We start from the raw sequence: 72,089 nt of genomic DNA on the forward strand, positions 1-72,089 counted from the left end.
TCTTGTAATATTCCATTGAAGTATAGATGCTAGGTTTCATAACTATATTAGTTTCTCAGCTCTGATGGAATATTCTGGAAGGAACTTACATATTGAGTGCTGTTATAGTTTAGATTTTGAACTTCCCCCGAAGGCCTGAGTGTTGAAGACTTTGTCCTCTGCCCATGGTGCCAGTGGGGAGGTGACAGGACTCTTAAGAGGTAGAGCCTTGTGGAAGGAAGCCATGTCATTTTTCACATGCTACTGAAGGGAAGCCTAGTCCCCATCGGTCTGTGACTAGTCTTCCTCCACCATGACATCCCATGATGCCACAGGAAAAAGATGAGAGATTTGAACAAAGGCACTGGCAGTGAAGGAGTGTCAGAGAGATGCAGATAGACAAGGGAAGGGGGACACGGAGTGACAGCCTCCTGTTCCTAGAAGATGTCACATGGAAAGATGGTTTAGATGTGGGGGCTGGTGTCTAGGCAGAACCAATCTGCAAACGGAGAGAACCATGTGCGCAGGCATAAGATGAAAAAAAAAAATTAAAAGGCTTTCACTGTGCCATTATTTTTACATCTTTCCATTGGATTTATTGCTATCATTAAATGTTTAACTTCGACACTGCCAAAATTGCCCCATTATACAAATTCTTATGGAACTTGTCACTTCTCCCAAGATGAGAAGTCTCTTTACTCTGAAACTGAGGTGGCCCCAGACACAGGGTTGAAAGCAGGATGTTGGCAGCATGACACTATATGGCATCTGAGCCTAGGTTGGAAAATGCCATACATTGTTTTCCAGGATCTCATAAGACAACAAGCTGTGGCGCTCTACGCTTCCAGGTAAGAAGTCTAAAACACAGCGCCATGGGGAAGCCCAAAGCAAGAAACACAAAATTACCTGCAAAGGCCCCAAGGCTCCAAAGAGAAAGAGCAAAAGTTTCTGGGGAGTCCTCAGCAGCATCAGCTCCCATTCAACAGCACTTACACAGGATGTGCCAAAGAACTTCCAAGGCAAGCTATTTGCAAGTTCTTGACACATAGAGACAAGAGAAGTGATAAATTGTTGCTGCTTTAAACCACTAAATGTTGTCTGGTGTAATATGTTACATAGTATTAGATATCAATCAAACTCCCGCTGCCTGTCTTAGGGAAGGGATTTATTCAAGAGGGATCATTCGGTAGATCTGTAGACTACTGCTGGAGTCTCCCTTTATCTACAAGGGACACAATTTCCCCAGGTAAGAGGAATGATGGGGGCTCACAGTCGTGTTCCTTTCCTATGAACCTTCAGCCAAAGTGAAGGCGAGTGTATCATGCCCCCTTGGCTGTGGAGAAACCATAGCTGACTGGGTGGTACAGCAGTCAAAACTCTGTCCTCTTTGTGATAGCCCTAGCCCGCCAGAGGAGCAGACCACTAGAATGTGTGACTTGCTTCAAAGAATGGCTCACGACCGATAGGAACTGAAAAGTACAACAGCTGTCTGCATGCTGAAGAAGCCAAGAACTGGGAGTCTCAATCCATGAAAATGGGTGCCTTAATAGACCTAATCTGATCCTGAAGTCACTGCTAATCTCAGTCCCCACTGGAATCCAAAGAAACTGGATTCTGACGTAAGCGAAGCAGCAGCAGCAATAGCAGCCCCAAAGATATCTGCATTCTCCAACAAGAAGTGAAGGCAGGCAAGCCATGCTGCTTTTCCCCAGACATCTTTGTATGTGGGTTGTACCTGAAGATGCCACCCACTCTGGTAGGGGAAGGTCTTCTCCCCCAGTGAACCCTTCCTGCAAATGAGAGGCCGGTCTTGTGGTATATCACAAAATGACTATGGAGATTATCTACTGCGTTGGCCAAGTTCAGATTGAGCAGAGGGGTCATTACAGACCTAGAGATCTTTGTGGGGCGAGTTGAAGGCTTGGATGCTTCACTCAGCTTCTTCCTTTACTCAGCCTACACCTTTTACCCCCTCAGATGTAACCCAGTGCACGTAAAACTCCATTCGATGGCTTTTTCTAGTAACCTTAGCTAAGCTACCATGAGTCAGACTCTAATTTCAGTGGAGAACATACTCAGCGTGACCTACCCAGGCTCTGAAACACTACCATCCCTGTTTTCACAGTAGACATAAATAGTAAAGAAACATTGATCCTTGCAATGACATGAACACAGTCTATGATCCATTGATTATCACCGATGGTCTGTAAGGCATTTTTTTTGCTTGTTCTGGAACCTGCTGGATATAATCTAATTTGTCCTGACCAAAGTATGTTTTGGTCTTAGGAGTTGGATGGGAGAACCTGATATTTCAGAAGACAATGCGTTGTTGTTTTGTTATTTGAAAGCCATTGTTTTGTGGATCAGCACCAGTAATCAAGCACTCGAAAGAAGAGCACACACCATCTTCAAATCTTGGTCCTCTTGACTATGCCGCATAATCTAAGCGACTATTTGCTGAAACTTCCTCAGGAAGATTTTTTTTTCCAGAAAAACTTAGGAGACTTGATGATGAGCTTGGTTCTGTTTTCCTGGAACTGAGAGATCCGTCTCTTATTTGATCTAGCAGTCTCCTTCCAGACGTGAGTCATGACTTCACGGAGGCTGTGGAAAGAAAGAGTTCAGAGGACGCAGCTGATGGCTGGAGGGAGGGGGACAGTTCAGTGATTTAAACCACAGGACATTTTCCGTTCTCAAGCCAGGTTCTATCTTCTACTTCAGGCATTTCATAATAAATTCATGAAGCTGTACTTCAAGAGTTTCCCCCACTTGTCTCTTCCGTGTTTGCAGCCTCTACTGAATCTTCACAGGGCCCATCTAGCAGCAGGAGATACAGATTTCTCCAAATGCCCTAAGTCTTTTGAGCCCAGTGTAGTAACACCACAGAAAATCAGCAGCAAATGAGAACACACACATGCGTATTAGCTGAACAAGGAAATTAGGAGCTGTTTTATATTACTTCACCAGCCTGGAAAACAAAGTAAAATACCATTATTTCTAAGATTAAGTTTCTTCAAGTTCATCTGTAGAAAAAAAAATAGTTTTCCCTTTCTGGGGTCTTCCATCCTAAGAGAAGCCCCCAAACTCAGAGGTATGTTCTGAGTTGAAGTGGTTCGGATTTGACGATCAAATCTTCCATTAGTGAGAATGAATGGAGCACCTTCCTTGGCCACCCCTCCTGGTTGGTATAGCCACAGGGACATGCCTACAAGGCCACAGCAGGTTTGCCAGTATTGACTCTACTCAAGAGAGAGCAGCACTGCCTCTTTCAGTTAAGTTTATTTTTTGTCATAAACGCATATGATTATCCTATATTATTAAAAAAAAGTTGAGAAGGAAGTGTTAACTACCCCCAATTTGATTAGCATACATTGTATAGCTGTGGCAAGTTATGGCACTGTATCTCACAACCTTGTACAACTGAAATAATTCATTTTAAAAATATACAAATACATTGATTATAAAAAAGATTACTCTTAGCCATACAACTCTCTTGAGACACGGAGTCATAGTGACACATACACACACATTCAGTCACCATCCCTACACCACTGATGATGCTGAGGAAGCCAAATAGTCAATATTCAACACATGTTCTACCTAGAATGGCAACCCCTTTCTACACTCCAGTTCCTACTTAGTCTGAATCAGTACACCCTCTCAGAAAACTGAACATGGAACACAGCACTCTAGGGGCGCATGGGTAGACAGGGTCCAGCAAACCAGCCCTGGGGCTGACAGTCCAGGTTCCTCTAAACCAATGGAAGAGCCTGAGCTTCACTAAGTCACTCACCATATAGCCCTAGGGTCCATGTCACATGATTCTTAGCAACCCAACATTCTCTTCCATATTCTTTCTCAATAATCAAAATATGATTCTGTTATCCTAACACACATTGGCTTTATTTCCCACCACACATCAGTTGCGTATAGCTCAAGTCTTAAAGTCAATACCCAGAATTTGTCTGATTTGGTCTGAATTGATCGGATTTGGTCTGTAGGGAGTCTTGTTCTTCTGTCATGTTAATACAGCATGATGATTCTGGAAGCTCTCCAAAGAGGTCCTTCACATCTGCAATACTTCCCTCTATATTCACAGTTACCACAGTTATTACAGACGTTGGGGGTACAGCTATCTCCTCTCATGGCCCCCTCCAAAACTTCCAACTATAATGCTATGTTGATGGTCATAGATGATGGCCACTAAAGATGTGATATGGTGAGCTCCTGCCTGGCCAGGACCTTACATATGACGAGGCTATTGGAGGGTCCCAGTGATGGCACTTCAAGCATTGCCCCACCAAGGGAGGCAGTTTTTCATCAGTACCATATCCAGAGCCTGAACTGATGGCATATCATCTCCAGGAACTAATACCTTTTTCCCATCTCTCTTCAGTCTTCTCTGGATGTAAACTAACACACCCAGGGACAGATGCACAGGCATACCTCTTTCCCAGAATTCACATCGTAAAATTTGTACACCGTGATTCATTCCAGCGTTAGGGCTTCTTCTTGCCTAGCGGGCATCCTGGTCATCCGTGGAATCTGAGCTATGACAGGCTCATATTGTCCTTTAGGCCTTCAAGTGCTTGCCAGAGAACAGCAATACTTTGTCTTCTGCTGCTGACCTTCTACACATCTACTATGTTCTCCTGCATGTGATTAGCATGTGACCTGGGAGCTGAAGCTTTTTGATCAAGACTGAAGTCATTCCCTGGAGTTTAATGTGATGAAATAGGAAGCCAGCAGAGTCTTTCCTAAGAAGAAGGAGAAAGGTTTAAAACATAGTGCAGTTATAAAATAGCTAATGCCATCCCGCATCCCCACAAAATAGCCCTGTACGTACTTCTGTACATTCCCCCCTGCAAGGTAAATGGGCTAAATGACACGCAGTCTGTGGGAAGAGACTCCTAGGAAACAAGCCATCTATTTAAAGATAGCCTCCTCCACGGGCCAAGAGATTTAGGGAACTGCGTGAGTCTAAAGGAAAAAACTTCCACTTTCTAAAATCCATGGACAAGAACCTGCCGGCTTTACTCCTAAGGACTCGATTAATTAAACTTAAGCCCCCACAAACACCTCCAAATGCCAGCTCCAAATTAAAGAGCATAAATGCTCGTTTCTGTTTGACCTCTTTTCACCCATTTTAGCACCTGGCAGATTTGTGGGAAGGAGCAGTGTGCTGATGGAAGAGAAACGGGTATTAACGAGCAGGCAGGGAGGATAGAGCGGTCAAGGACAATCTCAGGCTGATACAGTTTCTAACTTCTCTTTTCATCTTTGACCTCCCCTGAAGCTCCTCTTGCCATAAGTTCCTCTTTTACTTTCTCATCCTTTTTAAAGAAATCTCTTACTGTTTATCCTCACCTTGAACCGCTTCAACATCTTCTGCCGCAGGGGTGTGTTTGGGATAAGAAATTCCTTTGAAGTCCATCGAAGTTTCTCTGCTGAGGATACTTGCCCTTTGGAGAGACGTTACAACCATGCAGTGCAGTTCCATCTCAAAGCTCGCAGTTTAGAGCCAGGCACAGAGGGGGCACTGTGCTGGTTCGTCAGACACCCACACTGCAACTGCTCAGCATGGCCCTTCAGCCCTATGCTTTCCCGAGAGGCTATCCAGGTGGAAAGGTCAGAGTCTGAGATTTCTCCAGTTCCCATCTTCTAAACTCCTCATTAAAAGGTAATTCATAGTCTGTCATAGTCTACAAATTAATTTATTAAACCACCTTCTCAGGGAAGTGAAGGAAACAGCACAGAACAGAAAGGTTTTTCAATGCTACTTCTTGGGCAGAGGTTTAGAAATAAAATACTGTAGGTGACCTGGAAAGATGGAAGTACAAGAATTTCAATTATATTATAGTTATAATGTAGTTATAGTATAATATAATATGTTATAATTGTATTATAAGTGTTAATTAAAACACCACAATAGGTGTGCATTATTTAGGCTATTTTTTAACATGAAAAAAAAATTGGTAAACAATTTGTCTTACCACTTGGAGAGCCGAGAGTGAGAGCCAAGATGGTCAGGCCAGTAAATCTGGATGTCTTCAGGAGTCCAGTCCACACTCACATCCTGTTTTCCCAGGACCACCACAGCTGGGAGTGACCCTACTCCTGTAGGACAAAGGCCGGAGCTCACTTCCGGGTTTGAAAACCCACCAATCTCTGAGCTTGAAAACCCACCAATCTCTGGGTTTGTCCTAAGCTCAAGACTTGAAATCCCACCAATCCTTACTCTGGAAATCACCTTGAAAAACTCCTCATCCAAGAAACCCTATATAAGTCAGTCTCCTGCTTAGTTCCTGCTGCTTCTCACCCAAGCAGAGAGAGCCACCCTCTTGTGTCTTGTCTAATAAGTCTCTTCCGTGAAGTTTGTTGTACGGCGTTGTGAGGAGCCATTTCCCTCCTAAAAATCATTACAGGAACCATCACCTTGGGGAGTCTGCAGAGAACCCCATACCCATAATTATGTTAAGAATTGTTCTATTGACAAAACCTGCCCCACACCCAATTAGCTGTTATCTGTTAGCAGAACCCGCCTCACATTCCAGCTATCCAGGGAACTAGGTGTGGCAACTCGTGACTGCTTGGCCTACCTGACCTGACCGAACGTAACCTCCTGGCCTACGTGACCTGGACCACGTGACAAGAGTCCAGGCCCCTGTGCCCCCCCCCATTCCTTATCCTATATAAACTGTAACCCGTCCCTAATAAACGGAGGCTGTGACAAACTTAGCATGGCCTCCTCCTTGTTTCCTAGCCCATTTCTCTTCCAGATAGTGCCCCTCCGTGACCCTAGAATAACTGATTGTAGGGTGGGTTACAACCCCTAGATTGAGTGACCCACCCAAACGCAATCGACACGGCGTCACTTTGTGTTACCTCTTGGCTCCTGACTGACAGGATACCTTTCCCCTCAGGAGCGCAATGCTTCCACTGGGGAAACCTTTCCCCTCAGAGCTGTAGCACTTATAGCCAGCCTCCTTCTAGTTTCGGCAACAGGGGTGATTTCACAGCTCCATCTGTGAGGCTGGAACTGGACTGTTCCACACAGGACCCGGGCAAAATGGATGGGAGACAAGTCTCCACAGAGGCCATGGAACAACACGATCAGATGAGTTTGGAGATGCCGGATGTACGGAGATGTCAGGGAGGAGGCTACACTTAGAGGGCATGGAGGCTCTGGTTCCGCTGAGGCCACATCGCTCCCCTTGCTGCTTCTCCGTCAGTTGTCCCTCAGTTGTGTCCTTCATAACAAGCCGGTACACAGAAGGGTTCCCCTGAAGTCTGTGAATCCTTCCAGCTAGCTTCCAGCTGAGCGGGGCAGGGGAGAGACATGTGAACCCCTAGTTAAGAAACACCTGAGCCTCAGACTGATGAATGCCATTTGAAGAGAGGGCAGTCTTGGGTGGCTGGGTGCTTTACCTGTGGGACCAGTGCTGACTCCAGGTGGTGCCAGAGCTGACTAAATTATAGGATCTCCAGCTGGTGTCTGGAGAGCTGGAGAAGGGTTTGATGGGGAAAACAGCACACATCTGGCGTCAGGTGCGCCATGCGGCATGATCACCAGGTAGTTAGAGTCCTTTGATGTGCCCATGCTATTTTAAAAGAAAGCGAACAAATCTTCTTTCTAACTATGCCGTGGTTCAACAAAGGTCCCATGCAGTTTCTCGTGAAATCGATGTCTCTGGATGGTTAAACCAATGGTTGACATTGCTCCTTGGTAAGCCAGTCTTCTTTGGACCTAGAGTGCATTGTTTCTGTCTTTTCTTATTCTTGTTTTTTTTCATTGGTTTTTATGGTTGCTGTTTGAGATAAGTCCTCACTCTGTAGCCCAAGCTGGTCTAGCGCTCACCACATAGCCCACGATGGCTTTGAACTCACGACATCTTTTCTACCTGTTTCCCAAGTGCTGAGATTACAGGTGTGAGCACCCAAGCCTGGCTCTCTTCCTTATCCTTAAGAAAATGAAGTGTCCCAGCTTCCTACCTTCCAACCTGAGGTACTAGATAGATGCCACAAACTACACATATATTTTTGCAATATTCAGAAATCAACAATGTCTCCCTGTTATCAGTTGGATGGAAGCCACACGCTCAACAGTTTCCTTCTCTTTTTTTCCCCTAATTTTTAGTTTATGTTTTCATACAAAGTAATAGGTCTCCTGTGGCATGTTTTTACGCATACTTAGTTTAGGTTGAGCTCCTCCAGTTGTTCTCCCCCATCTCCCTGCTTGTCCCTGCATCCCTCTGTCCCTGCTTGTCCATTTCTACAGACGTGTTCCCCCTTTCCATTGCCCTCTTCAAACCCTTACTTAAATCCTCCTTTTTCCTTCTGACAATCCCCTTTCAGGTTTCCTGGACTGCACACACACAAACACACACACAAGTATCATACATACAAGGAAGATATACATAGGAGAGGAATATGCACACATTCTGAGTTATCTCACTGAAGATAATATTTTCCAGTTACATTCGTCTTCTAGCAAATGACATAATGTTTTCCTTATATAGTTTTATACCAGCTCTCTCCTTAGGATTCAGGCTAACACACCTTGACCCAGTCCACAGGCACACCCACAGGGATCTGAACTCAGGTTCTCATGCTCACACAGCAGGTGTCTTATCCACTCAGACAGCTCCCAACCTCCAAGACCTCAATGATAGACCCTAAAAGTGATAAAGGCGGGTTCACAGCATGCAGCGGAAGGGCAGGCGATTTCAGGGTCTCTGAGCATACAGCAGGAACACTTCACCTCTCTCACACACTCCATGTTCACAGCGTCTCTCTGATTTACTGATCCCTGCTGGAAAGTTGGATTAAAAAGTACCCCTAGCACTGCATATCAGTGCTGGCCAGAAGTCTTAACTTGGCCATTAGCAGTGGCGGTTGGTTTATGCTATGACTTAGTTTCCCGTTGCTGAAAATGTCATCACCTAACGTTGCGTAATTTCACATCTCACCATTCAGTAACAAATCTGACTCGGGCTTCACTGAACTAGTAGGCTCAAGGTCCAGCAGAGCTGTCATCTTCTGGGAGCACTGGAGAAGAATGCTGCACCTTTTCCGGCATTCGGAGGATGCTCAGCCTTTGGTCCACGGGTCCTTCTGTCTCATTGAGTGTTTAAGTCACCTGGCCAACTCTGGCTTCTTCCCTGTCACTCTCTCTCATTTTTCAAGTGTCTTTGGATTCCACTGGACTCATCCGGATAATTCAGGATAATCTTTTGCTCTCAAGGTCAGTTGTCTGACAAGCGTAATTCCATTGGCAAGCTTGATATTCCTCTGTCACAGGGATCCCCAGATTCCAGGGATCAGAGCACAAGCCTCTTTGTGGGCATTACCCTACAAAGAAAGAAAACAAGGACAGATAAAATTTACTGGATGACAGGGGAATGACGGCATATGGGGACATAAAGCAGAGACGCAGAAAATAGGGCACAGTCAACACACCAGCAAGTAAATTCCCCTAAGATGTCAGACAATGTGGCTCATTCCTGCAACCCCAGAACTTGGGAGGCTGAGGCAGGAGGATTGCCAAGAAAGTTCAAATCTCCCTTGGACTACAGCGGGAGCTCCAGGCCAGCCTTGGCAGTAGAGATCCTTTCTCAAAATTAGAACAAACAAGCAAACTCAACAACAAGCTCTGAGAGGTAAGAGAATCGCTGTGGTGCCATCTATGAAGGAAGCTTTCCAGGCAAGGTGATGCTGAGTGTCAAGGCCTAAGGAGCAGGCCTGCTTGGAATATTGGAGGAGCATGGAGGAACTGGAGCTGAAGTCACCAAGAAGGGGACCAAGAGAGGAGAGGAACACAAAGAGGATGCTGAGCCTCAGGTGACAATCACAGGTTACCAGCCAGGACTTTGCATTTCACTGAGCATAGAAAAGTTTTGTTCAACATTTTCAGAAGTGTTTTTTTTTTCTTTAAAGATGATTTCAGAAGACTATTTTAAGTTTATATACTCCGGGGAGTTCCCATGCGTGCCAACTTCACTGTCTGTCCACGGTGTCTGTAAACAGAACACAACCATCAGTGCTAGCTGGCACTGGTCCAGAACCATGCAGGCCCTCTGCAGACATCACTGGGTTTTTGGCTACCTTCCTCTATTGGTCTTGGATCCCATCCAGGATTCCCTGCTGTAAGGGTCTGCAGCTGAATCTGCTTTGCTTGTTTTCCATGACCTTGGCACCTTTTAGGAGGCTTATATAGGATGTTCCACAATGTGGTTTGCCAAAGTGGTCTTACAGTTACTCAATGACGACTTTGGGAAGAGAATGGCACAGTTGAAAAGTCTCTCTGGTCACACTCATGTCACAGGGTCATCACCACAGATAGCTTAGTGCCAGAGGTATTAACATCAGCTGGGGCCTGACAGTTTTCTCATCTATAGAGTGCCCCCACAGCATCTTGTACTCTTTTCACGATAAGTGAGACATAAATCCAGGCTACACTCAAGGGAAGGAGATATCAGGCCTATATGTTGGTGTGTGAAGTACCCAAAGAATGTATGTACGTAAGTTGCGAACACTAGTGCAATGAGCAAGAACTCTGAGGGCCATCCTTCAGTGCAGTGGTTCTCAGCCTTCCTACTGCTGCGACCCTTTACTTCAATACAGTTCCTCATGTTGGGGTGACCTGCAGCCCATAAAATTATTTTAATTGCTACTTCACAATTCTAATTTTGCTACCGTTTTGAATCATAATGTAAATATCCTTGTTTTCTGATGGTCTTAGTGGACCCCTGTGAAACAGTCCTTCAACCACCAAGTGGGCAACAAGTCATCGGATGAGAACACATGCTTTAAGGCCATGATTGATGTGGGAGTGTCATATATCAATCTGTTGATTTCATTGGCTGAGCAATAAAGAAACTGCTTGGCCCTCATAGGTTAAAGCATTGGTGGGAGGAATAAACAGAATAGAATTCTGGGCGGAAGAGGAAGTGAGGTCAGACTCTGCTCTGCTTCCGGACAGACGCCATGCTCAGCTCTCCTGGGTAGACTCGACAGCTCTGCGCTGGAGCAGAGACACCAGGATGGATGGAGGCTAGAATCTTCCCGGTAAGCGCACCTTGGGGTGCTTACACACATCATTAGAAATGGGCTAGTCCAGGTGCAAGAATTAGCCCGTAAGGGCTAGAGTTCATGGGCCAAGCAGTTCTTAAATGAATACAGTTTGTGTGTTGTTATTTCGGGCATGAGCTAGCCATGTGGCTGGGGTGTTGGGGACGCAGCCCCGCCGCTCTGCCGCTCTTATTTCAACACATGAGAATATCACACTCCTCCAAGTCTTTCACACAAAGAGCAGCACAGATCCACAGATCCATAATCCGGCCTCCCCAGCATACCTTCCCGAGAATCCTACCCACCCATCCCCGCTCCACTCCACTACTGAAAAGGGCCAATCAGAAAGCTGGCCCCTTTGTTTTCTGGAAAGAGTTTGTTTGGGGGGGGTGTTCTTTGGGTGGCTGTTATTTTAGTTTTTAAAATTTAAGTTCAGGCTGGCCTGGAACTTGCTATGTCACTGAATGCAATGCACTATCATTATGTAATTTCAACTCCTGATCTCCTGTCTCTCCTCCCAAGTGCTGAGACTACACGTTTGTACCAACATGCACAGCCGTATTCAATGAGTTTTACACTACATGTCTTACACTAATTCTTTAAAACATTTTGAGTTGACATTTGGCCATAATGTTAGAAAAAAGACTCAAGTAGGGATGAACTGTGTGATCATTTGTCTGTCCTTTCGGATGAGTAACTATTCTGGTGAATAAACTATTCTTGCTTGTTTCTTCTGGGTTTTTTTTTTTTTTTTGCATTTTTTCTTTTATCACTTTTACAAGATAAGCCTCCTTCTTTTGACTTCTAGGAATCTATTTGTCCTTGAATTTTGACAGCTTCATTCTAGTACGTCCTGCTGAGCCCTTTGTTGTTGTTGTTGGTTTTGAGTCAGTCTCGCTATGTTGCCTAGGCTGACCTAGATCTCATAGTGTTCCTGCCGCAGTCTTCCTGGAAGGATGGATTTCTGGTGTGTGACACATCCCTTCTTGCTGGTGAACTTCTAGGTTAAAATTATTTGGTGAGCTTTGAACTTCGTGTATCTCAATATACATGGTTTGAATTTTTGGACCTTATGTCTTCTAAGAAGCTTTGTCCCCTCTTCCGATAGCTTCTCTTTATGAACCCCTACAATGTTAACAATAGTTTTCTTGACTATTCTCTGCTTTCTTCTCTGATGGGACATTTTTACAGGTCGTTTCTTCCCACTTGATCAAGTCTTGCTTATTACATGTTTCCATTTCAAGATCAGGAATTTTACTTATACTTGAAATTTTCTAACTTTTTATTGAACTGCTAATTTTGTTAATTTACTTTGTGGTATCCTTAAGTTGCCTATATTCCCTTGTAGCATTGGACATCCTTAAAAACAACCATTCTAAATTCTTGGTTAGGCAAGTCACAGACATCCAATTTCTTAGGATTAGTTACTGGAATATTTTTATTTCTTCAGTGATAACCCTTTCTATTTATGCTTCTCTTCTTAGAAAGTCTTTTACTTGCTGCCTTTGTGACCGAAGAAGCAGCTGCCTCTTCTAGCTTCTACTGACTTCAAGAGAGACGAGCTCACGGAACGACCCAGTGGGCGACTCTGAAACCCGTTAGCACACATTTTCTTCTGGGTAAGCCTGTCCCACGCCTCTTGCTCCCCTTGGAAATAGTTCCCAACACCATACGTTTTCTCTTGATTTTAAGAAGTCAAGCTGGGTGCCAGGAGCCTCTCATTTGTTTACCCAAGGCGGCTGCCCTGAAGAGTTCGTTCAAGTAAAGCCAGCTGTGCACACTACATGTTTACACTGATAGTGACATCTGCAGGTGTGTGCTCAGGGAACTATTAGTCCGTGGGTGGGGCTGAGGCAATGACGATCAGGACTCACACCCACAGGCTGGCTGGTAATATACAGGGTTGCTATCAGGGCCTTCCAGTGGAGTCCGCGGATCCTCTTCCCTGCTCCAGCCTCTGGCAGCCGCTCATCCATTCAAGTTATTACCCATAAAATCTGGGTGGGACAAAGAAGACATGGGCCGGTTGCTTGCTCTCCACGCTCTCACTGCCCTCCATGGGCGGGAAAACTGACTGGATGGAGATGGATTTCTTGGCACTGGAAGGGAAAGGGCTTTGACCTGCTTTAGTGTGTCTGGTATCAGGGCTGGGGTTATTTTCCTTCTGCAGTGTCCTTCGCCTTCTCTGATGAACTCATTGACTCCCATGCAGGCAGTCTCATCTGCGCGTAGCTGGCACAGTGCACAGCCCTTACACAGAAGGGTGATGGTAGAAAGTTCTTATTGTGTCATCCTGCCATCGCTTCTAACGGATAAATTCAGAGGATCTGGCTTGTCGCTTGGTTGAAGAGCTACATGGGGGTGATTGCTATAAATGATCCCCGGCTCCTTTTCTTTCCTCTGGGAAGCATTTTTTTTTTCAATGATAGAACCATTACAAAACACCTCAGGGTCCCCTTAACAAACCACCAGAGTAATCTTCATTCATAAAACTTTTATTGAGTCTCACTGTGTCCCGGGCACTCTGTTATCTGCTGATGACGCAGATAGGAAAGAGAATTTTCTCTCTCCCTGGGGCAGACAGGTGTAACAGTTCTAACAGGTGCAAGGGATGTCATGAACTTGGTGGCAAAGTCTGATGAAAGTGGTAGAGTATTAAAACAAGAGAGGGAGCCACTATTCTCCTAGAAGTCAGAGAAGGAAGAATACAAAGCTAAGAGCATAGCTAGCCATAGGTATAGGGCTGGAGTTCTAGCCAATTACAGAATATTCACACATCTCTAAATGATGACAAAGTGGTGTAGTAGAGACCACGCTACCCATACCACACAGTTGGGTTGTCATCTTGGACACACTTCCCGGTTCCCTTACAGCCATAAGGGACCATATATCACACTATGGGTCATAAAATGCGGGTAAAATGTAGGGATACCAGTCATAGGCTCCACCCCCGAACATCAGGTAGTTGGCTACATGTTTTGTGCCCTCTATGAAAAGGCTGATGTCTCAGTCACTGTTCTATTGTTATGAAGAAACACCATAGCCAAGGCAACTTTTATAAAATAAAATAAAATAAAATAAAATAAAATAAAATAAAATAAAATAAAATAAAAACACTGGGGGCTTGATTATAGCTTCGGAAAATTGATTAGTCTATTATCATCCTGGCAGGAAGAGCAATGGGAGAGAGATAGGAAGGCAAGCAGGCATGCATGGTGCACACACACACAATCACATACACATACCCATGAGAGAGAGAGACAGAGAGAGAGAGAGAGAGACAGAGACAGAGAGACAGAGACAGAGAGACAGAGACAGAGAGAGACTGGGCCTAGTGTGGACTTTTGAAACCTCAAAGTCCCCAGGGACACACCTCCTCCAAAAAGGCCACACCTCCGAATCTTTCTCAAACAGTTCCACTAGCTGGAGACCAAACATTCAACTACAGGAGCCTCTGAAGGCCATTCTCATTCAAACCACCACAACTTAGATGTTCCAGCCATGCTGGAAAGGGCTCTTAGCAGCCTGCACTGACAAGCTTCCCCAGGAAGCATCCCTGGCTGGAAACACAAAACAAACAACCTCATAGCAACTCTGAAACTGCTTTCTGTGACCATCAGCCCGTTCCTGATTAATGTATCTCAACCTCAGAGGCTGACTGGAGACATAATGAGATCATGAGACCTTCTGAGTAACCAACCAGCAGTCAATATTGTTATCGTTGCCATGCTACAAAGACGTGAGCACACACATAGATAGAACTAGAGGGGATTGCGGAGCAGGCAGATAGTAGAAGGAACCACGACGGTAGGAGTAGTAGAAATTCTCAGCAGACTGGGGAAGAACGGCAAAGAAAGGAAACTAGCCAGGAACTGTGGTACACACTGGTGCTCTCAGAACTACAGAGGCTGAGCTGGGGAGATCATGAATTGAGAGCCAATGTGGTCTCCATAGCAAGACCCCATCTAAAACAGAGTTTTAAGAAAAGAATGGAGACTCGGGATAGAGCTCAGTTGGAAGAGTGCTTGCTTTCAAAGGAAAAGCTCTGGGCCCGATCCCCAGCATGGAATAGACTGGGCTTGGTGGCTCACAGGTGGAACCTCAGCACTCAGGAGATACGGGGGGGGGGGGGGTCAGAAATTGATGGGCATCCTCAGCTACGTGGTGCATTCACGGCCAGCCTGGGCTACATGAGCTAGATCCTGTGTGACAAACAAAGACTGAAAAGATAAAAGAAAAAGAAGGAAGGAGAGGGATGGTCAGGACTGAGAGGGACGACTGGGAGGAAGGGACATAGGGCAGAGAGAGGGGAAAATCCCAATAGCGGCCACCCAGCAGCCAGGGAGTGCTGCTCAGAGCAGGGTACCTGGCCCAGGGCTTCTACTAGCAGCTGCTCCCAGCTCAGCGCTGTTCCTCCCCAGTCCATTCCAGACACAGGTGGAAAAACATGAATCTCTCATTTGTTATAAGCCGACGAAAGTTCCTTCCTGGACACTTGTTTTTACTACTTGGAATGTGTTTCTTTCAGCACCTTCCGGTCACAGGAAGGGTTTCAGGAAAGGAGGAGAGCAGAAGTCTCCACAGACGCCGACTAACAAAAAACAGAGCTCTCTTTGTGTCTCGGGGCTGTGCGGGGAACAAAGGACAATGTGCAGGGCTCTCCTAAGGCCCTGAGCAGCTGACACGTCCCCGGTCCTAGGGATGCTAACCCATTGTTATGCCACCATTTCCCTGTGCTGTGCTGAGGGATGCTGTATCCTTGAGCTCCTCACTACCATCATCCAGACAGCCCAGAGGGAACCTAGAGGTGAAGCACTTCTCCCTACCTCTGCCAGGATTGCTAACCTTTGCCAAGCCAGCTCCGTGATACTGAGTCTATGAGATAGTGAAGTATAGGCTTTGCTTATGAGATAAAATGAAAACGTCTCCCCAACTGGAATGGACCCAATCAACCACGTTCATAATATAATCTTATCAAGAAACAGAATACACACAGACACAGACACAGACACACACACACACACACACACACACACACACACATCAGATAACCCAGGAGTTAGAATTTCTAGGCAAAGGAACAATTCATGCCTCCGATGGGAAGTGACTGAAGCAACACCAAATCAGCCCAGGCTGGCTGAGGATTAGGACTGAGCCTACAAATAGACCTATTTATTCTTTAGGTCTTCCAGAGAAGCCCGTGGTCCAACTGTGTGATCACAGTCTGATTTTTAAAAGTACATTTCACAACTGCTGCTAAAGACACATTTTTGTCCCTTTAAACAAACACTGAGAAATAAGAAACCAACACAAAAGGAACTACCAAATGTGATTGATGCATCTATCTCTTTAAGATATGTGATTTGTGCTATCTAGAGAATTAGCTAAAAGGTTCACACAGATTACCTCCCACACTGCTGGACCACACTCCCTGGAAAAGAGACTATGGAGGACTAGGAAAGTCCACTGAAGCAGCCACTATGTAGATGCCCAGAGGCCCCGCCCCATCCCTGGCATAAAGACTCCTGGGGGAGTTTTCTTCTTACACTTCTTTACTTTCTATTTTTTTCTCCCACTTCCCCCATTTGGCACTGCTTTTGCCTGCCTTTGTTTTATTTCAACTCTTGTTCTTAAATCAAGGAAAAGCGAGGGAAAGGGAAGGAACATTTATTAAGCACCCACTTCTGAGACGAGGGGTTTCCAAGCGTTATTTACTCATTCCTTCCATTGGCTTAATCTGAAAAAGAATCTTAGCATGCTCCCAATGGAAGCATTTTTAATAAACTTTTTTAAGTAGCAAAGGCAATTTATTAAGTACTCTATTTTAGGACATCAAAGTCCTCAATATGTCCAATATATTAAAATCCTTGCCCTCCCTGCATGCTCTGTAGGGCATACAGTCTCTGTCTTTAACACACACACACACACACACACACACAAATCTCAGAGACACATCCTTTCTTTTCAACTTGTTACGTGGATAATAGGTCTCATGGGCTGACCTATCAACACCCCTCCCACCTCCACGACCTTGACTGCTAAGTGCCTGACAGGTGCAGAGGTAGCTATAGCTAGAGAAGAGACTTCCTGCACCCTTCCAAATGACGTTCTGAATTCCAGCCTTCCCTTACTCAAGGTTCCTCTGTGACCTCTGTCAGCTCCTTCCCACCCTTCCTCTGCCTCGCTCAGTTCTTCCTGACTCTGGGCTTGCATGGGGCACTGTTACCAAGATCTACTGTGATCTTCCCTCAGTGTCCTTTTAAACTCCACAGAACAAATCCAGACAGCACTCTGGCAGAACAGTGTAAAAGACAGATGGAGTATGGTATATCACAGAGCAGAGGGGGGCCTCCTGGAGGGGTGGCTGTGGCAATGGCTAAGGGGACCATTGCAGAGGGAAGCATTCTGACCGGGCAAGACTTGACCATGGCCAGGGAAAGCCTTGTACCAGGCACTGTCTCAAGAAGTAAGAATGGACAATGGGCAAAAAGACTATTGTGCCAACTCACATGCTCCCGTAGGCTTCTTCCTCTCTCTCAGAGTTCCTGGAACAGACAGCTTTCCTGGGGAGTGTTTTCCTGTCGAGGTGGTAGACAGGCCCATTTGAACAAACTCTACGTGAGGGACATAAAAGTCTTTATCAACCAGAAAGCTTCCCACTAGATAGTAATCCTTTGCCCCTCTTTGACGGACAGTTTGATATGCCCTATCTCTACCCTAGGTCAAAGACACCACTCAGACCCTGTTCTTGTGACCAGTAGTCAGGATCCTTGGAGTGTACTGTAAAACAATGACCTACGTAGAATGAGACAGCTACTCCAGTGGAAACAGGTCAGACTAACTTAGAAGATGCCTGGGGGACATCTTCTCGATTGTCAGTTGATGTAGAAGGGACCAGACCACTGTGGGTTTCACTATCCCCCAGACAGTCAGACTTGTGCTGTATGACAACAAGAACCTGCGAGGGAACCAGCATGCCGTATTCGTCTGTGACTTTTGATTTAAGCTCCTGTCTTGGCTTTCCTCAACGATGGACTAAAACCTATAAATGAAATAAATCCTTTTCTTCCCAAGCTGTTTCCATCACGGTGTTTCTCATAGCAATGGAAAATAAGCTAGGACATGTGGAAAAGGAGGTGTCCCTCACGGGACCCATTTCCATACCCATAGGCCGTCCTCAATTGTCCTTCATGTAGGGGCACCCTACGGCTTCCTGCAGAGGGAATCTGATGTTGCCTGTAGACTTGCATGTAGGAAAGCTGAGTTTCTGCTCAGCACGCCCAAGCCAAACTTCTCCCTCAGTCTGCAGTCCTTATCCCCTAGGTCTATCACCCCATAGCTACTGGCTTATGAGAACTGGGGCTCCTGGCTCTTGAGTTCTTGGCTCTGCCCATAAGAGGTGGGGGACTACTATGTCCTTTTGGAACGTCTCCAGGAGACACAACTAGTAAACTGTGGAGCTGGGATATGGACACCCAGGTAATAGGGAGTCCCTGTTTTTCTTTCCCTGAATCCTATGGTTTGCCTACAATTCTAATGCACCCATCAGGACGCTCTGTTGAAAGTCTACATCTATAAGGGTCCCATAACCTTGTATTCCAATCCATAATGTTCTGGAGGTTGTGACAGTGTCTGTCTCTATAGAATCTGCAAACTACCAAAGGTATTCTAGATGCTGTACACATGCACCTATTTTACAGACTGAACGAGGACACAGGTGTTGATGAAAATGATAAGGGCGGTCTAGAGTCACTAATCCAGGCTTTCTTGGCTCTTTTGATATGATAAGGTTTGTTAAGAACCTCTCTGGGAGCCCACAGCCAAACATGAGGCGTAGCTCAGGGAATCCTGAAGAAAAGGGTGAGGAAGGATTATAGGAGTCGTAGGGATCATAGACCCCCATAAGAAAATGACTCACAGACTCAACAGAGACTGAACCCACAACTAGGGAGCATTATGAGACTGACCTAGGAGCTCAGCATATATATAGTGGCTGTGCAGCTTGGTGTTCTTGTAGGACCCCTAACAGTGGAAGCGGGATCTGTCTCTGACTTTTGAGACCCTTTTCTTCTTAGTGGGTTGCCTTAATATGATGGGACATGCCTAATCTTATTATAAGTTGATATGCCAAGTTTGGTTAATATTCCTGGGAGGCCTGCCCTTTTCTGAAGGGAAGGAGGAGTGACTCTGAGGGAGGGGGGATGAGGTGAGGGACTGTGAGGAGAGGAGGGAGGGGAAACTGTCATCAGGATGCAACAAATGAGAGATACATAGATAGATAGATAGATAGATAGATAGATAGATAGATAGATAGATGATAGATAGATAAGAGACAGATAGATGGATAGATGAATGATAGGAAGATAGGTAGGTAGATAAATAGGGATGGATGGGTGAATAGATAGATAGAAGAAAGAAAGAGAAAGAGAGAGAGAGAGAGAGAGAGAGAGAGAGAGAGAGAGAAAGAAAGATCTTCTCCAGGGAAGATATTTTAAACCTCCTAAATATGATTGAAAGAAGTAAAAAGAAGCATAGGACCATTGTTTTGACAGGCACCCTCTGGGACAGCTCTGGTTGGTAATCAATTTAGTACATTTTCCATGCTATGCAAGTAAACTATTTGTTAGATTTTGCTCCCCTGTTCTAGAAAGAAGCAGGGGTTCTGGAAATAAGGCTGAAAGAAGGGAGGAGAAGGGGGGGCTTGCTCTCAGGGAAGAGTAACCTTTTCCAAGCTCAGGCTTCTAGTCTGTAATATGGGTATGGCACTATGTCCTATACAGGGCTAGCAGGGCCGTGTCAGAAAAGGTGATGTTGGTTATAATAAGGGCCATGTCACTGCCGCTGGTGACTGTCATTCTTTATCCCATTGCTGCTTACAGTGAGTATCATGGCCTTGACTAAACCTTGAAGTTAAGGGTAGCCCCATTTTTTCCTTCTAAAATCAGGAATAGAGTTCTGCTCTATCCACAAACCTTGGTCCAGTGCAGGCACACGGCAGCTGCAAACGATGCGACATCCAGTTGTCTTCAGCCAGTCCTCCTCCACACAGGGACCCCTCCCCTCTTCAGCTCATTTCCTTAGCCCTAGAGGAGGAGCACAGATCCCAAAGGCAGGTGGATTTATAACTCTGCTTCCCCTTTGAGCTGGTCTCTAGCTGAATTGTGCCTGCTGGTCTTGAGAGAACTCATGGTCTACCTGCCTCGATCTCTTCTGCTGTGAATGTTCACTTTCTTTTTTTTTTAACTTCCCATTCTTTCCCTATTTATTTATTATTAGATAAAGAATAGGGACTGAGAAAAATATCACAGACAGGCTACGGTGAGTCCACTTTCTGCGTGCGTAAACGCAAACACAGCTAGCACAGAGTTCCATTCTCTCTGGTAAAGCCATGGAAGCCGGAGCACACGCTGCTTCCTCGGGGTATCTGTGTCTGCACAGCTCCACACAGCATCCCCTAAGCTGCTGTCTGAGCACCTATTCTTTCCCCACTGGAGAACAGTGTAACTCACAGGCTCCACAGAGGCCTAAGGACACTCCACATGCTATATTTTACAGTTTTGTCATATAGAGGATAACTATAGATCCCAGCTCTTGTTGCAGGACAGTAAACAAATTTGAAAAACAACTCATGGCGGCTTTACACATGGTCCTAGTTTGCTTTCTATCACTGAGAAGTACTATAACCAAACAGCAATGTGGGAGGGCGGGGTTCATTCCAGCCTGCAGCTTCATACAGCTCTTCATGAAGGGAAGCCAGGGCAGAAGCTCAAGCCAGGAACGGAAGCAGAGACCATGGAGGAGCAGTGCTTACTGACATGGCTTGCTTGGCCTCCTTTCTTGCACCACCCAGGACACCAGCCTAGGTGTAGCACTGCCCGCACGCAGCTGGGCCCTCTCCTGCCAACCATTAATTAAGAAAATGCTTTGCAGGCTTGCCTACAAGTCAATCTGATGGAGACATTTTCTCAACTGAAGTTCCTTCTTCCTGTTGAATAATAATAATAATATCAATAACAATATCAATAATAAAATCAACACACAGATTAGATGAGTCCATAAGAAGAGTCAGGAAAACAACTGCAAAATTAATACGTAGTCTTGTGATCTTGTGAAAAGCATAGGGTCTTCTAGTCTCCTACTTACTAGATCCAGAGGACAACTGGGGTGCTGCAGTGAACTTCCCGGGTTTCGGCACCAGATGCGGCGAACTCCCTGGCCAGCAGGAAGGAACAGCCACCAGACCAGGATTCTTCCCAAATCACGCTTTATTGGAGCCTCTTGGTTGAAGGGAGAGCAGAAAGCAAGGGGCCAGAGCTCTGAGCTGTAGCTGCTTATACAGGGAGTCTGCCTAGCAACCTTTGATACTTTGATACTTTAACTGCTTTTCTGGAGACCCACCTGCCGGAAAGAAAGCAGGGGAACATCCTTGTCAATTATATACCACAAGGAAGTTCCCCTGCCGGTCAGGGGGAGTGTGGGCAGCTAGATCACAACAACTCACCCTGTTTTCTGGTGGAAGAGCTGCAATCTCTATTATGGTATCAAGCAAGGCCGGGGCCAAATGCCATCTTGTAATGGCAGCCATTCAAATCGGCTCCCAGCAGGGTGCTTCTTTCCTTCAGTAGCAGAAGGGGGGCGACTATGGATAGAAGTGGGGGAGTCACCTTTTAAGAGTCCTTGTGTTGGATAGTAAAAATGGTTTCTGCCCCGTGCCTAGATATTTTACGGGCACTTGGCGCCCTCTAGTGACAGCATGCCAGCTCTTCAGCAGCATTAAAGTTGAGGCAACCTATATTTCTGGTAGTGGAGAGGGATCGAGAGGCCTGTGTTGGAGCGCCTTTCTAACTTAGCTGGCTGGCTGTCAGGCTGCATCCTGGGCTTTACAGGTTAGGAATCCCCCATGATTTTGAAGTCTCATTTTTCTTAAAAAGTAAAGGGGAGTTTTCCACCTGTGTCTCTGGGGAACTCCCTGACTTGGAGCTGAGGGTTTCCCTCAAGCAAGTCAGAAATGCTCCCCAAATCACCCAATCCTCTCAGCTCCTGTATATCAGGCATTAGAGTGGTTCTGAACATGCCACAATATCAGCTGGAACAGAGTATGTACCCTTTTGTGAGCTCAGCTCCTTTCAGGTCAGCAGAGGACCAAAGAGTATCAACACAGCTGTTTTCTCCACAGGGAACACTGTAAGCTCCTCTCCCCTCCCTTCTTTGGTCTGTGCCTGCACCTGTGTTGATGGCCGCCACCATCCTCAGGCAAAGGCCATGCTGTCTTCCCCATTCCTTCTCTCCCTGTAGCATCACTACCAAACTGGCTTCCATGTGGCAGTCTTGACACCATTGCTGCAAACCATCTTAGCCACTTCCCACAGGGATGGCTTTTCTTCCCCTCCCAAACCAGAGTCCCTCTCCCTGGCCATTCATTTGTTAAACCGCTACTAGCCATCTTCCATGAGGTAACCCCCTGCTGACGGTCTGACCACCTTAAGAAAGACGTGACCCAGTGGGTTTCTTTCCACTTTCTCTCCCCTCCTTCAGTACACTGTCCACCCTGTCCTACAGTGACAATTTATCTCTAGGTCGTGGCCCCTGGCCCTCCTTTATGACATAGAGTGTCATCTTCAGGAAACACCCCCAGCCTAGTGGGTACCACGTCAGCCTCCAGAGTGCTTTGACGGCACCACTAAGGGAGCATTGCAGTCTGCTACAGAGCAAAACACCAGACTTATTTTTGTGCACACATCCCAGAGTTCCCCACATGTGTGTAAAGAGAGTAATGTATCAAAATGCATACATGTGGTTGAGATACATGGATCTAACCTTTAAGGTTTATTTCATCTATAGGTCACCACACAAAACACATGCTGGAAAGAGCATATGGTTCAGCAACCAACAGGACATGGCTTGAATCTCTGTTCTACCTCTTCCCAGTTGTGTGGCTTTAGGCGACACAGTAATGCAGTCTTGGTGTTTGGCTTACAAAATGAGGTAGTAGTAAACATTCACAGAAGGTGAACTAAAGAAGACACCGGAGGTATCTGCAATATGGTATGAAAGAGTCCTCAAACACTGCCGAATGCCGCTGGATACAGTTCTAGCTAGCTGGTTGTTGTTCCCAAATTTGACTTTTTCTTGATTCTGAATTTCACATCATGCATCTCAACCGACCACTCTCTACCTTTGCAAACCATCCCCCACCAGGATAAAACATAAAATTTAAAAGAAAAAAGAAGAAAACTCTCACTGTGGAAGCTGTAGTGTGGCAGAGCGGGACACACAGTCCCTGAGTTCATATACCGCTACTCACGAGTGCTCACTGCAATGAGTTGGCCTGGTTTTGTGGTCTCTGGTGTTGCTGCATCATCAATACTGGGCCCGCACTAGGGCTCCTCTTGGATATCCTGTTGTTGTCCCGTGTCATAGAGATCCTGCAGATTTGGGTCTACAGGGATGGCCCCTTCATGTGCTCCAGCAGATCATAGATGGGTGGATGGGTCAACTTGTAGACCTAGCTCTGGGTCTGTGTGGTTTATAGGTTGGTTAGTTCTGGGTCTGGTGGTTGATGGGTTTGGTCAATCCCCCAGTTTTCTTTCCCTCATCTTCAACACCAAGATGAGTCCCCCAGCACTACCCTGGCTAGGCTAGCTCACGCTAGTGAGCAGCAAGGGGCAGAGCTGTTTCTCCTGCTCTCCTGGCCTCTGATTGCCCACACCTACATCACCAGGGCAAGCTCTGCTGTGTTGCCTAGGCAAGGTGTTGGGGCCACTCTGCCCAGCGCTGCAGCTGGTGAGGGGAGGCAGGGCCATCTAGCTAGCTATTGTATACCTATACCTTTCCACCTATCTGTCCATCTCATATACAATATACACACGTACATGGCAAAGAGGATTTAATCTTCCTGCAAAAATAAGGACCGGAAAGTCTAGCTCCGAGCTCACACTGAACAGATCTCTTTTCTCCACAGCCCTTATACACACATACATTTCCATCTGCATTTGACATTAACTAATGCCTTCTTTCTAACTAATGGAAGGTTATTCGGTGGTCAAGTATTACTTCACAGAAACATGTCTACCGTGCCTCAGTTTCATAGAAAAAGCATGGGGGAAGTGTGGTTTTTATTAATAGGTCATTTCATTATTTTTTCCTCTTACCTTCTATACGTGCACCAGAGCCAAGTCAGTTGGGGAAAAAAGTGTATAAGTGAAGGGCTACTTTCTCATCTTGCTTCCGAAGCACCTGATTCCAACACACTTATCTATCCACAACACACACACTACCCTCTTCCACAGCGTCAGATTCAGGGTGCAATGCCTGGCTGGACAATACACTGTCTTGAGGTTGAAAGGGGCACAGAGGAGCCAAGAAGGTGAGACTAGTTGTCAATATTAATCAGTAGGGGTGAAGGCTCTAGGAAAGTGCCAGATCAACTTCCATGCGTTCAGTTACACAGGTATCATCAGGAATAGAGCCTTACCACCAATTTGTGTAGAGCCACTGCCTTGACAATTGTCTGGGTCGCTTGCAGGTTCCCATGGGACCTCTTTAGTCAACAATTCATCAGATGTAATCCATGCCTGACAATGGATACTTCATTTGGTGATGAGAGATGTCTAGTTGAGGCTTGTTCTCCCCAGTTATTTGGTGAGTCCATTTAGATTTCTTAGATATATCTGAACACCTTAAGACCCTTCTACTGATCCAGAAACTACTCGCAAAGGGAAAATTGGTTTTCTCCAATGGAGTCCCACTGGGTACACAAACCACACTTAAGGGCCAACCGAGCAGTAGACGGCCAACAGAAAATAAACTTAATGGATAAAAGACTTGTGGAGATGGGTGAAATTCAAAACCCTGTACCTTTCTCCCCAATTAATATTGCTGATCCTAAAACAATTACAAAAAATAAGAATAAGATAAAATAAAATAAAAAGGACAGGTATGGAGAGAAAGGAGAAGTTCTGCTGAGGCACCAGGGCTTTTCATGAGCCCCTGGCTTCCCATCACTTCCTGTCTCTCCCACAGGTCTTCTCTCTATACTGAGTTCTCCAGCCTCCAAGTTGGAGGTTGGCACATCTGAATGTTAAAATTCTCCAGAAAAAAAAAAGGAGCTTAAGATCTGGTCATGTGTAGAAGCTGGTAACCAATTTAGAGTCAAAAAGGAGTATCTGGCCCTCTAATATACTAATACAAATTAGCATTTAAATCACCGCACACCTTTGAGAAGTCAAAGTATTTATTTTTGACATATTTACATACTTACAAAATTGATTTTATCCAATATATCACTCTACATAATATCACAAAATGAATACAATATCCTAGGGAAAAAAATCTACATTTCATAATAATTTATGTTTAACTCAACAACTTTTACAACAGATTATCAATTTGGCTTCACAAATCACTGACCTTAGTTTTAGTATAGTTTTGATTTTTTTCTTCTTTTTTGCCAAATAGCAAGAGCAAACTAAAGGGCAGGCTGAAGTATTGAGTTGACCCTGAGTAACTGCTAATTTGCATAATTCAGAACAGGTGTAGTGTGTGCTTTCATTTGTTTTCTTACCTGCCTACACTTAAGATGGCAGCATCTTCTCTCTAAAGATTGAGGAAGGAAGAATGAAAAACAACACAGAAATCAGTAGAAAGAACTTCCAGCTTCTAAAATGTTTCCAACTTCAGAAGTCCTTGATACAGTTTCTTCTGTCCAGAGTAGTCTCAAATCTGAGGAGGGACCTGGGGCTGTGGCCCTTCAGGAGAACGCTTGCCCAGAGTAAATGAGGCTCTGCCTAGCATTGTTACAAATAAACCAAGCTAGGGGAAAACAAGGAAAGCAACCAAAACTGAATCCTTGGAACTAAATAGTTGAACAGTCTCGTAAGGCTGATCTTAAATTTTATTTTCCTACTGATAAATACAACCACCACCACAAACTCACTAAAAATGCCAGCGTGGAGGGACACAAAAACAGGCAGGAGAAAAGGGCACAGGAACAGAAGGGCCGGGAAGGAAACCGGGGTTTTGGACTGCTCAGGCCTAAATGTCACCAGGCAGATTGAGCAGGGGTCCTCAGAAGACAAGGGTCAGGGAAACAAGCCGGTAGAGTCAGCCTGCTCTGACATCCTCCAGAGAGAATTCTAGGCCAGATAACCTGTCTACAGAGAGATCAGACTGGATCAAATAGTTCTCTCTTCCATCAGCCCGTCACTCCTCCTCCTCCCTTCCTCACAGTAGGCAGACTAGGTAACGACAATTATCCAGTTTCAGCCAAACCATGGCATGTCTGCCACTGTTAATTAGGACTCAAGGAAACCATCACCCAATGAGATGTCAGTGACCCCAGTGATTCTACTGGAACGACCCTCTGAAACAGTAACTAAGGTAATGCAGACTCAACCAGACAAGGGAAAAACAGGGTACCTTCAAGGTCTGTAAAACTTGCCTTTGGAGTATAATAAAATACTATTACCCAGGCAACACCCCATCAAATGCTGCTAGACAAGACAGTTCCCCCTGGTGTGTGTGTGTGTGTGTTTTCCAGGGATTGACCCTAGGGCCTGACATCAGCTAGTGTTCCATCATGGCCTAGATCCCCCGACCCAAAGGACAGCTCTTAAAAACAGCACAGCAGCAAGTGGTAAAGAAAGACCCCTGCTTCTTGTGCACGAAGAAGCATTGAGAGGCACTGTGGCCGATTTACTCTGGCCAGGCACATCACCACGGCCACAGACTTCCTTCCTGTCTAACTAAGCACCGCACACAGTACTTGGGGATTAACAAACACCCACCTCAAAAGTAATAATTCTCCTTCTGGAAAAGTATGAGAAATCATGTCATTACTGGAAAGCACTATGGCACAGCACACTGTACATGGAAGGACAGAGGATGAGTGTAGAGTCGACTAACTCTGGCATCTACAGAACTGTATCAACAAGGAAAAGAAAGTTAAATTACATTTCAGTACCAAATTATCTTCACGAAGATATCTGAATTGCATATATAGAGTTTAAACTGTGTAAGAAAATTTTTTACTTAATTTTGACTTATGTAAATCCCCAAATGGTAAAATATATTATTTCAGGGAGAAAAAAAAGCATTCGTTAAATGCAATGGATTAAATAAACTATATCGGATATAAAATCATTCCCTTGAAAACATCCATAAGAAATAAAGGCAGAAGGGCACAGTTAGAAAAGTCAAGCTGTGCTTAAGGCAAACCAGGAAACAACCTTAGATATACACAAGATCCAGTTGATCAACATCAAACAGGAGTGAGCCCATGAGTCCCGCCCCCAAACTGGGGAGCTATTGGCAGTTGATGGGTTCTGAGGGATAGTCAGTTTTCAAGGGTGTAGTCCCTCATAGGTCAACTGGTTGACAGCCTAACACCTATTTGGGCAGTACAAACTGGACTCGGTAAAGAGGACAAGAAGGGGAGCATGGAGGGGAAGGGGAGGGAGACAAGTGTTATCAGAACACACTGCATGAACTTCTCAAATAATAAAAAAGGGAACTTTCACTAAAGAAAACACATACCATCCCAAGAGAAGGGGATCCCCTCTTAGAGTCTGGAGACAGTGAGTAGATGCAGGAGGAACAGCTGTCATGACAGCCGATTTGTGGAAGTGCCAATTTCCACAAATGACACAAAGGCTGGAGAGATGGTTCAGGGGTTAAGAACATTGATTGCTCTTCTAGAAGAACCAGGTTCGATTCCCAGCACCGATATGGTTGCTCACAACCATCTGTGACTCCAGTTTCAGGGTCTGATGCCCTCTTCTGGCCTCCCTGGTCACTGTGCACATGGTATATAGACATACAAGTAAAACATCAATACACAATTTTTTTTAAAAAAAAATCTCAACAACAACAACAATAAAATCACAAATACATATCTTATCTAAAATAGATTTGGATGATCTGCCCTTTAGTTCTCACATAGCAATGAAGAAAAATAAAACATTATTTTCTGATGTTCATAGTTATGGATCTGCAAAATGCCAAAGTTTAAAACAAAAAGGAAACCAGTCTAACTTCTAAACTATACATACATAATGACAAAAACTATCCATTCTGTTAATTTGGCCCATATTTTATAAAACACAAGGAAATGCGCACAACCCCCATGCCCCAGCAAGCATGTCAGGTCCATTGCTGAGCATGTGCACTGCTCACCGCCAAACCTGAGATCATGTGCACACACAGATGACAACAGGGTTAACAGGGCAGGTAACACAGACATGTTCTTAAGAAACCAGAAGAGCCAAGAACAATCATCCATTTGTGAACATGGTTTCCGCGTTATAAATTTGGTATACTGAATTGTGCTGTAAATATATGTATATATTTTGGGGGAACTAGAACGTATGAAATCATGACAGTGAAAAGAGGATCTACTTCTTCTGTTTTACTGGAATGACACTGTGCCTTTATTTAATTGTTTATTCTTTTAAAAGGACAATTGTAAAAACTGTTGGATTCTCTGGAACTATCCAGTCTCCACTAGCACACAGCCAAGGGTGATGGCAGGTCTCCATTTCCCAGCAGCTGGTCTCACATGGGCCTGGGTGGCAGGCGCTGCTTATACATGCCCGCCAGAGCCTTGGCCGCGCTGTAGATCATCTGTCGGCGAGACATGCCAGTGAAAGCAAGGTGCCAATCAGTCCGGCTGACGTTTACCAAGCTCTTTTCCAGGACTTCCCCCACTGTCACCAAAAGGCCTGACCACCTCAGATTGTAGTCCTGGGGAGTCAGGCTTTGTGCCTATGGAAAAAGGAGGGTGAGTTACTTGTCACACACTGAAACAGCATTGGAACCCACTATGTTACAGAAGACTCCTTGGTGTCTCGACTCTGCTTATTTTAATACAGATTATGACAAACCCTCAAGAGTATAGTTACAAGAGTGACTGCACACACCTACTGTGTTAATGAGCGCAGCACACTCACAGGTCACACAGAATCTCATCTCCTCACAATTTTCATTTTCAGCAGGGCTGAGTGCACAGCCAGTGAGAACCCCTGCTTCTCACAACTCACGCTGAGGGCTTAAGCTCTAGTTCTACGTTCAGGGTCACTTCACATTAGTAATAGGTTTCTGCTAAAATCATGTTCTTAGAGCCACAGAATTCCAAGCATAGAGAGACTACATATTGAGTCTTTAGCGCATTTAAGAAAGGATTTAGTAGTTCCTAGACAATGTCTGCAGATACGGACAATACGAGTCAGCAGCTGGCAAACAGCACCCAGGCCAGGCCAGCAGCCACACTGTCGCTCCCCAGCTTTACTCAGCCTCTTTGAACACCACTTCTCACACAGAAGTGAACGGCAAACAAACTCAAGGGTTGGAGAGTCCAGAGAATATCTGCAGGCAGCATGGATCTGCACTCTGCACGCATGCCCCTCTACCTGCTTCACAATCACCCCAAGGGCTTCCCTTTACCTCAAAAACAAAACGAAATGAAACCAACAACAAAAACAATTTCTTAGGCTCAATTTGGAAACACTACAGATGATTACAAGACAAATAGTCAAGAGTTACATCAAATAGCTTCCCACCAGCCCTGAAAGAGACGGTGCCACGCTCGGCACTACCAGCTTTGCAGTGTGCTCCAAAGAGAGACAGCAGGTCTTCAAAGATCCTGAGAGCCTGCTCCTCACACACCACAGAACCCATGGGAGCCTGCTGCTCACACACCACACAAGCTCCACTGTGAGCATCAAGAACCATGTGCAGATCTCACTCAAGGCATTAGTCAGTGATTTATTGCTGGGTGGTGCCCTTTCCCTGTCAGGCTAATGGAAGTGGTTGGGCTAAGTCACATGAATCATGGCAGTGACTCTTAGACTATTAAAGACAGCAATTCTACAAGGCTCAATCTAATACTTTTGAATCAACAGTGGTAAAACTTCCATCTTCCTAGAAAACCTGTCATGTTATGGCCATTTTAAGTTTCATTAGCATAACAATATGCTAATATTAATGCCATATGTTATATTAATATATAATTAATATAATACTAATATGCACAGCATCAGCTTAAAGCCTCTAACTGACCTCACGTGAGTGTGTGACCTTCTGAAGAAAACTTAGGTGCAAATAAGCTTCAGAGAACATCAAAACTCCAAGCATCTTTCCACACTGCAAACATAGGAAGGACCACTAAGCTCCTTTAGCAACTTTATGGCTAAACATTAAACTGAAATGTAACTGCACACATATTTTCTCAGAGAACATCAAATGTCTTCCCATACCATCAAATGTCCATACATTCCAAATAAGTGTAAAAGGGGGCAACAACTAACTCATTGAATGATACTGAGACCCCAATGATAGGCACAGTACATTTCATTCATTAGAGAATTAAGAGAAGATTTCTATAAAATATATCTAAGTACAAATTAGTTTGGAAACTGTCCAAGGGTACCTCATTAGGTCTGTTTTCAGCCAGCAAATCTAAAGATATATTCCTGTCAGCTACATTCTTTTAAAACTTTATTTTTACCTTGTGTGTGGGTATTTTTCCCGCCTGTATGCTTACACCTGCCTGGATGCAGGTGCATCCCATGTATACCTGGTGTCTGCAGAGTGAACCAGATCCCCTGGAACTGGAGTTACAGACAGCTGTGAGCTCCATGTGAGTGCTGGGAATGGAACCCAGGTCCTTTGGAAGAGCAGTGTTCTTAACAACTGAGCCAATTCTCCAGCACTCATCCAAATTTTGTTTGTTTGTTATTTTGGTTTACAGAGACAAGGTGTGTAACCCAGACTTGTTTGGGACTTTCTTTGTAGACCATGCTGGCCGTAAGCTCACACAGATCTGCCTACCTCTGCCTCCCAAGTGCTGGGATTAAAAGGTGTGCACTACCATACTGGCTTTCATTTAACTTTTAAAATATTGACTTGTTACTAAAATGAACAACAAAAAAAGATGATCAGATCTAGGAGAAGAGAAATAGATAAAATAATACAAATGAAGATGAGATAAACAGGGACCGGGGACACGGCTCAACTGGTAATGACCACCGAGGAAGACAAGGGCCTGAGCACCCACTTAAGAAAAGCCAAACGTGAAAGCACCTGCCTGAAATCCCAGTGCAGGGGAAGTATAGACAGGAGGATTCCTAGGACAACTAACCAGCCAGCCTCGCCTAACTGGTGAGTTTCAGGTCTGAGAGACTTGTTTCAAAATAACACAAAGCAGGTTGGAGCACTCCTGAGACACCCGAGGAAGGCATCCTCTGGTTTCCACACCGGCACACACGGGCACCTGCATCCATACCAGACAGCTACAGGTGAGCAAGGGAAAGGAGAACAAGGAGTACAGGTGAAATAGATTTAAAGGCCAGTTTTCTTCTGATTCCGGGGCCATGAACATAAAAAAGAGGAAAATAACAACATGGTACAATCAGAAAACCGACAAGCACAGCAAAAGACAAAGAATCAAGGGCATAATCCTCACAATAAATATGGAGTGTCATGAATGGGCAAAGAAACTAACCTGCTGCACAAACTCCAAAGGCACCGGTGTGGCTTGAGTAAAGGCTTCCAGGCGGATGCCATGCACCGGGTCTTCAACCACCAAGCAGCCGATGTCAAACCACCTGGAAGAGAAACGGAAGCCGCACACTGTTTACATGTTCAATAAAATGAGAGCGGACGGGGGCAGCACCCTGTTCACACGCCAGATAAAATGAGAGTGAAGATACAAAATGGCAAAGCAAGTTCCCTCTCACTGTTCAGACTAAAGTACTACAGTTCCCAGAAAGAAAATGTCTATTTAGTTTGCACATGGACAAGCCATAAATGCAAAACTAAAATTACTTTTTTGTCTTAATTTCAATAAGGTAGAAAGAGAGTAACAAAAAAGGAAACAGAACTAAGGTGGGGGATGACGGGAATGGGGGTTCTCAAATACACAGCTGACTTACCAGAACATGCAAAGAGCTTCTTGTGGGTAATATTTTTAAATGATACTTGCTAAAATATGGGGAAATTTGTAATACCAACTCTCACCAGCATGCAACCATCTAATAGTGTTACTAATAAATCAAGAAATAAACTCGTTCAGAGGAAACAACTGTGTGCTTGAGCCTCATGAATGTGAAACCTTAGAGTCACAGCTGTAGCCAGGAGCCAGCCTTTGAAAGCACACTCATGCCAGATCCTTACCCACAGATTATAAAGACAGAGGCACCACGAACACACTTAAGATAACTGGGATAGCATCAGAATTCTAGCTCCCAGAAATATCAACCAACCCTGAATGTAAGCACTAAGGGCACATGGACAAGGTTGTTTGTTTAATGTCTCCATCTTTTAAAAAATAAGTAGATTTTAAAAGCACAAAGAACCACAAAATGAATAAGGAAATAACACATTTAAAAAAAAAACACTAAATAAGACACAAGGCAGCATAAGCAACTTCACAGAATATTAAAGTGGTACTTTGAAATGTCTCAACATTCACATCATAAAAACATTTCAACTCATGAGTACTAAATAATATTTATTCCACTTGACTATTAATCAAAATCTCGTGTTTTGTTTTAAGAAGGTCTCGTTCAAGAAAGTGCAGCCAAGCTTAGCTGCACCTTGTTTTGCCTCGTTCTGTCTGCTGTGGGCAGTGTCCATCCGGATACTGCACTGACCCAACTGGAGACTGCACCTTTGCATCCTGAGAAGCTGCCCTACAAGCCCAGCAGTCTCTAAGCCACACAAATCAGAAGTCCAGTCAACCTCTAAAGAGCACCACCTCCACCAGACACTGCAACCGGGACCCTGCTTTCCCATCCCCTCTATGAACCTGCAATCCCTGCCACGTGCCCAACGCCCTTCCATTTCAGTCCCTGGCTCTGCCAGCTAAGGGAACTTTCAGATTTCCCTCTTCTTCGTAAAGTCCATCAACAGGATCACAACTGGGGTCAGGGGTGGGGAGAATCTCAGCTGATCACTTTTGGTCACTAGGGATCTCCATCTTTTCTTCCCGTGTATAAGACAAGGTGGGAGGAACGTGACGGACTGTGGTCCCAAATATTTCCCAGGGCAGAGAATGGTCCACACGAGATTCCGAAGCCACAAAGAGACCGCCTACCACCATCAGTCAAGCCACAATGAAGTTGATCTTAACACACTATAATAACATTTTTGTGCACTTAACATGTCCAAAACTAAGACCAAAGTCTAGACCTGTTCATCTCAGAATACTTACACTGGCATTACTCTTACGTGGAAGAAGACAAGTTAATTTTTCCAACTCTGCATGAACGAACGACAGTATCTGAAGAGCACCAACCAGGTCTATATGGTTCTACTTCTTTTACCTGGCAAGCACGTTTCCAGCTCAGTAGAGGCCACATTTTGCAAATTATGGTTACAAAATGCTAAGCAACAAGTAAACAAAAAATTAACACAACACCATGAGATTATATATAAAATTAGAATTCACCAAAGCACGGCTGTTTATTAAAAACTAACTCAGCATATCCAAACAGGCTTTCCTATGGGAAAAAAAAATCTATTAAAAACAGAGACAGAGCCCTCAAGAACAATGCTGAACTGTGCTTCTGGAGGCTTGGTAAAGCTACACACATAGTACTATGCATCTCCAGCCTGTGTGTACCATCAAGTCTTCCTGCCCATCTTCTACCACTGTGAGTCACATGGGAGCAGTGTGCTTCCTCCCAGGGCTCTATTAGACCTGGCCAGGCTGACGCGCAGTGTGCTTCCTACATTCAGTCCTAACGTTTCAAGTGGTTGTCAGCACAGCTTGAGAGGCAGGCATCGCTCTGCACTGCTCAGTTACAAGAGAAAAGTAAGAACAGAGAGCCAGCTAAGCACGGGACAGTCCCACTATCGGAGCAGACTCCCCACTCTGGCTCAAAACAGGAGGCACCTTCTCTAGGTGTTCCATGTGAGGACCTAGAGACTCCAGACACGGCTGTGTTGATTCCCAGGGTGCCCTGAGCCTCTTACTTGTCGGGCAGCAGCTCAGCGATGAAGTTTTCCACTGACACAGCAGTCTGCTTCTCGTGGATTGCGCCGGACCTCCGCAGGCTGTCTATGCGTTCCTGGGCGCCCTAGAGCAAAAGCAGCGCAGGTTGTCAACCGGTTTTTAAAACAGTATTAATGTTAAATATACTATTCTTAGCTATACAGTACATGCAGGTATTTAACACAATACACTCACCTTTAATTCTAACACTTGGAAGGCAGGCATATCTCTCTGAGTTCAAGGACAGCCAGGTCTACAGAGTGATTGCCAGAACAGCCAAAGATACACAGAGAAACCTAGTCTCAAGAAGGTTTGATCAAGGAAGACCCCCTGAGAAATCTCCGGTAGGAATAGAGGCCTAGATGTCTGAGTTCTACATCCAGAACAGTTTCAAGACTGCTAGCTGAGATGATCAAGCCCCACAGTACACTCCAGTCAGGACTTGATGATAATTCTAAATTTTCTTTAGGTCCCCATAAGATTACCAGTGCCCTCAGTCAGTAGGAAGTAGCCTGGGAAACTACGCCCACATCTCCCCCTCCCCCAAAAAACCCTGAATTATGGATGTTTGCCTTTGTTTAGAATGTTGGTTACAAGTTGTTATGGATAATGGTCAGGAGAAAACGTAAACAAAGGATATTAGGTTCAGAGTTCTTTTTTTTTTTTTTTTTTTTTTTTTTTGTAAAGAGGGGGAGTGCTGTGGGAGAATGGTCTTTTATCCTGTCACTTGTATTATTTTTGATAAACACTGATTGGCCAGTAGCCAGGCAGGAAGTATAGGTGGGGTGAGGAAAACAGGAGAATTCTGGGAAGAGGAAAGATTCAGTCTGCAGTTGTTAACAATTGTAGAGGAAGCAAGATGAGAATCCCTCTCTGACAAAAGTACCAAGCCACATGGCTAACACACACAAGAATAATGGGTTAATGAAAGATATAAGAATTAATTAATAAGAAGCCTGAGCTACTAGGCCAACCTGTTTATAATTAATGTAGACCTCTGTGTATTTCTTTGGGGCTGACGGCTGTGGAACTGGGCAGAACAGAAAACTTCAGTCAACACTCACTGACTCTGGACTGATAGTGGGCAAACCTGTATGGGACCAAATTAGGTCTGCTGAATGTGGGGGACAGTTGTGAGGCTTGGGCACTCTGTAGGGCACTGGCAGTGGGACCAGGACTTATCCCTAGTGCTTGAACTGGCATCTAGGAGCACATTCTTTTTGGAGGGATATCTTGCTCAGCCTAGATATATGGGGGAGGGCCTTGGTCTTGCCTCGAAGTGGAGTGTCAGTCTTTGTTGACTCCCCAAGGGAAGTCTTATCCTTTTAGAGGAGTGGATATGGAGGTGGGGTGTGGGAAGGTGGAGGAAGTGGGAGAAGGGGAAGGAGTGGTAATGGGGAAAGCTATGTAAAATGAGAAAGATTGTAGTATTAAAAAAAATCCTAATAAAAAGTTGCCACCATTTCAAATGGTGCCATGTGTAATACTGAAGTGCTATCTGAGGCTAAGCATTGGAGGGCTCTGAAATACTTTAGGAGAAAAACGTGTGTGCTAAATAAACTGCATCCCAACAGGGGTTACAGGACTGCTGGCTATGACTTTATTATAATGTATATACATACCAGCATCTATTTGACATATACAGCTGTAGCTAAACAGAATCAAACATTAAACAAACAACAACAACAAAACTTCTGTGTTGACAGCCTGGCCAAAAACACTGTGGCCAGAGGCCCACAGTGACCTAATCCTTTCCCCCTTCACAGCAAGAGTACCATAATGACTAGTATGATATGCAGCAACCTCACAGAGAAAAACTACAGCAAACTATAGTCTGTCTTGCAAACAAGACCGAATGATGGAACAGAAACAGAAGGAGACTCTACAACTGGTGTCAAGCTTTCTCATGTGAGAAAACGGAGGGCAGAACGGCCATTGACTGAGACTACATATAAGAAAAAGGGAAAGTTTCGTTTTAGGCATACTGAGCTTGGGATATTCAAGTAGAGTTGTCAAAAAGGCAAGTTTTACGTAAATTCAAAATTCACGAACAGTCTTAGCAGTTATGTGAAGCTGCAATTATCAGCATAAGATGCTGGCTAAGGCCAGGGACGACATGAGGTCAGCAAAGTAAGTGTATGGAGACAGAGGCCAAGAGGAAGTTAGAGAGAAAAGCAAGGTGTGCACCCAAAAGCCACAGGGAGACAAACAGACTGAAGTAAAAGTCAGGCATGGTGCTGCAGGCCTATAATTCCAGAACTCAGGAGGAGTTCAAGGCCAGTGTTGGCCTCAAAGCAAGTCTGAGGCCAGCCTGGCTATCTAAAACTCTATTGAAACAACAGAGAAGATGACCATCTGGCTCAACAGTTCCTGACCAACCAAATACACAGTGAGCCTATTATTGGTGGGCTTTAAGTGCACTCTGATTAGGACAGGAAGTGAAGAAGTGGGGCTAGACAACTGGAAACCCAACAGAGAACTGTAGAAAAATATTCAAAATTCTTACAGGAATTTTACTGCAGAAGGAAGCAAGCATGATACACTGATACAGGGGAAGTAATGTCACAGAACCACACAGGGGAAATGAGGTCACAGAACCACCTAGGGCAAGTGAGGTCACAGAACCACACAGGGGAAGTGAGGTCACAGAATCACACAGGGGAAGTGAGGTCACAGAACCACACAGGGGAAGTGAGGTCACAGATCAATACAGGGGAAGTGAGGCAAAAGAATCTGTTGGGATTTTCCTTCCCCTGCTTTAGGATAGGAAAATGTTTGGATGCCTTCAACAACTTCATTTGTTCTTGAATGATTCTGTCTTTGTAACAATGTGACAGAGAGTAGTGTGTGTATGTGTGTGTGTCTACTGGGACCAAACAGATATTATAATTTCATTAACTGACTTGAAAGGCAATACTAAGTTACAAAGATTCCATTCAAGATCATCTATTCTTTTTGTTCTTTCTTAATGAAACTGCCATCCTCCTCCAATAATCAAAATCCAATGGAGACTTATTTAATTAAAACTCCTTTATATCCTTCATAGCATTAGAGTGTTGACTAACTAAGGATAAAGCTGGCACTTCAGAATATAAACCTACAGTGGTCCCCCACAGACCACAGGATCCTTAACACAATTATGGGCAAACTCTGGAAAAGCTTTTGCACTCACCTTTAGTCCAGCTGCATAGCCTACTGGCTGTGGAGCGATATTGGACTGTCCAGCTTCCCCCACAACCACAGCTAAGCCAAAGACTTCCTGGAAGGCATCCCGGACAGCAGCCACTTTCACTTCTTTATTTGAGGTTACAACAATATCCAATTCACCTCCAGATTCTACGGGAACCAAAAGGAACTTCAATTCCAAATTTAACAGTAACTTTCTGGTAATTACTACCATATCATAAGCTTACACTGTATTTACTGTTACCAGCCTCATACATGTGAGCTAGGCTGACAGAACCTTACCCACCATAACAAAGCTAAGCACTATTGTCAGGACTAAAACCCAGGTCAGACACAAATGCTCTTTTTATCACACCTTCTGACCAAACTACCAACTTCCCTTGCATTTTAGGGATGGGAATTCAGCACATTCTCTGCAGTCTCTCTCACAAGCCGAGGCTGGCACACACCTCCTACTGGCTCCAAGTCACCTGTGGTAACCGGAGCACAGTTCTTCAGTATTCTATGAACACTCCAGAACACATTAACTCTGTCTGAAGCAGTCTTCTACAGTCAAACAACCTTAGGAGAGGGTACCAGTAGGAGAGTTCAACAGCTGAATTCTACACTTTCTCATTAACCAGCTTCATTACCTGAGGAAGATAGGGCTGGTTTCTTTGTAGGAAAACATCTGCCATCTCAGTGGTCTTGCTCTAAGAACTGACTTCTAATATAGTATGCCCAATGGAACAGCAAGAGCTCCAAAAGGGCTCATTCTATAATGTCAAAGATATATGCAAGAAGTAAAGAAATATGTAATTATTAAGTATCTCCAACTAGACTGGTATGGATATGTAAATATGAAAATAAATACATGGAGTAAAGTCAAACTTATGAGTCCTTTGGATGGCTACAAACATAAAGGATTCTTTGGGTTTTTATATTTGTTTGTATTTTGCTGATTTTTGAGACCATGAATTTGCCATACTGAGAAAAGGAATCATGGCAGAGCACAGATAATGTTAATTTATAATGTAAGAGCCAGTTAGTAAAAAGCTTAAGGTATCAGCTGAGCATATATAATATTAAGTCTCTGTTGGGAGCAGCTGCTGAACACACAGAAAAGTCCACCTACTAATGGCGCCCAAACATCTGACACCTACATCCACCTAAGACCTGAGAAAGCTTCACAAAGATTCTAAACACAAAAATGAAGCCACATGCGGCTTCCCACTCTCAAGTCTTTCATACTAGCCAAGAGCACTGCCAGAGTGAGCCCTGCCAGCACACAATGAGCCACACGGGGGGGTGGGGCGGGTAAGTTTTATCATGCAAACAAAGGATTACAGTCAGGAAGTGAAGACAGATCCAGATGGAAAAAAAACCTAAATGGGCTACAATGTGTCTACTATATACATAAGCTCGTGAGACAAAGAGAAATGATATAGACAGTCATAGAAAAAATAGTTTAAAAATAATAAAATATGGGCTGGAGAGATGGCTCAGAGGTTAAGAGCACTGACTGTTCTTCCAGAGTTCCTGAGTTCAATTCCCAGCAACCACATGGTGGCTCACAGCCATCTATAATGAGATCTGGTGCCCTCTTCTGGCATGCAAGCATACACAGAAGGAATGTTGTATATATAATAAATAAATCTTGAAAAAAATATTCAAAGAAGGAATAAAGTAATATAATGGTAAAAATGCATGCAAAGATGGAAAACACATGGGGAGTCTGGATGTTATTGTTGTCTTTGAATTCTCTGACTGCTGATGAATAAATGACAGCTGCTAAGACACACCGCATTACGGAAACTGCTGGATTAAACCAACCTATATATTTTAAAAATATCTTGACTTCAAAATGGAAGTAAAAAGTGTGTTGCTTTGGGGTAGAGGCTGTGCATTCATCCCAAGTTGATATGGATCAGGTTTGATCTGGGAAGATCCCCTGAAAATCCTGGCTACAAACATAAAGTAAACCTAAAAAAAACCCTACAAAACACATAAACTATATTTTATCTACTCAAACTAAAACAAAAAAATCATCTTTGACTAACTTGTGTACAACACAATTTGTATTAATACAGATATGTATGTTATCTTTAAAAGTTCATGTATTTTTCTGGATGGGTGGTAGTGGCACACACCTTTAATCCCAGCCAAAAAAAAAAAAAAGCTAGACAAAAAAAAATTAAATTCAAAAATCTCTTTCTAAAGGAAAAGAAGGGCAATATGATATAAAAATGATGAGATAAAAAGGTAGATTATTGAATCTACTTTAATTCAAAAGACAACTATTAATCTCAATAGTTTACATTGGTATGGATTTTGGTTTAATGGCACAAATTTAAGGTTAATTTTGTTATACTGTATGTGTGGTTTCTACTCTTGTTTGGGGCATTGTGCTTATATCACTCATTAAAAATGTAATGTATAATTAAAGTACAAGTTAGTAGTCAGTTATCTATAATATCACACCTGTCGCCATAGTAGGTGTGGTTTCAAGGTCATACGCAGATATATTTAGACAGATAAACGGTCTTCAAACACTTCAAAGACCTACAGAATGTGGCATTCAATATGTTTAATAACCTAAGGCTTTTCATGACAGTGAAATATATCTGCTCCTGACAGCAACAATTTGCTTCAAAAGAGGATGATGGGCAATGAAGAAAACCCATATGGAGTTTGTTTTCTTTATGGTAAAAGCTATCATTTGGGGAAAAGAAACTGCCCTTGCCTTAATTTCTGAGAGTATGAACCAGCAGGACAAAAAGGACGACTGCCAAACTTAGCCAAGACAAGGTAGGACAATCCTTCAAAACTCCCTGTTTCTCAAAAATGTTGGTCAGCTATACTAGGCATGTACGATGCCCCAATATTACAAAAAACTGGGGTGACTGTCCAGGTAGTCAGATGTCCCTGTTTTAAGGTAACATTATACCCTTCTGGGTTCTTTGAGGGAATTAAAGATTACATAATTAAAAGATTTCCTTAGTTATGCAGGTAAATTAGGTATAAATCTTTAGACTCACAAAGGTAAGATAGACAGTATTTTCTCTAAATTTGCCAAATACAAATGAACTAGCTATTATAATTCTTGATAACTGGTTTTGTTGTATATAATTTTACTAAGTTAAAACCACCCTTTCTAATTAGACAGAAAGGAGGAAACGTGGAAGATGCCTTTATACTGTGTGAATTTATGTCACTATGATTGGCTTAATAAAGAAGCTGACTGGCCAACAGCTGCATGAGGTAGAGGTTAGGCAGAACTTGCAGACAAAAAGAACACAAAGAGAAGAAGCTGAGCAAAGGTACCAAGCCACGTGGCAGAGTGTAGATAAAAAAAATATGGGTTAATTTATAAGTGTAAGAGCTAACCCTAAGAAATATGGTTTTAATTTAAAATGTAAGAGCTAGTTTATAATGGTATATCATTTGTGTCTTAATAAATAAAGCTTGCCTGAAGATCAGAGTGCAAAGCAGCCACATTAGTTAGCCATACAGGCCAGACAGTAGTGGCACACACCTTTCATCCCTGTAGCCACACTAGTTAGCCATAGAAGCCAGGTGGTGATGGTGCATGCCTTTAATCCCAGCACTAGAGACTATAAGAAGGGAGGAAGCAGGTCTCATGCTCAGTCTCAGTGTGAAGATTTGTGGAGGCAGGATCACCCATTTCAGTCTGAAGTAGAGGTAAGAGCCAGTGGTTGGCCGCTTTGCTTTTCTGATCTTCAGCTTGAATCCCAATACTGTCTCTGGATTTTTATTATTCATGCCACACCACACTAGTTAGTACCAAGCTTAAGCTCTCAGCTGAGCATTTATAATTAAGTCTCTATATGATTATTTGGGAGCAGCTGCTGGGACACACAGAAAAGTTCACCCACAATCAAATTACTCCTTCCCTTTTCCAAAGTTCATACTATGAAGTTCTAAAACTTATATGATGATGATTAAGCAAAAGATAAATTAGTTACGCAAAACTGAGGCTGAGAATGAATTTGAATTAAGAGCACAGGAGGAATTTCTATAATTACATGACAGAGATGAACTGAAACTACAATTGTGGGTGAAACTGAGGAACACTTTAGAAATGTGGCCGACACTGGGCTCAGTTCTATACATACTGATGTAGGGAGCCATGCCGGGGTCCAGCGTCGTGATCATGCTCTCGACCGAATGCTTGGTCTTATCAAGCACAGATCTCACCATAGGATTCCCAGCAACGCCCTGGACAAAGCAAGATTCAAATGTTCCGTTCAAGCAAAGAATACCAGAATACCTTGACTTTCATAAACACGACAAAACTTTTTTAAAACTTTATTTTTGAGAATTTCATCCATGAAAATAATTAAGTATGATCATTCTACCCCCTTTCCCTCGTGTCTCAACACACTACTCTCAACTTCATGTCAGTTCATGCTGCACATACGTGCACGGATGTGGGGACATCCCCTGGAGCACAGGCAACTTGCCAGTGGTCACCTCCTAAAGAAGAATGATCTTCCCTCCCTCAGCTACTGTTCACTGCCAGTGACTCCTCCAGGTAGAGCCTGGAGATCCTCTACCACACCTACGCTTAAATGTTTGTCGCTGAAGAGCTGCACAGCTGCTCACGGTGTTGGGAATAAGAGGTGAGCACTCGGCCCTAAATGGGACACCAGTATTAACCACACTACTTCCCAGGAGCAGGGAACATCACAGAAAAGGAGGTGGGAAAATCGTGACAGCCAAAGGCTGAAAAAGAGTGTTATGAAATGGTGCCTCCCAAACACAGCCGGTTACTGCAACCATGCTCACGACAGCTGTGGTTACCAGTGAGACCAACACAGGAAACTTTTCTTTTTAAGTTTCCCAGGCATCGGTACACCAATTTTTTTTAAAAAATGTAAATGGTACTTTTGGAATCTCTGCGTAAAATGAGGTCAATCGGTGTCAAATCCTACTACGATTCTAAGTTGTGCTCTTGGCCATTTCCCTTCGCACAGAAAGCAGGCCAGGCAGCCTGTGCAGGGCTCTGGGGCAACACTGCTCGAAGTGTTAGTCTGAAAAGTGTGCTTTAGTTATAAATACATTTATAGGAAGATTTGTCCCTTGGGGCTCCAAATGAGGACTGCAGCCATGTGTCTATATAAGGCCACACTTTGTTCCTAAAAAAATGAAGGCAGTAAAAAATATTTCTCACCTTTATCCCTCAGAATAGCTCCTGACTGCCTTAATGTGTAACTCTGTCCTTCACATGTTCTACCCAAGCTCCTTTTCTTGTTGTCCCCATTCCCAAGCCCTCTTCCTCAGGTGGCTTTTCCTTCTGGATTCTTCAGCCCAACAGCACCATGAGCTGTCAGGCAGCCTCACAATAAAGTCATGTTTGCTACTATTGTGACAAGTCCCAGAGAGTTGAACTTCGTATTACATCAGCAACCGACAGTCTCTTTACAAAGCAGGAAGAAGGCTGTAGTTTCTATATAAGAAAAGATTTCACAGCATAGCGAAACATAAAAGTGTAGAAAGAACAGATTCCTGAAACATGACCATATTAACCACTTAGTTAAAACTATGCTTAATGTATGTAGTGAAACTGAACGGCTTCTCGGCAAAACCCTGGGACGAAGTTGACAGAATGAGTTCAAAATTTTGTTTTTTCTTAAGAAAAAAGTGGGAAAACCAGCAAAGTGAACGTCAAGAGAAAACATTATTAGAGGCTCACAGAGCCGGAACCAGGGCACACAGCAAGCATTCAGCACGCATCAGTGGAATGACCAAGCCTAAGTACAGTTTAAATGGTGTGCTACTATTACAGAGTCAGGTTCAACGGGATAAAAGACAAAGACGGACACTAATGTGTAATTTAGTAAACAAAGTAAGGGGGACATCGGGTCACTGAGGGAATGACCTCATAATACTCCATTAAGAGGCTGGAAAACACTTAAATTTCAGCTCTGCTGTACTCGGTGTACTAACACACATCAGCTACACGGAGCTGCTCAGGATTAGAACTGAAGTGGTTAAAAACCTAGATGGAATGCAAAGGTATTCTTTCTGCACACAGAACTGAAAGAGATGCACAGAAATGGCGTCTCAACACAAGCACTTTTGTGAGAAAAAAAGCATAATAAAATTAAAATGCAGATCAAAGTGGGAAAGGCCATAACGTGTGCATCTTAAAATAGCATTGCCTTAGCCAGAGTTCTTAACAAACTCACTTAGAGAAGCAAGCCTCCCAGCTTCAAAGTGGGTAAAGATGAACAGAGAATACAGACAACAAAATTTCATGGAGAAAAGAAAGGCCAAAATTAATAGCAAAGAAATGAAAAATTAAACATGGTTTCAAGGTTGGGAGTTTGGCTTATAAGGTAACACACTTGCATAGCATGGGGACCAGAGTTGGGATCCCCAGAACCCACACACATGGGTGTGTGGCCATATGTAATCCCAATGCTCAGGATGGAGAGTCAGAGCAAGCTGGCAAGCCAGGCCAGTTCAAACCACAAGCTCTAGATACAGCAAGAAAGTGGACCTCAATATATATATGGTAGACATCACTCATAAGCCACTGTGTTTCAACCCAAGGACTCCTCTCTCTCTGTCTCTGTCTCTCTCTCAAACGCACACGTACTCAGGCACAAAAAAAAAAAAAAAAAAAAAAAGTTTCAAATGTTTTTGTCTATTGAATCAGAAAAAAGAAAAACAATATTTCAAATTAACATCCTTTGCGGCTGTGTGAGCAATGACGGAACAACATGTGCTGGTGTGGCTGAAAGACAACATACAGGAAGTTCTAGGGCATCACAAAGCTTTCGTCAGGAACTAATGATGTCAGAGATGCCTACCAAGATGTACCTACAAGAGTGCTGAGTAGTTTTATTTCTAAGAATTAGAATCAGAAGGGACCGCTGTATGGCTCAGCAGCTGTGTCATGTTAATCAGGCCTAAGGGTGCAGGCCTGTGATCCTGTTACAAGCCAGGATGAGGCAGGAGGACTGCAAGCTTTAGGCCAGCCCGGGATACTAAGTGAGCCTTTCTAAGACTGAGAGTAAAAAAAAGAGTTGGGGATCAGGCTAGTAATGAAGTGCTTACCAGTGTGTGTAAGGCCCAGGTTCAGTCTACACTACCCCCCAAAACAACAAAAAATGTACATGTTTACACATTTTTCTCAATTAAAGAGAGTAAAATGACTTAAAAACTTACAACAGGATAATAGTGATAACAGATTTATAAAATAAAACATGATTATGCAGAACCCAGCACCATGTAAGAAGCAGCGCTACAGTACGTGTCTGAGAGCCCTCGCACTGGGATGGAGCACAGATGACAGGATCACTGGCAAGGTGAATTGAAAAATTCCAAATTCAGTGACAGACCTGTCCCAGAAAATAATGTGGAGAACAGAGGAAGACCCCTTATGGTGACCTCCACATTCACATGCGCAAGTGCGCGCATGCGCACGCACACACCTGTGCACATACATACATACATACAAACATATGCAGACCCCAAATACACAAGAAACAAAGACGGACAGACAATTTTATAGCTGGGAGGACATTAATGAATGATGGAGGAAGGACATTGGTTAATAATAATAAAGAAACTGCCTTGGCCCATTTTATTGGTTAGAACATAGGTGGGTGGAGAAAACAGAAGAGAATTCTGGGAGAAAGAAACTTAGTGGAGGAGTCGCCATGATTCTCCCGCTCCAGACAGACGCAGGTTAAGATCCTCCCTGGTAAGCCAGCTCGTGGGCTACACAGAATATTAGAAATGGGTTAGAACAATATGTAAGAGCTAGCCAACAAGAGGCTACAGATAATGGGCCAGGCAGTGTTTGAAAGAATACAGTTTCCGTGTAATTATTTCTAGGCATAAGCTAGCCATGTGGGCGGCCGGGTGCCGGGGACGCAGCCCTGCCGCTCCTATCTCAACAAATGAAGTCTTCTAGAAAAGACAAAGAACACAAAGCCCACATCACTAATCCATCTGGATTCTCTTAAGAGAATGAGTACATGGGTAGACACACATAGACGAAAGATAAGCATCAACTACAAAAATCTGGCCTTAAGGGGCTTGTTTTCCCTTACGCCATACTGTGTTCTCAGAGCATGTCTTCCTACCCTGTACTGCCTTTCTCTACCGGATACCCTGTCAGTTTTACAACTGAACTGTGATTTGAAAGACAAACACCCTTACCTTGATAAAGCCCCAGATTCCCCCGGCAGGTGCCTCATCCTGGCCTCTAATAATTCTAGGATCTTCCTGCTCCTCGGGGAAAGTAATGGCTGATGTGGTTCCAGGTCCCGGTGCCAGAGATGTCATACTGGCTTGCTGAGTAATAGGGGCTGGCAGAATACCTAGTCAATGGCAAAACATTTAGTTGGGTCATTTATTCCACAAATGTTTTCCTATAAAAAGATGTATCATATGAGAAGCTCAAGACAAATCCACCCACAGAACTACTGAACACCTAAAGATGAAGTTATTAACTCAGACCTCTCTAAACAAGATGCAAAAATCCCTCAAGAGGTCTTTTCCCCTTTACACAGGTTTATACCAAGTGTCCAGAAAAACAACAAATACAAGCACACATGCACACACTCAGGTGTCTGTGTGTGTGCATGTTCCTGTTTGTCCTATTCAGCATCTGGATGACAGGTGGACTTCTAATCTCCTTAATCCATAAAAATAATTGAGTACTCAGCCCATCATTTAAAAAAAAAAAAAACAACAACAATCACCATACATACTCCATATACTTCCAAAGAAAAACTTGGACCCATTGGGGCTGGAGAGAAAGTCCGGCAGCTGATAGCACTCCTGCTATCAGCTCCTGCAGAGGACCCAGGTTCAACAGACACATTCGATGACTTCACAACAACCTGTAACTCCAGTGGCAGCCGATAAAACAACTTCCTGGCCTCCTAGACTGTCTGTATGCATGTGCGCATAGGACGGCCATACATACACTCACACACACTAAATAAATCTTTTTACAACACATGTAAACACACGTAAGCATGTAATGTCTATGCTCCGTAATAAATTTTTATTTGGAAAGATAGACAGGTCAACTTGGATACTAAATAATCAAAGCTGAAGTGCTCCTTGCCCTAAAACCATGAACAGGAGACAACAAAGACTGGGTCTTGATAATTTGTTTCCATAACCATACTACAGAAGGGGACTGAGGGAATGTAGTTGGCCTAAGAAAAGAAATGGCCTGGTATCACCACTTCTGGCTCATGGACTGGCTAGATAAAATGTACTCCCTAGGGAAGTTGGTTCTCTTGGATTACAACCTGCAGCCTATCAGTAAGTAACAAATATTAGCATGGAATATGAGAAGTCTTTCTCACACCTCAAATGTCAATCATACATGAATTTTTGTTTTTTGGTTTTTTTTTTGGATTTTCGAGACAGGGTTTCTCTGTAGCTTTTGGAGCCTGTCCTGGCACTAGCTCTTGTAGACCAGGCTGGCCTCGAACTCACAGAGATCCACCTGCCTCTGCCTCCCGAGTGCTGGGATTAAAGGCGTGCTCCACCACCGCCCGGCCTCATACATGAATTTTTATACCACACAAAAACCACACAGTAAGTTATACTATTTTTACTGTTAATAATTTAAGTGGCAAAAAGATGAGCGTGGGAAACTCTGGAAGTCAGAGAGAGCCTAGATCATGAATGTCGAGAAAGCAAAGCCCCAGGAGCAGGAGGTGCCCAAATCCACCCATAAACTAAAATCTTACTATACCATGCACCTCAATCAGTGTCTAGTAAACAAAGCACAGCCCAGCACAACTCAAAGCCGGCAAACGGCAATAAAACACCAAAGGCAGCTGAGTACTGAGGAAAGTAAGAGATCACCTGTGACTGGGGGTGCGGAGAAGGACGGCATCAGCGGTGTCTGGGGCGCTCTCCCGGCATGGCCCCTTGTGATGTCGTAAGCGGTACCGACAGAAAATCCTGATATAGGAGGACCCGAAGGGGGCGCAGATAAAAGCGCACCAGAGGCAGAAGTCGCAGGTGGGAAGGAGGATAAAGGCGGGCTGCTGAAGGCCATGGCAGGGGACGGAGACACGGAGGGTGGCACAGAAGTGCCACTCAGGGGAGCCGACGGAGCTGTAGACAGCGGCACAAAAGGAGGGGGTGCTGACGGCTGCACAGGGGGCAGGGATGGCTGAGGCGTGGAATAGGCATGTGGTGTCAGGGACTCCATCCCAGACACATTGGGAGATGAGAAGGAACTGGTTGCAGCTAGAAAAAAAAAAAAAAAAAAAAAAGGCAGAGAGGATAAACACACAAGGCTGAAAAAGCTTTTCATCTCGTTTTCAAACTTTCACTGCTTGGGAAATTCTTAATGTGGTAAGCCAAATCTTAATAATTAATTTTAAAGGTGTAATTTCCAAAGCATAACACTTGTACCTGAGTGCAGGCCCCGCGCTTATCCACCGGATAAACAGCGTAACTCGAGGATGGCACCGTCCAAGAGCAGACCTTCCTTTTCATTTTTGTTTCTTAGACAAGAAGGTCAGTTTTCAGCCCCGATTTGAACATAAAAACCTAGACACTAACACCTCGAAAAGATTAATCCCCATAAAGTCCTAGGACATCAGAGATGAGAACTCTGAAGGCCGCTAGGTCTGCAGTGACTATGAGCAGAGAGCAAGCCTGCTAGCAGCAAGCATCAGCCTCCTTGCTTGTTACAAGACTATTGCTGTGCTGTGCTTAAATTTAAAGGGCTACTTCTCTGAACACAGACAAGACTAGCAAAGCAGGAACAAACAGAGACCAGAGTCTTTCCCAGCTTCTCCAACCCAGCAGAGGTTAGGCACAACACCCACCTAAGTGAACCTCAGTGGAGGGCATGGTGGCGGCCAGGACGGCAGGGTTCAGGGGAGGGGTTCCAGGTGGAGTGGTCTCTATTCCACTTTCTTCCATCATCTTCCCTCAGTTACGGTGGCCTGCAAAGACAGAAAAACACGATAAGCTTGCACAGGGGTGGCAGCTCACATAGTTAGAGAACAATTAAGGATGATCAGAAAGAAGCAATCTGTCTGTAATCCTTATAATACAGCAATGTCTAGACGAAGGGTTTGTCACAGCTCCTCAGAGCTGGAGAGATGACCCATCAGGTGACAACAGTTGTGTTCCTGCAGGGGACCCGAGTTCAGATCCCAGTGCCCAATCAGACAGCTCCCGACTACCTGTGCGGCAGTTTCAGGCTATCTGACCCTCTTTTCTAGCTTCCAAAGGTACCCATACACATATCACACACACATGTGCGTACATACAGTATTTAAAAATAGGTTCTTTTGGTATCTGAAAAAAGACTCTTTAGTGCTGTATGATATTTTGATTGTGTTCTAACAAATAAAGCTTGCTTGGAGTCAGAGGGAGGATCCAGCCACTAGCTGACCAAAATTTAACCATTGAAGTTTGGAGGACTAGACAAATAAGGAGATAGGACATAGTAAGGTGGAGCTGAGAGAGGACCTCGGGCCCTTCTGGAGGAAGGAAGGGAAGAGGTAGGTGACTAGTGGCTGTTCCCCTGCTTCTCGGATCTTCCAGGTTCTTACCCCAATATCTGACTCCCGATTTTTTTTATTGATAAAGAATAACTAATTAAGGCTTTGGTATAGTCTTTGGGTCTTGTTCATTTCTGTGTGTAATTTATTTTGCAACAATTTTTATAACAAAGTTTAAATAAATTAAAAAACACTGCATGAAACTAATGCACAAATATCCTGTGACAAGTCCATACACATATTTTACAACTTGGAAATAATTTTATGGTAGCCATTTCATTAATGAAGCTATATATTTCAAATACTAGAGAGCCAAGCTAGTGTGGCCACTTGAAACCCGTTAAGAGTCACATGCCAATTTCAGTCAAATTGCTTAAAATGCAAACATCTAATTTAACTTTGAAACTCCACATCTTCCTTCACCAAACATTCTACGTGGCCTACTCTACTGACATTTCTTTTTAAGTGTTAAATTTGCTTGACTTTACAAATGCATAGTCTTCCCTCAATACATTCCATGTCGTCTATGCCTATTAACATGTTTTTAAAAATCAGGAAGTGTTCAGCTTTATAAACATGTTACCTTCCAGCCTCCTGGTCCACAGCAGCTTTATGAAATGCGATGGTGGGGCTCAGGGGTTAGAAGCTGACTGTAGAAAACAGACACAAGAAAGCAATGTCCTAAGAGATGATGATACACACCAACTGTAAGAAAACATCTCACAAATCAAATTGCTTCCCAAGCATTCAGCTATATACCTATAATCTGTGCGGCTCTCAGCCCTCATCAGAGAAGGTCTTTTTGCAATGGATGGCAGTTAACAGAGAGACTCGGAAGTACTGAAATCGCAGCAAGTAAGTTATGGGAGTGCTCTGCCCCAAAAGGACCAGCTAAGAAACACCCCTCCCACCGAGGCTCGGGAAGACTGTAAGTGCCAGCGCTTGAGCTGCTATGAAGCGGTGTCTTCTAGACAGGACGGGGCCATAAGACCTGCACAAAATCAAGCCAGTCAAATTCCCAGCCCTGATGGAAGAGAGGGTTGATGGCTGTGAGGGGAAGAGTTTGTTTGCTGCAGGGATATGTCCTGCAGTAGGTCTCATACCTACACACACAGGGGCGGGGGGACAGCACTATCTGGAGGAGGTGTGTGTGGCTGGGGTGGGTATGATTCTATAAAAAAATTACTAATCTTAAAATTCATCTTAAGTGTATGATAGTGTTAATCTTAGTCAACCTGACAGACACTGAATCACCTGGGTTACAGCCACTGAGCACGGCTGTGGGCATTATCTTGATTGTGTTTGTTGAAGTGGGAAGATGCCCACGTAAGGGGCATTGCCTGGTCAGGCTTCTACTGTAAAAATGGAAAATGGAGGTTTAGCAGCCCCAGGGTCATCTCATTTGTAAACTTCATCCTGGTTGATTGGAAACAATTCCAGTAACCACAGTAATTTGATTTCTAGAAGTAAATTAACTTGCTCTATAGAATATTGGCTACTCTGCCCTGCTGACCCCAGGAAAGACATTTATTGATCACCTGACATTCTTTCCATCACTGCTCACCATTCTCTAGTCAGAAGCTTTGCAACTCCCTGCCCCCGTCTCCTTCCTTCCTTCTAACTACCCCAGCGGGTAAGCTGGTGGTGGTCTCTGATTGGTGCAGAGACCCCTCCGCAGGCTTTTCTCCCTGAATAAGGATGGGCTGCACTGCCCTAAGTCTCATCCCCTGGCCTGTCTTTCCTTCTCGCTCAGCGTGCATTTGGTGAGCCCCGCAGATGATGTCTATGCAGGAGAACCTGAGAGGCAGAGTGGAATAAGCAGGGAGCAGGGCAGAGGCCGAGAAGATAAAGCGCTGGAATGTAGGAAACTTTGGACTATAATCCATCGGCTTAAGTCTCTCTGAATCTGGTAGGGCAATGTGTTGTACTCTGTCCAGGAGCAACACTGTCAAAGGGCAGTGCAGCCAGGCCATGCTGCAGAAAATGATGAGACGTGTAGGTTTAGCAGAAGTGTTTAGTCCCAGGGCAGATCACTGTGCTTTAATTTTATGTTTATAAATGGTTTGCCTGCATATCTGTGTACTATGTGGGTGGCTGGTACCCACATAAGCCAGAAAGAGGGTATCAGATCCCCTGGAACTAGAATTACAGTCAGTTGTTAGCCACCATAGGGGTATTGGGAATCGAACCTAGATCTTCTGGAAGAGCAGTGAGTACTCTTAACCACTGAGTCATCTTTCTAAACAAAAGGCAGACATATTTTTAGGAGACAGTAGACCTTCTAGGCCAGTAGTTTTCAACCTTCCTAATGCTGCAATCCTTTAATACAGTTCCTCTTGCTGTGGTGACCCCCAACCATAAAATTTTGTTGCTATGTAACTGTAAGTTTGCTACTGTTGGGAATAGTAGTGTAAATATCTCATACACCCAATGGTCTTAAGAGACCTTTGCAGGAGGGAGGGTTGTTTGGCCCCCAGGTTGAGAACCAGTGTTCTAGGCAGTTTAGAACAGTGTTGGCCCATGGTCATAAGGAGAGATGAATCAAGAGATCTTTCCAAACAATAAGCATGCTTCAAAAGGAGGACCACCCCTTTCCTTGAGGGGTCCTACTTAATAATGGAGCACCTTCAAAAGGACTGGGGCATCTCTTCAGATCCTCTGGAGAGGAACCAACAATATGATCTGAGGGAAAACTCCACTGAGCTGGAATTTCTGAGGGTCCATCTGGCTGAGGATCAGAAAGAAGGAGTTTCCAATGGGAAAATTCTACACAACTCACCCAAGGCTAAATCAGCCATTGGCCAGTGAGAAGTCAATGGATAAGGTCCCTGTTGGAATTGCTAGGACAGAACAGATTTAATTTGAGAAAATCCATGGAAGGGAGGTCTCTGGATTAGGAAAACAGACGGCTCACTGTTCACTTAGAGTAGGGATCAAAAGCAACCTTTGCCAGGGATGGTCCAAGACTGGTGAGTGAGAGACTGGACTAAGGCTGATCCTCACTATCTCTCTGACCAGCCACTGTCAAGGGCCTGAAGCGGGGGAGGGGGGGGAGGGAGCACAGCAGGAAACAAGTCTAAAATGCTGGTCACTGTAGTTGGAGGAGAATGCCATCACTTAACCAAAACAGAAACTTTCCCAACCGGTGTGACCAGGGCTACCAAGCAGCTGTAAGCATTCATTCATCAATCTCCCCGGCATCCTGATGTCATGTGACCTTCGAGCTCCTGCCTGGAAGTCTTCACCATGGTGGGCTATGCCCTTGAACTATGAAGCAGATGAGCCCTCTTCTCTCTGAAGTGGCTTTTACTGTCTGTTAGAGTGTTTTATACTACAGGAAAAGAAACTCAGACAGTACACAACCAACGCCAAATCAGCTCTTGATATTTTTCCTCATTTTACAAATGTTCAGCAAAAGTCTGTTGTTTGCCAAGCGCTGAAGCAAGCCTCTGGGAATATAGTGTTAAGCAAAATCTGGTCAACTTAAGAGACTCGTACAAGCCACAACCAAATAAAAGCACCAATATCCTACGATGAATTCAATACAGCAACAGCAATACACCCCGAGGCTGGATTCTATATCCAAGGCTGGATTCTCTGAAGCCAAGAACACTGTCGTTCTGGGCAGAAAAAAAGGTTCCAAGTGCAAGTCTGGAGAAGGATCCCAACTCAGAGATGAGCTCAGTTCTGAAGGATAAACCAAACTTCCATAAGCCAAGAAAAGAAAGAACTTAAACAAGGAAAGGGGAAGCTTCCAGAAGAAGAGTGAGCACACTGCAGGTATAAACGCTACGTGCGGCAAAAGGGAGTAAGACAGTCACAAAAACCCAGATGGCAGAACAAGACTGAGGGGCAGCCAGGGGCCCAGACGCCTGGCCTTCAAGACAGAGGTAAGGAGCTGGCCCTTCGATGAACAGAAAGGCGCTCGAGCTGGAGGAAGTATCTGTCTTTTTATTCCAACTCTTCTGAGTTTTTAAATCCAAAAGACAAAAACATAGTAGAGTATTCTATGCATTCGCAGTCACAGCCGCGTGCAGAAATCCACAGGAACCACTCTGCACATCTTCCCTGGACTCCAGCTATTGTTAGTTACCTGTGTGTGTACTAAGTGTGCACAGTTCTGTGAAGCTGAATCATGTGCAGACACCCACCATCGCCACAGTTAGGACACAGAACCACATCATCACTGCAAACGTCACATCCTTCCTCCAAACATAGAGCCAGCAACAAAACACTCCCTTGTTCTCTCATTTTCCTCCCTTCATAAAGGAAAATAACAAAATTATACCCCACGCAACTCCTAATGTTTGCCTTTTTTACACTCTGCACACAGAAAAGTGCCTGAGATTCGCTGAAGCTGTTCCACTTCCATTCTTTTTTTTTTTTTTTTTTTTTTTTTTTTTTTNTTTGGTTTTTCGAGACAGGATTTCTCTGTGGTTTTGGAGCCTGTCCTGGAACTAGCTCTTGTAGATCAGGCTGGTCTCGAACTCACTGAGATCCTCCTGCCTCTGCCTCCCAAGTGCTGGGATTAAAGACGTGCGCCACCACCGCCCGGCCTCCACTTCCATTCTTGATGAATGGCATTTCCACCTCACAGACGTCAGCCCATCCACCACCCACTGGAAGACTCAGGCTGATCCCAGTCACTGACAATCCCTATTTGTGTCCTGAACAGTCCTTTGGGCCGGGGTCACAGCTCAGTGGTGAAATGCTTGCCTAGCAAATGCAAGTGCCCTGAATTCAACCTCCAATACCATGGGGGAGGGAAGATTAAAAAAAAAAATTTAAAAAAAGGATTCCTTTGGCTGAAATATGTATACTGGACCACTGGGCAGAGAGAGCACTCAGGGGTACAGAAAAGTTCAAATAAGTCTGTCAATATCCTACACTACAGATAATCATAACCTCATATTCCCTAGGGTTCCCATGACAACTTCTGGTTGTCACAGGGTACTGCTCATATTAAGTGGTGGCTCAAATTCCCATAATGCACATCTCACAACCCACAAGAATCGTATGTCCCCAGACATCCATAGTGCCAGGCTGAGACTCTGTAGCCTAAACTAAGGTGATGATAAGAAAGGAGCCAGACTTGAGAAACACTTAGGGGGTAAGACTCTGTGAGTGCCCATAAAGGAAGCGTGGAGAGGCATGGGTTTACACAGTCAGTCAGATGAATGGCGGTGTCAACAGGTAGGACAGAAAGCTCTGCAGGAGGCTAAGGACATTTACATGTCTTGGGGTGGGGTCATAAAGGGCTTCCTTCCCCTCTAACTCAGCAGGGTCAAGTTCCTTGAAACACCTGAGTAGAGACACCAACTAGGTCTGGAGTTCACAAACCACAAACCGCAAGTGTCACCGATGTACCAGCAGTTTCTGAGGCCGCGCTCCGCACTATCTCTGCCAAGAAGGGCATACCAAGATAAAGGGACGACGACTACTTACCACCAAACCTTCTTCCAGCCATGTGGCCCACGTGCAGAAAATAAAACCCAGCAGAATGACAGAGAGAAAGGAGGACACCGTGGCACCCAGAGGCCAGCATTTCGAAGCAGGAAAGGACGACAGCACTACGTACTGCAGAGAAGCCAGGAGGGATGCTGTGGACGATTCCCTGGGTTTGCTTAAACTACGGATGTTCTCAGAGCTTTCCCCAAAGGTGGGAGACTAGGGGACGGCTAGGATCAAACTGAGGAGGAGTGGGAACAAACGAGAACCTGCCCACCAAAGTCTGGCTGAGAAGAGAGGAAGAACAAGGCAGCCAAGAGGCTAACTCTAGCCATATTCCCTACCTGGACAAAGTCAGATAACCTGAGAGAAAGGCTCCTCCACCAACTGCATCACTTGCTACCACCGTTCCTTCATCCCTTAATTTGTCACTCATATTCTTGTGGTAGGAGCTATCTACCCCCTGCCACAGCCAGGTCCTATTTAAAGATGACCCCGATCTCTCAGCAATTGCATGGGCAAAAGAGTTCACCTGAGATACACGATCAATTTCTTTCGGCCCTTAAAAGCTTTCCTGTTAGAGGAATGACTTGAATGCGATGCTAAAATAAACTTCGCAAACATGAGCATACCCTCTTAAATAAAGAAAAAAAAAGAAGCCTGCTAGGATAAACAACACAGAAACATCAAAAGTCGACTGAGCTTTTGAGGAACAAAAAGTAGTCCAAATGCATCAACGTTACGGGAAAAGAGATGGAAAGAGCTTGGAAGATTCGTCCTCAGGCTCTGCTCAAACTGCTCTTCGAATCTGCTTGCACCTACTCAGGTCTGCTTTTAGAAAATAGACGATTACTGCTAGGAGATAAGAGAGTGTGGACTTTTGATAGATTCAGAGCATTCGAAGCTATTCCTATTGATCTTATTGATGCCCTCGGTTTGCCTCGAATACCACCAGCCGGAGGTCAGCAGTCTGTCACTCTGTGTGGAGGCCAAAAATAAACTTCCCTAAACACTCACTGATTCAAGCAGTACTCACACAGCACTGGAGTGCCAAAAAGTGTCAGGATCGCGTCAAAGCTGCCTCCCAAATAAACTACTGTGACAGGAACTCTTGGACGTGAGATCCTGCCATTTAGGAAGTAAGCAATCCTGCAAAGCTGGCCGAAGCGGGTCCGGGGTGACGGGCCCTGCAGGACGGCGCTGGACACTCGCGGGGATCCCAGGAGCAGACGCTGCATCCCACCGGGACGAGTGGCCTGGGCAGTGGGCAGCCTGTGCCACGTCTGCAGGCCGGGCTGGCCGGGCGAAGGTCCGCGGGCCTGGCCACCCGTGCACGAGGGCGAAGGTGCAGGCCCGGGAGCCGGGATCAGGGGCCGGAGCGACACGGCGGGAAGGACCCGGCTCGCCCGCCGCCTGTCCCCGCCGCCCGGAGCCCCCCACACTCCGCCGCCGGCCGGCCCGCCCACCTGGGACTCGCCCGCGGTCCGTCGCCGCCGCTCCGCTCCGCGCGGGTCACCGCCAGGCCCGCGCTCACCTGGCTCCGAGCGAGCGCCTTTGCGGAAGCTGCACACGCGGATCGGGGTCGGGATCCGGGTGTCCGGCGCGGAGATCCGGCTCAGAGAGGACGAGGACGACCAGGGCAGCGCGCGTCCGGCGCCAAGATGGCCTCCGCACCGCCCCGCTGCCACGTCGCCGCCACGCCCCGCCACGCCCCTCGGCCGGCCTCCGCCGCGCCGCCGCACACCCACCCAGAACCGGCCCGGGTGCACGCCCGTCCTTCGGCCCCACCTCCCGGCAAGGCAGGGATCAAAGCTTTCCACGTCGCAGAGGTTGCCCTCCCGAGAGAGGTACTGGGCACCAGTAGGGTGGCAAGTTACTTGCCGATTTTCTTCCTAAGTAATGCATATTATTTTATTTATTTTTTTTAAAAACCTAGATCCGGGAGCCACTTCCTTATTTTATAGGCACCTGAAACAGTTCCCACGACGTTTGTTAAAGAAACCAATGAATGAAAAAGTGTAAAAGGAAGAAAGGAAAAAAGAAGAAAAGGAAAGGAAAAGAAAAGAAAAAGAAAGAATTTTACAGTCAGACATCCTAATTTGGATCTAAAAACCCTTTGCTCTGCAGCATCCCCTTGTAAGAACTACTATTCTTCTTTCCATCTATAAAATGGGAATAATATTTTCCAGCCCTCATTCAGGTTGGTAACAAAGTCAAATGAAACAAGATGAGTGAAAGCTGCCTAGCGGTCAATATACGAAGAATTACCGCTTTCGTTTTAGTTGGAAATTTCCGTTCAGGGACTGAGTCATATGTATGACGTCGATGCCGCTCTTGAACTCGGCAGCTTTAAATACTCTACAAGGCTTCACTGAAAACCAGTACTATTTAGCAGCTCCCTGACTGTATATTCGACTCCGCAGCTACCGTGGGTTGTTCCCTTCCTTACCTTATCCACTCAGAATGTGTGTAGGTGGCTGACTGGGTTACTCTTTAAACAGCTTTGTTTAGGGCGGTGCTCAAAGCAGATACCATCTCCATCGCTTTGGCTCACACCCTCGATAGTTGTAAGGTGTGTTGATTTCTTCATTCATTTAGCAGAGATAAATTGATGGCTGCAGGGCTGCCATGAACAAGACAGGCAAGGTGTCGGTGCACAGCCTTTCCTTTGAATAGGAAAAAAGTCCGTGAGCTAGAAAATCAACAAGACAACACAAGGGTAACGTGACTTGGACCATAATTTAGGCTCACCACTTAGAGTGTGGGATGAAAAGGCTTTGTGTAAGAAATGAGATTTGAGCAGAAACATATCCCAGAGCAGGCTGTGGTTTTCTAGACAAAAAGAAGAGCATACAGGGAGTGGTGGACCAGGGCGGGTGTGTGTGTGTGTGTGTGTGTGTGTGTGTGTGTGTGTGCTTTGTCACAAAGGAAGCCAGAGACCAGTAAGAAATGGGGACAGCGAGAGCAGGAAGTGAGGTGTGGGTCAAATCGGAATGAAATAGGAGCCATGTGGAGGGGAGGAGTCGAGAACTGACAAGGTTATATTTCAGCTTTGAATCACACCGTATCACCGTGTGCCTGTAGCACATGGAGGGGTGAAAAGATGACCAGCAGAGGGACCGCCATGGCTTAGACTGATGGGTGAAGGTGTGGAGGCTAGACATGTCTTACAAGGTGAGCTGTTTTAGTTTACTGATGGCTTAGCTTTAGGCCCTCTTCATTGTTTATAGCCATGGCCGGTGGCGCGAAACAACAGATTTTATTCTGTCATATTTCCAGAGGCCAGCAGCAGTCCGAGAAGAATGGGTCAACAGGGCCACTCTCTAAAACTTAGGGGAGAATCCTTTATGTCCCTTCCAACTTTGGTGGCACCAGGTGTTTCTTAACTTGTCCCAACTACCTCCAGTCTTTGTCCCTGTGTGTATCTGGCTGCCCCTCTTCCCATGCACTGTGGCTCAATTCTCTTTACTTCTCCCTAAGTATATCTGTCATTGCATTGAGGGTCTAAGTCTGAAGAAACTTGGAAGTCTTATAGAGAACTTACAAATAAGGTCACAGATATACGTATCTTTTGGCGGCGGGGGGGGGGGGGCTCACTATTCTACTGGCTGTATAGACAAAGGTACAGGAATGAATGAAAAACATATAAGATAGATTTTGAACTTGTCAATCACAAATAACATTTATAACATAACATATCCATTACCTTTTTGGTGACTATGACCATAAATTCCTGACAAGAATTCATTTAAGGGAGAAAGGATTCATTTTGTTTTGTAGTTTAAGTGTGTAGACATCTCATCAGACAGTGCATGTCATGGGAGAATATGTTCCAATCAGGAATCTAAGAAAAGACAGGCAGGGGTACTATGATAAGAAACCTCAAGGTCCTCCCCAGTGACCTGCTTCCTCTAGCTGGGCACCACCTGGAGCTCTGTCCCTAGCTAGAAGCCTGTGTCCACACTTATAAACCCATGAGAGGCATTTCACGTCCCAAACACAACATACGGTATGCTTTTCTTACCACTTCATATTCGAGCTTCTTGAGAAGTTTGTATGGCAGACACCATTATTCTAGAATTATAAATATAAAAACTAAGGCTATCAGGATCGCATCGCAAGTAGAACTGGAATTGAAACCCGGCTTTCACAAATGATATCCCAACTGCTTGCTTACTTTTTTTTTGTGGTAAGGACATAAAATGAGTTCTTAGATGTGCAGACAATGAGGAGGATCCGTAGACAGTTGCAACTTAAGGACAAAACAAAATACCGATCTGCAGGTTAGTCTTTGTCAACCACACAGTCTAGGGTCAGCCGAGAAGAGGAAACCTCAGTTAAGAATTGCCTCCATCAGACTGGCCTGTGGTCGTGTCTGTGGGACATATGCAATAGGGCTAGCCCATTATAGATAGGGTCACCCCTGGGCTGGTAGTCCTGGGTTGTCTAGGAAAGCAAACTGGGCCTGGAGAGAAGGCTCAGCTCTTAAAGGCTAGGATTACAACCAAAATACAAGAAGGCAAACTGAACAAGTCCGGAAGCAGAATTCTTCAGTGGTCTCTGCTCTGGTTCCCACCTCCGGGTTCCAGCCTTGCGTATTTTGCCTTGTTTTCCTCAATGGAAATGAAAGAATGAAATGAGCAATAGCCTGGAGGTTGAAATAAACCCTTTCCTCTCCACATTGCTCTTGGTCAGCACTTTATCTCATCAGAAGTGAAGCATACAAGGAAAACTCAAGGTTTGTTTCAAGTTAATGACATCCTTTTGAAGTTAATGAGATAACTCCGCAGTTTCTCTCAGAAATCTCTAATACCATTGGAGTGTGTGAGCTATAAGCACCATCATTCCATAGTAGACTCTCCCTTTCTCTCTGCACAGAAACATAGGTAACCAAATCACACCTCCCTGGAGTCTCTATTCTAGCCCAACTAGAGTTAATAGATCTCTTTAAATATTCTTATGACAGTACTGAGTGCCCGCAACGTTCACCTGATTATACAAAAAGATACTCACAGGTAGATGGAAGACAGGCTGATCTGCTCATCTGCAGCATAGCTGGGAGGTAACGCACTGGGGACCCTGGATGCAGAGGATGGCCTCAGCTGAGAGCAGAGCTCTGAGCTACCCGACCAGATAGGATGCTTCAGCTGACACTGTAGGAGTATGGTCAAGAGGTAGATGTGCACACACACAGTTATATGGATATGATGTGCAAGCTCTTTGGGTAATTAAGAAGAGAGGGTAAATCTTGCCACAAATGTTGCATGACACACACTTGGACTGAAATATTATGTGGTGCGCATACATTTATTAAGGCCCACACACATACATAAAATGAAAAAAAAAGTCCTAAAAATGAAATTACATCTTTAACTTGAATTTTAGGTGACAAGTTAAGCAACTAAAAACTCACAGTGGGTGTCGCATGATGTCTAAACATGCCAAAGGTTGACTAAGTAGGTATCGGTGTGGGGATTTCAACCCAAGCTGTTTGGTCACAAAGTTAAACATTCTAGTCTATACTATATTGCCTTTTGGGCATTAATTCCTTGCTCACTTGCCTCTTAAATGTGAATTTCAGGTTAATAATTCATAATTTTATGTTTATATCTGTTTTGCCTGCTTGTATGTTTGTGTACCTGGAAGGCAAAAGAGGGTGTCAGATCACCTAGGACTAGTTATAGGCAGTTGTGAGCTTCCTGATGTGGGTGCTAGGAGTGCACCCCAGCAACTGTTCTTCACCCCTGAACCTTCTATCCAGCCCCCACAGATATAACTTTTAAATGAAACTTGTGTATACTTACTGGTTTTCAACTTTAAAAAAATTAGATATAGGTGTGACTACCTCTCAGTTTGTCTAAAATACCCCCACTTCAGAGCTGCTGTTAAGAGTAGCCATCTTTTATTCTCAGAACCATTTCAACCTGACGATAAATGGTGTGAGTGTGTGTCCTTGTGTGGGTACATTTGCATGCAAGTATCTGCATATGTATACGTGTGTATGTAGAAGCCAGGGGACAACTTTGGATGTTGTGCCTTGGATTTTATCCAACTCTTTCTGGATACGTGCTCTCTCGCTACATTGGAATACACCAGGGAAGTAGGCTGGCTGGCCAACAAGCCTGTGTAGCTGGGTCCTAACATCTTCCTGGAAGAGGGGATGAGAAGGCGCAACATCAACGGACACTTTGATGGGAGCCCTGTGAAAGGGATATAGCAGACTTGTTTATTTAACAAGGGGGAAAACACTTATATACCCTCCCAGCACCCAGGCATTCCGATCTGTTGACATCACATGGTCCCCCCTCATTGACTAGGCACAATGAAGTCCCCTGACAACACCAGGCAGATACCAGGTTAGGCCTTCACTTCCTACATAGATTTTTCCATCCCACTGGCATCCCCTGCAATCCATAGGGACAAGCCATTGTTGAGAGGACCAGCAGAGCTCTTAAGGAGCTATTGGCCAGGATTATCTCGCCAGAGACTAGGAGAGATCCTCAACTGGCCTTAACAGAGGTTTTTTCCATATGAACTCTCTCAAGTTTGATAAGTGGCCCAACCCAGCCTACAAGCATTGGGCATCTCTGCCAAGGAACACACCTCTCCCCCTGGTGAGATGGGGAGATCCTGATGGAGGAAGGTCATTGGTTAATTATAATAAACCAACTGCTTGGCCTCATAGCTTAGAACATAGGGGGGAGGAGAAAACAGAATAGGATGCTGGGCGGAAGAGGAAGTGAGGTCAGACTCTGCTCTGCTCTGCTCCTGGACAGACCCGACAGCTCTGCTCTCTGGAGCAGAGACGCCATGCTCAGCTCTCCCAGGCAACTCCAACCCAGAATGGACATAGGCTAGAATCTTCCCGGTAAGCGCACCTTGGGGTGCTTACACACATCATTAAAAATGGGCTAGTCCAGGTGCGAGAATTAGCCTGTAAGGGCTAGAGTTCATGGGCCAAGCAGTTCTTAAATGAATACAGTTTGTGTGTTGTTATTTCGGGCATGAGCTAGCCATGTGGCCGGGGTGTTGGGGACGCAGCCCCGCCGTTCCTATTTCAACAAGATCCTATATCCCTTCGATGGCAGCTGCCAGCCCCTCTGCTAACCCATGGGAGAGGGTATGCTTGTGTTTGTCCTCAGACTGCCATTGCACCAATATGGATGCTGGTTATANTGACCAAGGATCAGCCTGCTCCCACCAAGGAGGGAATAGTCCAGGATGGATAATGTATATACTCCCCTTTCTTGCTTTCATTTTTCCCTCACCCCCAAACAAATTAATTTATTAAGGGCAGAAGTTACGGCCTTTGACTTCATTTTTGAAAGGGTTGTTTGATCCTTCCTGGATGCTCACATATGCATTACCTGGGGGGGGGTGGAATTGTTAATCCATATTTTTTTTAAATGTCTCCTACAGCAGATCTGACACCAGCGGGCAGCAGCTAAGGCAACTCTTCAGGTGTTAACAGCTCTTAAGCACCCTTCTCTCAGCTCTCCATAAGAGATTATACATGACTGGTTTTCTGTAATTCAGAAGGCTGCCTAGTCCCCCCAACCCTGGCAGCTCTCCAGAAGTGAATGCACTTTGATGGCTGGTAGTCAATGACAGGAAAGAGCTTGTTCAGCCAGCAGGCCAATCTAGGAGAGGCACAGTCCAGTTGCTGAGTCCTCCTGAGGCAGGGTTAACAAGGCCTGAGCAGAGAACTCTGGCTCCCGCTGATCACCCGTGTAATAAATGAAAAAGGGTGGATAGGTAGGAAATTAAGGCTGACCAGGCCAAGAGGAGACAACCTGGATTCTGCATGGTGCTGCCAAAGGTCCTGATCGTGCCTAGCCAATGAGGGGCAGCCATTGGGATGTCAACAGATCAGAATGCCTGGGTATTGGGAGAGAATATAAGTTTCCCGTTGTTAAATAAACAAGTCTGCTGCATCTCTTTCACCAGATTCCCAGTGTCTGTGTCCATTGATGTTGTATCTTTTCACCCCCTCCCCCAGGAGGTTGTTAGGGCCCAGCTGCAAGCCTAGGTATTCACTAGCTCCTCCCCCTCAGCATCAGGATGACTGCTGCGACTTATTATACCAGGCTGTTTTTGGTTTTGCTTTTGTTTTTTTGTTTTTGTTGTCTTTTCCCTCTGTAGCTTTGATGTTGTCCTAGAACTAGCTCTTGTAGACCAGGTTGGCCTCAAACTCACAAAGATCTGCCTGCCTCTGCCTCCTGAGTGCTGGGATTAAAAGTGTGCCCCACCACTGCCCGGTGTTTTTTTTTTTTTTTAAACATGGGTTTTAGAGATCAAACTATGTATTTGTGGTTGCAAGGCAAGCATTTTACAGACTGAGTTATGCCCCAGCCTCACCAGTAAATTGAATTATTTTAGCTGTAAAATGTTGTGTGTTCTGCGCAGTTGAGCTATGCTGTGAAAGCGTCAACGCCTGTCTGTTGCCCTGCACAAAGGGCCATCATCATCACAGTTTCATTCTAATTGCCTCAGAAGACAAAATAATTTTTCTTTATAGAAAGCATATTTATAAAAACTCTGTGATCCCACGTTAGCTGTGGCTATCAGAAAATAACCGAGAAAATCAACTTAAAGAGGAAAGGATTTATTTGGGCCCATGGTTTCAGAGATGGCAATTCATGGTCACATGACTCCCTTGCTCCTGAGCCTGGGAAAGAGGACGAACAAAGATTATTAACTCAGAATAGCAAAAAAGCAGTAGGGGCGTGGGGTGGTGGTGGTAGACTTTAATATCCCATTCAAAGGTCCCTTGCCCTGTCTTAATTCTTCCAAAGCCTCTCCTCTCTAACAAATTGTCCCACCTCCCAGTAACACCACAGCTGAAGACCATACTCACCTTTGGCACACAATCATTGACAGACATTTTGGATCCAAACCCTAAAAGATCCTTTGTTTTCCACATGGAAAAAATGTAAAGACCCAGTCTTGCCTTGCTTCCCAGACCTTTCTCTTGTGCTGTAGCCTGCCCCATCTTCCTCATCTCAGGAAACAGCCCCAAGAACCCGTTCCACCTGAGCCTGAAGCCGCGTGTCTGACCTACTCTGAGTCCCTTCACCCAAAATGTGCCTGTCCCTTTCTGTCTTCTGCTAACAGGAAACTCTAAACTTTCAGGGCGCAGCTCAGAGTTTTCTTCCACCGTTCCAACCTGTCCACATTGTCTTACCATTGGGTCTACATGCCTGTCGTCCCTACTCATTTAGGAACTGTGTTTAGACTCCTCCTGCCTTCAGTGCCACTGGAAGCTGTCCAGAGTACACGCTCAAGTACAAATCTAACTCTAGTAAGGTCTTTTGCCCCCTCTTCTGGATGCTGACTGTCTCCTCCTGTCCCAGAGTAACTCTCTCTGAACACCCAGCTCCTCCTGATACGACAACAGAACTATTTGTTTGCTGTCTTTTACATTATGAAAACAAACTTCATGAGCACCTTTCTTTGTTTTGTCCCCGTCATTGTATTCCTAAAGTTAGTCCCCTGTAACACACAGTCTTTGTTAAAGGAGTGAGCCTGAGCACCTCAGGGGTTAGGAAACTGCATCAATCCTGGAGCTGCTGGTGCCGGGGGCTCTTCTCATTTTTTCCAAAGGCTCCCAACTGTGATTAATCAAAACCATGATCTCAGAGATTATGTAGCGCCTCATTTTCTTCATATACATACAATTCTTGACACTTAGTGTGAAGCTGTTAAAGTTGGTCACAGAAATGTGATCTGTGATGTAAATTAAGATTCCTTACATGATTTGCCCTCATAGATGAGCAGCTTGTGCACGGGTTAAGATTTAGGTGTCACAGTTACTGGAACTATTTCAAAATATTCACACAACCAATCTTTATTGAGTAAAGCTCTATGCTAGAGGCAAGGCCAGCAATAGCACAAAATAATTCCTTTCCCTTTTCAATTGCTGAAGACACCACTCACTTAAGACACAGGACTCATAGGATTTGAGCAGAACCTAACCTGAAAGTCACTTTACTAAACCAGCTCAATACCTAACTAAAGTATAATCTTTATACTTAAAGATAAGAATAGTTCTCACCCCTCAACAAAGAAATTTCTTCTTACATCTCCCAGAGGAAGGTAAAAGCACATTTAGTTTTGTTTAAAGAAAGACTTCCTCGTCATCTATTGACCCAAGTGGCCGAGACATCTCGCCTTCCCTCTGGCTTTGTCCAAGGACCTCTGTGCTTCTCCACCCTTCATCAGTATCTGGTGTTCTGCTACTGTGGGCTTGACTAACATATTGCTTCAATTTTCAAGTCTCTAATAACACTTGGTGTTGGACATCATAGAATAGGTATATATGCTACCTGTATATCTTCTCTGGCAGCAGGTAACCAACAGTGGCAGTGAGTTCATGTATACAGTGGACAGGGTGTGAGAAGGCACAGCACAACGCAGCAGCACTCTTTCCCACCCTCTGTCTCTTCTGCTCTTTCCATCGCACCTTCTCGATGTTTCCTGAGCCTGGGGACGGGCAGAAGATGTATTGACACAGGGTCTACTTTGACTTCAAGGACGGTTGGAGGATAAGTTACAGTCAATAAGATTAGGGGTGGGGTGGCATGTTTCAAGGGCCTTTAATCTTAGAACTGGGGAGGCAGGGAGATCTTTGTGAACCCCAGGGAAGCCCTCTGTGAGACCCAGTGAGACCCAGTCTCAAAACGGGGGGGGGGGGGGGGAAGAGGAAGTAAGATGGCTAAGGATAAGGAATATCGGACTGAATTTGAAAACAAAACAAAATCAAAATGAGGATGTAACTAGGGAGGTAGGAGGGGAAAGTTTGGAGCCACAGATTCTAGTGTTGACGCTATGGAAAATTATATTTAAGAAGTTAAAAAGAAGAGGGGATAATGCACAATGAAGAAGAAAAGATGTAGGAAGTGGATGAGTGCAAGTGGAGAGATGTGGCTGAAGAGTCTAAAAGAGAATGCGGGGGGGGGGGGGGGGGGGGGGGGGGGGGGGGCGTGTAGACAGGGAGAAGGAACCTGCACCACAATCTAGACCCTAACGGACCAGTATGCAGACAAAAGCAAAACCATCCTGAGAGTCACAGCAAGAGTGGAGGCTGTTAATAGATGTAAGGTTTAAAAAGGATATATAGGGACTTCTGTGTTGCATTGAAAGTGATGCTCTCCGATCCCTCTTGCTCTGATAGGGCTCCGTGTCTTTCCATGTGTTGTCTCATATTGTCCTTTAAGATAGGAGACTTGTGAGCGCAGGACTTTTTCCAAGGTTAGTAACCATGAAACAAGGAGTGATGGTCTTCCCCCCCCCCCCATTTGTGATGTTATTAGCTGGTATCTTTCATTCTTAGTATCTTAAGCAGATATTTATCACTATTGATATTCTCAAAGAACTGATGTTCAGATGTCCTGATTTTCTTTATTGCTATTTTAAAATTCACTGGCTTTTGGTTTTCAGTATTTCTCTTCCTACTTTAAATTAAGTTGCTCTTCTTTTTCTATTTTCTTAAAATAGAAACTTAGGCTATTGATTTTTGGAGCAGCCTTCCCATATACATATACAAAGCTATAAATTTCTCCTGAATCAAAGCCTTTGCCAATGTCTATGTTTTGACAAGTTTTATTTCCCAATTACTTTCATTTCATTAAGATATTTTATATCCCTTGAACTTCTATGGTTTTTCCATTACTTAGAAGTGTGCTATTTCATGACAAACATTTTAAATTTTCTAGGTACTTTTTTGATATTGGTATCCAGCTCACTTCCATTATGGTATAAGATGATACTTTTTAAAGACATTTATATTTATTTATGTGTCTGTGTGTAAGGGAGAGTGTGTGTGAGCTGTGTGTATGCAGGTACAGGCCAAAGAGGGCATTAGATCTCCTAGACACAAACAGCTGTGATCCCCCACACACACATGAGTACCGAGACCTGGACAAGTGCTCCTAACCTCTGAGCCAGACATCTCTCTAGTCCCAACAGTTTGCTTCGTAAGATTTCCTTTTCTGAAAGTTTGCTAAGGTGCTGTGTATGGCCCACAATATGCTTTATTTTGGCAACTGTTCTATATTCTGCTCATTGAAACATTCTTTAAATGTCAATTAGATTTGGTTGACTGATGATGCTTCTTCAGTTCAACTGCGTCATTAGTGATTCTCACTTTTCTCGATCTGCCAATTACCAAGAGACGAACAGTGAACTCTCTCATTAGAACAATGAGTTTGTTTCTTTCTCTCTGAAGTACTATTTGATTCAGGCTCATGTGCTTTGATGATGGGCTGTTGGCTCATACACATTAGGAGCTGCTCTATCATTTTGCATATACAATTCCTTTACCATTTGTAATATCCCATTTTTAACTGATAATTTCCCTAGGTCCTAATTCTTCTTTGTAGGACATTAATACAGCTACTCCCAATATCTTGTGATTATGTTAGCATGCTGTATATTTCTTCACCCTGTTACAGGCGTACCTTAAAGACATTGGAGGTTCATTTACGGAACACTTTAAAAAATTGAATGCCACAACAGAGCAAACAATATGAATTTCTCTGTTTCCCATCACACATAAGTGATGCATACAACATGTGATAGAACTGTATTCTAAACAATGGACAAGCACAATGACGTTTGCTTCATTAGTTGATTCTTCCTTTTATAACAGATGTCTCCAAGCTTCTTAGTATCACTTCACTCACAGTTGAGCGTCTATAAAACTGGAGCCCTTCCTCTCACCCTTGCCGCTCCTTTATCAACTAAGCTTATGCAATTGTCTACGGCCTTTATTGCCATTTGAATGGTGCTCACAGCATCTCCTCAAAGAGCACATTTCAAGTGTCTACTTTCTTTGTTCATCAATGAGACTCATCTCTTCATTCGCTAAATGTTTTTCATGATCTTCAGGTGTGTGGACCATGACAGTTCTAACAGCACCGTAAAGACCGCCCAGTCCAGAATGGCACCTGCGAAGCACAGGGAGACAAAGTTACATCTCAGAGATGGCCGTGATCAAGTTAAAATGCACTTACACAGATTATTGATGATAAGAAATTTGCTTCAGGTCACGGCCAACATGAAAAAATTCGTAAAGAGAGATTCAGCAAATACTGTGTAATTGTGTGCAACAAAGCACTGTATTAGGGTTCAAAATCATATTCTATTTTATTGTTAACATCCAGCCCGTAAAAGAAATTAAAAGTAAAACGAAACCTCTTCTGCCATTTATTTGCACACCAAGAACTATTCACACATGGCGCTGGGATGGGCAGCTACGGCGGAGGGAAGGAACGCTGAGGCTCATACTGAAGGTCTTTCCCATCCAATGTGCATCAGCCTTCTAGCCATAAAAACGCCATGTATCAGTCCTTGAATAGAACCAGGAGGAAGCAAGGCAGGTCCCTGGGAACCTCATTCTTTCCAAAGGGAAATGCTCTGTCAACTCAGGCTTCTTTTAGTCAGGAAGAGGAAGTAAAGAGTGAAGGCTCTGGTGACAATTACAATCCTCTGAAAAATGACTTCCTCTTATGCCAAGATAAAGTAATAGTGGTTACTGGACACACAAGCAAAAATAATACCCAGACCAAACCAAAAGCACTTGTATATTGTACATGTTAAAGTATCACGTGATGCTTCAGTATAACAGGTAGACATATATAATGCTCCAATCAAGGTAAACAGGTTTTATGTCTACTCAAAATGTTTGTGGGTTTTTGTTTGTTTGTTTTTATAGTTTGGCAATGGTGGAAAAAAACAGCCTTAATCTTCTTTGTGTTTTTTAAGGCTTAGTTTGCTAGTTAACTACTTGCCCCCCATTCTGTTTAGGTCATTTAAGCTCATTAGAACTGGTCCTGAACTCATGAGCCTCCTCATACATGCTGAGATTACAGGTGTTTACCAACATGCTTGGCTTCCAGTGCAGTTTTAAACTTCTGCGCAGAAGCCCATGGCAGCTATTCTATACCTTCATTTCCAACCTGTATCCTGGTGGGCACCGTGGTGTCTGCGTATGGTGGGCGCTTGGCATGGCACACGCAGGTGTGTGCATATGTCTTGAGTATGTCAGCTTGAGGACACACATGCTCAGCTGGCTGAGACGGTGAGCCAGACAGATGCCTAGCCTTGAGGAGCACATGATCTCATGGACAGATGAATAGTTACTTCTGTTCCTCACAATAAGAGACTTTGGGAGAGATGGGATTACAAGAAGCTCCATGGGTAGGTATGCCCAGGCCTTTCTCACCTGGAAGACAAAGACAAAGGCTTGCAGATCAGACCATTTCAGACGCTTGCCAAAATTTTCTACCAGCTCATTGAAGAGATCTACTCTGAAGATTAGGGGTGTCATCATGCAGAGCTTCTGGGACACTTTGTTGTCCTACTTGTAGGACATCCAATCAACGGAAGAAACTTTGCACACGGGTTCAGAACAGGGAGATGTAAAGATAATGCCTTTGGAACTATACAATTCCCAAAGTCAAATATTTAGGTATTTAGCTAGTTCCACACAAAAGCACCAAGCTCTACCATAATCCGTCACTCAAACCTCCTGAAGTTAACACAGATACTCTCTCCTTTTGTCAATATGAAGACTCTTCAGAAAACCGCACACGGGTTTAAGAATACCTAGCCTAATGTCACTGAGGTCTTCTAAAAACCCATTAAAAACTGGGAACTAAGCCAGCAGCTGTGAGCTGGTCTCAAAAGATAACCGAAAGCTTGTGGCCGGAGAATGCTAAAGTTCTTGGCACTCGCCACTGCATGTCTGATGCCAGAGATTCACAAACCTCTCTTAGGCAGTGCCAGTTCTGCCTGCTGAATGTCAGGGCCACACCTGGCAGGCTGTATGCCCAGTGCTTGGTGATCCCTGTGTAAACTGTACTCCGAAGGGATCAGTCATCCACAGATACTGATCTAATGAAGCTTTCGGCAGGAAAGCTTGTACTTCGCAGCTCCTGTCCTCATTGGGGTTACAGCAAATTGAGATGCTCATGTCCGTATCATGGACATAGAAGCGGCATCCAAATTCTCAGCAGCAACACTGACTAAAGGCATGGAGTCATCCTGATTTGTTAAAATCTGGTTTTCTTGGCTTGCTACAACCTGGTAGTTCATCTTGCCCCTCACGCCGCTGTTCTACACCTCTAGCCTCTTCATGAGCATTCCGGCCGGAAGTCTGCAGTTCAGCCGAGAGTATCTCCCATCTATTCTGGCTCACCCATGTGGGGCTCTAGTTCTCTGCCATCTCTTCAAGTTCCTTCCAGGTGGCCATGGTGAGATGAACAGAGCCCCGCATGGGGACTCCAGGTGTTTCCCCCGCTCTGTCTGTGAAGAATCTCTCCTCGGAGTCCTGTTTGAGTTCTATGTTGATATCTATTTCAGGTCCCTCCAGAAGTGGAAGGGGTTGAACAATTCCTGGTCTAAGAGAGCCACATCTGGGGAGCTGGTGTCAACCTCCGTTTTGATTTTTAAATCATTCTTATCACTGGCTGTTTCCTGATGAAAACGAAGTACAGAGAGTAAGGGACTGTCTATTGGAACATCTACATCCCCTAAAAGAGTTCCTAGATGTCGCTGGGTGGTGGTGGTGGTGCATACCTTTAATTCCAGCACTAGGGAGGCAGAGGCAGAGGCAGTCAGATCTCTGTGAGTTCAAGGCCAGCCTGGTCCACAAGAGCTAGTTCCAGGACAGGCTCCAAAGCTACAGAGAAACCCTGTCTCAAAAAGAAAAAAAAAAAAAAAAAGTTCCTAGATGTCACAGAAGCACAGGCTTTGAGTATGCTTTCTAGTCTAGCGCCAGGACACTAAGATCTGAAGGAGCATCCTATGCTCTTTTACCACATATGATATTTGATGCTATTTTTGTCACTTACCGCTCTACTCTGTACTCTCTCCTTTAAATCATTGTGCTATTGTCTGAGACTTCAGTTCATGCTCACAATCTGTTTTGATCTAGCCCAGCTTCCGTTCCCTCCACTCTGTTCCTCTCCCATCCTTCAGACTATTCTCTTCTCACTTCACATTTCCTTCTATTCCCACCGAGTCCTCTCGGGGCTGCCTGTTTGTGTATCATCGACAGCCTCTCAGGAGCAGCCTCACTGAAGAAAACTTGCTCTCCCTCTTTCTATTCCATCAACCGTCAATTTCCAATAGCTCCTCGGCTGAGAGTGGGACTTCATTACCACCTCCCAACCCCGTGTTGAGATCTTTGTCTGGCTTACCCATGTGCGGTTCTCCTGCAGCTCTTAATTGCTGTGGCTTCCTATGAACAACTGCTTTGTTTTGTCCTGAAACTCCTGTTCCATTGTAGCCATCTACCACCTCCGGCTCTTTCTGCCTCTTGTTTGGGGTGATCCATGAGCACTTGCAGGAGGACCGTGATACAGATGCCCCATTTAGGGCTGAGCAGTCCACGGTCTCTTATTCTCTACACCTTGACCAGTTATGGGTCTATGTTTCAAAACAGTCGCCATGTATTGCAAAATGACACTTCTCTAATAAAGGGTAAGAGGCACACTAATCTGTGGACATAAATCATTAGGAGTTAGTTTGGATATACTTATCAGAGGAAAAGTCAAATGCTCTCCCCTGGGGTCCATGACCTACCTATCCATAGGTTATTTGTGGTTATAAGCTTTTTATTATCTACAGTGGCTGCCTTAAGCAAGGGCTTCAGAGCAAAAACCACAGCCTGAGGGGATTCTGTTCCCTCAGGCACTGACTTTGTCAAAGCTTACTAAGGGAAACTTTATCTAAAGCTAGAGAACTCACAAGTCAAGGTTTGAGGTGGAATTCTGCTCACACAGCTAGGCTGAATAGCAAGTAGCTAACCTCCCTTTGCTGGCTTCATCCAAACAAGCCAGCAGCATCCTTCTCTCTGGCCCCAGTTAAAAACCCCCGCACTACCCGTGTTTCCACCTGTTTTCACTTGCTGACTCAGCCTCCGGGGAGCCAGTTGATTTTATTTAATTAAGCACATCATTAAATTGCTAACAAAAGCAATAGGAAAAACATGCAACACACTTTATAAAACAATAATCCTCAACAGTTACTGTCCCTGATGATAGTGTCAGGAGTGAGTTCTGGTTGAATGTCCTAAATGCAATAGGCAACTAGTTTTTCACTCCTATAACACTCTTGCCACTTAAACATACCTGAGTAAGATTGTGGATTGCTTTTATCCTCTTTCTCACAGCTGTTTACAGCCTGACACTTCTCTCTTACAGAGCCTCACAAATTGGAGTGTGTTGGAGAATTTTATGTCAATGTGACACAAGCAAAAGTTATGGGAGAAAAGGGAACCTTGATTAAGAAAATGCCTCCGTAAGATGGGACTATAGGTCATTTTCTTAATTAGTGATTGGTCATTGTGGGTGGTGTCATTCCTAGGCTGGCTGTCCTGGGTTCTGTAAGTAAGCAGGCTGAGCAAGCAGAGCCACACCCCTTCACAGCCTCTGCATCAGCTCCTGCCTCCTGGTCCAACCCTCACTGCTTTTGATGGTGAACTGTTCTATGGAACTGTGAGTGAATAAACTGTTTCTTCCCCCAAATTGCTTTTGGCCATGGTGTTTTATCACAGTAATAGAAATCCTAAAAAAGTTTTTGCAACACCTTTCTTTTTTTTTTTTTTTTTTTTTGGTTTTTTGAGACAGGGTTTCTCTGTAGCTTTGGAGCCTGTCCTGGAACTCCCTTTGTAGACCAGGCTGGTGTCGAACTCACAGAGATCCACCTGCCTCTGCCTCCTGAGTGCTGGGATTACAGGCGTGCACCACCACTGCCCGGCTTGCAACACCTTTCTTAATCATTAGTAAACACTCCTTCTTGGGCCTGAGGAAGCCTTTGCCATTGTCATGCATTTGAGGGTGTTATATATCTGTTCCCCCGCCATTGAAACACTCCATTCTGCAGGGGAGCTCTGTTAGGTGGAA

At 44.6% G+C, this 72,089-nt stretch overlaps 2 protein-coding genes across 6 annotated transcripts in view; both read right to left on the reverse strand.

The window, feature by feature from the left end:
- LOC126487876 (ubiquitin carboxyl-terminal hydrolase CYLD-like) overlaps positions 1-1,026 on the reverse strand; it is a 36,963-nt gene extending 35,937 nt beyond the window's left edge. The window contains exon 1 of the mRNA XM_050120914.1: positions 886-1,026. Coding sequence (XP_049976871.1) covers positions 886-1,026 — 141 coding nt within the window. The remainder of the gene's footprint in view (positions 1-885) is intronic.
- Positions 1,027-25,264: 24,238 nt separating this feature from the next.
- Positions 25,265-55,860, reverse strand: Prrc1 (proline rich coiled-coil 1). Of its 5 annotated transcripts, none has more exons than XM_050120891.1 (10): positions 55,715-55,860; positions 49,316-49,382; positions 48,049-48,168; positions 47,072-47,461; positions 45,401-45,561; positions 41,341-41,443; positions 37,212-37,375; positions 34,021-34,124; positions 31,547-31,649; positions 25,265-28,809 (listed from the first exon to the last, which is right to left on the reverse strand). In XM_050120891.1, exons 3-10 carry the CDS (start codon positions 48,146-48,148, stop codon positions 28,600-28,602), a joined length of 1,335 nt encoding a protein of 444 aa, XP_049976848.1. In that variant the 5' UTR covers positions 48,149-48,168; positions 49,316-49,382; positions 55,715-55,860; the 3' UTR covers positions 25,265-28,599. The 5 variants fall into 5 exon arrangements, with proteins under 5 accessions (XP_049976848.1, XP_049976851.1, XP_049976853.1 ...); XM_050120894.1 differs by having other exon boundaries at positions 55,647-55,858; XM_050120896.1 differs by lacking the exon at positions 55,715-55,860 and adding an exon at positions 55,217-55,587.
- Between the last annotated feature and the right edge of the window lie 16,229 nt (positions 55,861-72,089).

The sequence above is a fragment of the Alexandromys fortis genome, unplaced genomic scaffold (genome assembly GCF_014885135.2).
Source record: "Alexandromys fortis isolate MF-2015 unplaced genomic scaffold, M_Fortis_MF-2015_v1.1 scaffold_181, whole genome shotgun sequence".
Classification (NCBI taxonomy): domain Eukaryota; kingdom Metazoa; phylum Chordata; class Mammalia; order Rodentia; family Cricetidae; genus Alexandromys; species Alexandromys fortis.

Coding starts and splice junctions, on each gene's coding strand:
- Prrc1 (XM_050120893.1), bottom strand. CDS start 48,148: ATGATGGAAGAAAGTGGAATAGAGACCACTCCACCTGGAACCCCTCCC. Junction 34,125..37,211: donor GCTATGCAGCTGGACTAAAG/GTGAGTGCAAAA, acceptor CTTTTGCTCTAG/GGCGCCCAGGAACGCATAGA. Junction 31,650..34,020: donor GCTGAGCTGCTGCCCGACAA/GTAAGAGGCTCA, acceptor TTTCTCTTCCAG/GTGGTTTGACATCGGCTGCT.